Source organism: Rhinoderma darwinii, chromosome 3, assembly GCF_050947455.1.
Source record: "Rhinoderma darwinii isolate aRhiDar2 chromosome 3, aRhiDar2.hap1, whole genome shotgun sequence".
Lineage (NCBI taxonomy): Eukaryota > Metazoa > Chordata > Amphibia > Anura > Rhinodermatidae > Rhinoderma > Rhinoderma darwinii.
In genome coordinates, this window is record NC_134689.1 from 381,891,676 (window position 1) to 381,963,764 (window position 72,089).

Here is a 72,089-nt window from a genome sequence, read left to right on the forward strand (position 1 = left end):
CTGCTCACAGATTTTTTCCTCTATTGTGTTAAAATTAATGGGGTTGTTCACTTGTTGTTTGATAATGGATGATAAGCTGATCCCAGAGTGTCCTGCTGCTGTGATCCCCAGTGATCAGCTTTAATGTGTGAGGGAATCCAGCAGCAAGTGTTTACTTCCCCTGCAGCACCACCACAGGAGTAAAGAGGTATTACACAGTGTGAATTGGAAGAAGTGAATGTGTTTGCTCCTCCAGAGAGAAAGATGCTCTTTGTAGCCATTCTACATCCTGGTGAATAGAGGGTCCTGAAAGGTAGTGCTGCCCACCCTCAATTAATTCCCTAATAGGGAGTCTAAACATTTGTATTCTAAACCAGACAACCCTTTTAAGTTACCGTAAAGTTTAGTCAATGGATAAACCCTTATGATACAAATATATAACATTTTATAAAACTGAGACCAATAATGACCTGACTATGTCAATTTCTCTGTTTTCATGTCCTGTATCTTGTGTTTTACGAAAGGTTAATTGCTTTTGTCTGTTTATCGACAGTCACATAAATTGCTGCTAAAACGTTGTGTCTCACCTCTTAGGAAGTTGCTATATAAAACCTCTGAGTGTTATCCTGCAGAGACCACTTTAGTCATTTGCTGCTGGTATAATGAACTCATTTTAAGAATGATTTAATAACAACTGAGGATTTTATTACTGATTTACAGCCGATGAGGCTTCAAGACAGGACCTGGGGGGGGGGGGAGTATGGGGCTCTATGTTTTATGAAAATAAATGTATGAAGAGACAATTAAAATTACCTTTATAGGAATACTATCTTTCGTGTGTTTAGTTTATGCTTCCATGGATGTAGCAGAGCCGATCACTGCATTAGAACTGTCGTGGAAATCCATCGCTCAAAATATATTAGACTGAAATTTATACGAGTCCCAACAGACTCTCAAGGCCAGACTCCATTAGTCAGAATCCTAATTAGGATATTTCACCGATATATATCGAGAGACGAGAAGAAAACACACAGACACGCTGAAATGTTCAAAATTCTCATCTGCAGGATTTATTACCAAACTCAAACTGTTAAACTGAAATTCAGAAGGGGTGTCGGCTTGAGGTTAACCAATCAGAGACAATGTAACAATATTTGTTATTCAGTAAAAAGCATACAATAAAATACATCATTATAATTCTTCACACATTATGTTTACAGGTTTCTTATCTCTCTTTTGGACAGAATGTCCTCGTGGAGATGGGGGGAGACCTTCCCTCACGCATACTTGCCATCCCCCCATCTCACTCCCATCTCACTCCCTGTCCATCTTCGCATGGGAACCAAGGTCAAAGATAAAACATACGAAATCAACATTACTTGTATTAAAGGAACAATGACTTTTCTATTCACTACAAAAGAACCAAGATGGGAACTCCAGACAAGATGGCTGCTGCACGAAACTAAATCATTTAAACATTATCATCACTTTCACATAATACATATCTTAGTAATTCGGCCTCCTGCTTGATAATTCACAATGTAATTTCATACAGAGAATATAAGCAAATAAATCATCCTTCACAAACCTCCCTTTTTCTCATATTAAATTACAGAAATTATATATTATGATTATGAAACTCAAACAATATATCAATAGGGCCACAACTAATATGATGCCATCACCAATGTCCGGTTAGGGTATGGGGTCCCACCAGTGTATCGACAAGTCATGTACATCACCGTCCTCTTCTCCTGTCTTCTGATTAAAACACTTGATACTGCTGACGGATTCACTCAGGTCTTTGGTCTTTACTTGGAATTTTGCTGATGTCATCACGACTTGATTTGGTCCTTTTCATCTGTCAGACACCGTCTCTTTTAGTTTACGTCACCGGGCTATACACAACACCTCATGCTGTGAGCCTGGTGTGAGATCCCACGTAGGCGGATTAGTGGGGTGTTATTGTGACCCCACAAACCCTCCGCTCATCTGTCTTCTTACTTGTCTGGGCGGCTGCTTGGAATTGTGACACTGCCGTCAGTTCATGACAAACGCGTTGTACTGGCTCCGGCTGCTCCTGCCGCACCTCAGTAATGGAGTTCATCGTATTAAAAATCTTTTAGTTCATGTTTACTGTCACTTGCTCGAGGACCCCAACCCTTGTCAATTGTTACTAATCTGGTGATAACATCTACGTAACAATGTCAGGCCCTTAAACTAAATCAAACAAACACCTTTTATATAAGAAAAACTTCTCTGTTCCAATGGACAGGGCACCTAGAAGATGTGTAATTATTGGGTACATTTCATTTGCACTTAGTGTCACGCTTTCCAGCAGGATTTGTACCTTGATCTGATCTGATTGCCTGGAACATTTCCAGCTCACCAAAATATACACAGATTCAACATGTTTATCTGACAAATGTCGCAAACCAATTTTCCTTACTCTAATTTGTATTGCATGGGGAGGCCTCTCAAGGTCTGTTCTCTTCGTGGGAGGCGGGTATGATAAGGTTGGCACCGGTCTGCCAGGACTGTTCTGTAGGCAAATCAAACAGCTCTAACAGAATTTAGCAGCAACAGCTGTAAAGCCTGGGACATACCAATTAGATCTCACCAAATCGATCCTTGCAGTCTTGGGGCCTATGTGAGGTCATACACCATCAATGCAAAAGCCATCAAGAGTGCCTTGGGTCTTACCGGTTCACGTTCCCTTATCCGTCCACATTCTGTTAGAATCTGGTTCTCACGCCTTCTGCTCCCAGTTGGACTCTTCCTGTGGAGAACAAACTTTTTCATTGTATAAACATTAATTGATCTTAATCAAATAATTAATTTGAAAAAAAACATTAACAAATAACATCTTTACATCAAACATTCACATTGAGCAATAACTAGAAGTGATACATGCAAACTCATTTTTCTTCTTTTTATATATATATATATATATATATATACACACACACACAAACACTGCACAGAATTTTCCTTTCACAATAACAACGACAAAAAACAAATAACTAAAAATATTTTCAAATGGGAATATTCCACTTCTGTACCTTTTATCTGACGCATGACTCTAATAGTCCAATGCTAAGGCTGATCCAGAACTTTACATAAAACTTAACTTCAGTATTTAATATTCCCACAACACTTCTTAAATACAATTATTAAACAAACTAACTTTGGAATAACATCTGGAGAACTGCTGATATCTTATTGTACAAACATCAGGTCAATACTTGGGAGAACACTGTTCCCCCGTCCCTTACACACAACGTCTGCAGTGGGGAAAATACAGGCCGGGCTTCAGCCCCCCCTGAGAACAGGTCTACACACACGAGCACCGCGTCATACACTTCTACCTCGGGTAGTTGTATGTTCTGCAGTCGCTGGGACAGGTAATCTGGACGGGCTGCACTTTTCACAGGTACCTTTGCTGTTTTACCTATGTCATGCCATGTGCACATCATGCAGGCTGCTACAAACCTAGTGCTTGCATTATTGTATCCAGGGACAAGCCAATTTACTGACACCTGGCTGCATATACCCTTGTTGTCAGTTCTGTTTTCTCTTGCTCTCTCAATTGGCTTACCCAATGATCCAATAAAGTTCCTACTACCAATGGGCCCATAATTGTGGGCGATGCCAAAAGCGTACCTAGAGTCAGTGTAAATGTCGGCCGTCTTACCTTCTGCCAGGTTACAGCCTCAGCGAGCACCTCCAACTCCGCTCCTTGAGATGAACAAGAAGGTGAGAGTGGTTTCTGGGTAATTTACCTTGTGCCTCGTATCCTGTTCTACACATGCTGTATATGATAAAGTATGTCTACATTACAAATTTACATTGGATACCCATGTCACATATAGATAGAACATTTCAAAAGGGTGGAGTTTTATTGTTCCACATTTATCTGATGATCCAGAACACTTGTAAATCCCACCCACCAGGTCCTGTAAATACCTGATTAATACAAAAACAAACAAAATATGTTACTGAAATCTGGCATAAAATAAACAATATTCAAACAATTTTTTTTGTTTTGCCTTCTCCCCATCTAAATCTGTAAAGACTCATCTGTGAGTGACGTCACCTCTGCCTCCTGTGTAAATTGGCTGGAGGGGGATCTGGAACCATCTACACATAAAAACCCTCAAAATATAAGTTACTGTCATACACATTTAATCTGGGTTACTCCTTGAAGCTCATACACATTTAATCTGGGTTACGCCTTGAAACTCATACACATTTTGTAGATCTCCTAGAACCAAATTCATTAATTCAAAACAAAATAAAACACAAAACAAAACTACCTGATCAGTCCCTTCAACATTCCCTCCTATTTGGACTCTGCGAAAATAATGTAGCAGGGTTCAAAACTACATATCAACATAATGAAATTAGACACTCTATCGGGGTGGCACTAGTTTAACCCCCTGTAATACACAACAGCCTGGAACAAAAAAAAAGATTACTTTCTCCTGACAAAAATAAATGTTATCTTTAAAATGACCTGCAACCATTTACCTGTAAAACATCTCACATTTTCAAAAATAACATTTAGGCAGCACCATAGTACGTGCCTCATGTGTGAAAACAAAAACAAGACAATTGTAATTAGTTATTCAATAACACAGAAAATAATATATCTGGTAATATTAATTACTGCAAACCAATAAGCTGTACATAAAAATAGGGAACAGAGGGGGCACATACATGTTCAAGACCCCGTGTCTCACAATATCTGTAGTTTAATACATTTGAATTAACATTAAAACATTCCAACATTAAATCTTATCACATTATAACACATTAATCTGCAGTATAGCTTTTATCTTTCTACAAACAGATCCAGCCGGCTGTAATATTTTTCTCGCTTGGTGTAGTTACAGACAACTGCGCTGCGCGAAGATAAGACACGTTCCATAAAAAAATGAAAAAAAAAGTAGAACTGATTTTAACCCCATACACAAAACACTAACATTTTTTGACATTACTGCTGTTAAAAATAGGAAACATACAATATAGTTCTGCTTTTATTGTGGCCATTAGTTTCAAACTTCAGACATGTTACATTACACACATCACACAGATGTCTCATCACATCACACATGTTACATTGCACACATCACACATCATCTTACTTGTAACCACCTGTAATCACCTGCTTTGTCCTTTTAACTTATGCCTTGTCCTTGCCACTCCACTCCCTTTCTCAACTTTCCACAAACCATTGTCTTTATCACATGCAAACATCCATCTTACGGCTGCCAGCCTCTTCAACAATTTTTATTTATTTTTTTTTCAGTGTGTTATTTTGCCTTCACATACTTTATAATTAAAGCCCCAGCTCCTTTTGCTCATTCTAATGTTGGCAGGGACCAGTTCCCCAAAGCATCTTTGTCCAACTTCCTCCTGACCCCATGGTCGGAGAGCAGTAGGGTGATTTCCGGTAAATCCCCCACCTCCAGGCAAACAGGCCACGTTTGCCGACAGATATCTCAGACCAGTCTATCTCCTAGACTGTCTTACCAATACGATATCAAAAGTCGTTCCTCCAGACATTCTAGCAGTAGGATCCTCTGATCCCTCACTGGATTGAACATCAAGAACAGACAAAATGCTGCCAATCAACAATTACAAGAGCAAATTCTTCAACACAATCGACATTCATGAAACTCCATTGATTCAAGCAGGAGTTGGTAACACTTCACTTATGCAGAACACTTGCTGCCGGGGTGTGTCTTTCAGTTCATAGAGCCCATGATGTAACATATATCCCAAACTCTTTCCTCTAGCACTTTGCAATGGTTTCACATGCAAATTATATTTGGTAACATATATATATTATCCTCCCCGCTCAGCCGTTCACTCTGTGGGTTGTAGTTTAGGGGCCTGTTATGTATGTTGGTGATAATTTCTTTACGGGCTATGGGTCTGATCCAATACCAATGTTCTTCACTGTAATTACTACTACGACACAGGTGGCACCTGGGATAAGTGTCAGGGTCATTCAATGAATACAGGATGTTATATTACAACGGTATTCAATCCAGCGGTCTGATGTTATACTACTACAGACTTAATTACTTGGATGTTATTTTACATCAAAGTGTATATGCCGGATTATCATGTGCTAGAAATCAGTCTGTACTGATTCCCACCTTATGCCAGTCTGGAAATGTATACAACTGGTTTATGGACCCTTACACACAATATCACTGTTTGGCAATGAGCCAGGAAAATATAAATGATTTTCTAATACAGTATTCAAAGTTTTCCCTATTGCACTGGGTAATGGTATTGAGTGCAAATTCAATATAGACACAATTGCTTCTCCTTGCACTGGATTCTACATTATCAGGACTTAACCATTGAAGCCCCTGTGGTACTACATGATATTACTCATAACTATCCAACTTTCTATGGGTCTGAGCCAATACCAGTCAATACCTCCCAACTATAATCCCAGACAAACGGGTAACAGAACAACTATTAATCCTCAACAATTTTACACAACTAAATAACAAATGACGCTACAACAAAGCAGCAAGCAGAAGTTTTGTTTTTTCCTCACAGTCCAAAACAACTCTTTGCATTTCAAATACTTCACATGTGAGTTACGACTTCTCTCTGCCATGCGCTACGTCACTGCATTCCAAAGACTTCTCACAATTTTTCCTGGTTAACTATGTATTTGCTGGCAAAAATTCTCTCATGTCTTTCATATCAACAGTTTAAGATCACGTACACACCTGCAATCCTTCATCACACAAAAAGCTTCAACATACCTTTTTGGATCCATCTTTCAACCCACTGACTAAGGAGTCTCGTCCATAGAAGTGACGTTCTGACAGCTGGATTCCAAGGCTTACGCAATACATGTGTGAATGGTGTAAGAATAAGCTCCTTACCTACCGCGGTTTTTTTGTAATTCACAGATGCAAAGCCAGACCTCTCCAGTGACAGCTTATCAGACGTGCAATCTTCCCGGGTTTCGGCACCATTACTGTCGTGGAAATCCATCGCTCAAAATATATTAGACTGAAATTTATACGAGTCCCAACAGACTCTCAAGGCCAGACTCCATTAGTCAGAATCCTAATTAGGATATTTCACCGATATATATCGAGAGACGAGAAGAAAACACACAGACACGCTGAAATGTTCAAAATTCTCATCTGCAGGATTTATTACCAAACTCAAACTGTTAAACTGAAATTCAGAAGGGGTGTCGGCTTGAGGTTAACCAATCAGAGACAATGTAACAATATTTGTTATTCAGTAAAAAGCATACAATAAAATACATCATTATAATTCTTCACACATTATGTTTACAGGTTTCTTATCTCTCTTTTGGACAGAATGTCCTCGTGGAGATGGGGGGAGACCTTCCCTCACGCATACTTGCCATCCCCCCATCTCACTCCCATCTCACTCCCTGTCCATCTTCGCATGGGAACCAAGGTCAAAGATAAAACATACGAAATCAACATTACTTGTATTAAAGGAACAATGACTTTTCTATTCACTACAAAAGAACCAAGATGGGAACTCCAGACAAGATGGCTGCTGCACGAAACTAAATCATTTAAACATTATCATCACTTTCACATAATACATATCTTAGTAATTCGGCCTCCTGCTTGATAATTCACAATGTAATTTCATACAGAGAATATAAGCAAATAAATCATCCTTCACAGAACTGACTTTGACATATGGTAGAAAACATTGGGATATCATGATGTGCTATTGGTGGGTTTCAATAGCTCTACAGGTAAACTCAATGCACTATGCAGTTTTTCCACAATACATAATATGAATGAAATGACAAATTCAGCTCTACTACATCTGTATTTCTCCATTTCAAGTTAATCTCCAGTTCAGGTTTTAAAAGAGCACCAGTCACTTTATGTCTGTTCTAGTAAAGACTATTATTACCCATGAAATAACAATTCTGGAGCATCTTTTCTTAGTGCTCTATGTTGGTCCATTCCTCTGTTATCCCTCCTAGACACTTATGAATACATTTACAACTGGGCGTTACCAGTTGGGGGTGTGTCCGTACACAGGGTGACAATGTCCAATCAGTGCTGGCAGAGTGACACTGTGTAGGGGCACGTCCCTATGACAAGGGGAATGATGACACCCAGTTGTCAATTTTTTCATAAATTTCTAGCAGTAATAACAGAGGATTGGCACATCCCAGTGTTGTAGGAAAATATGTTCCAGAATTGTTATTTCATAGGGAATATACAGTGGATATAAAAAGTCTACACACCCCTGTTAAAATGCCAGGTTTTTGTCATGTTACAAAATCAGTCCAAGATGAATAATTTCAGAACTTTTTCCACCTTTACTGTTACATATAATCTGTACAATTGTATTGAAAAACAAACTGAAATCATTTAGAGGAGGAAAATTAAAAATAAAGAAAAAAATTATGTGGTTGCATAAATATGCACACCCTTAAAACAATACTTTGTTGAATTACCCTTTGACTTTATGACAGCATTCAGTCTTTTTGGGTAGAAGTCTATCAGCATGGCACATCTTGACTTGGCAATTGTTGCCCACTCTTCCTTGCAAAAGCTCCAAATCTGTCAGATTGCGAGGGCATCTCCTGTGTACAGCCCTCTTCAGGTCACCCCACAGATTTTCAATGGGATTCAGGTCTGAGCTCTGGCTGGGCCATTCCAAAACATTCATCTTCTTCTGGTGAAGCTATTCTTTTGTTGATTTGGAGGTTCTGCTTTGGGTCGTTGCCGTGCTTAAAGGTGAAATTCCTCTTCATCTTCAGCTTTTTAGCACAGGCCTGCAGGTTTTGCGCCAATATTGACTGATATTTGGAACTGTTCATAATTCCCTCCACCTTGACTAAAGCCCCAGTTCCAGCTGCAGAAAAACCGCCACAAAACATAATGCTGCCTCCACCATGCTCCATAATGCTGCCCCCACCATGATTCACTGTGGGTATGGTGTTCTTTTGATGATGTGCAGTGTTAGCTTTGCAACAAACATACCTTTTGGAATTATGGCCAAAATGTTCAACCTTGGTCTCATCAGACCATAACACGTTTTCCCACATGTTTTTGCCGGACTTGATGTAGTTCTTTGCAAAACATAGCTAATCTTTGTTAGAAAAGGCTTCCGTCTTGCCAGCCTACCCCACAGCCCAGACATAGGAATAATACGGGAGATTGTTGTCACGTGCACTACACAACCAGTACCTGCCAGAAAGTCCTGCAGCTCGTTTAATGTTGCTGTAGGCCTCTTGGTAGCCTCCTGGACCAATTTTCATCTTGTCTTTTCATCAAGATTTGAGGGACGTCCAGTTCTTGGTAATGTCACTGTTGTGCCAAATGTAATCCACTTCTGGATGACTGTCTTCACTGTGTTCCATGGTATATCTAATGCCTTGGAAATTCTTTGGTACCCTTCTCTTGACTGATGCCTTTCAACAATCAGATCCCTTTGATGCGTTGAAAACTCTTTACGGACCATGGCTTTTGCTGTCGCATGCAACAAAGAAAATGTCCGGAAAATCCTAATAGAACAGCTGAACTTTATATGGGGTTACTCAGAATCACTTTAAATAATGGCAGCTGTGCACTGACTACTATTTAACATGAGTTTAAATGTGATTGGCTAATTCTGAACACAACCACATCCCCAATTATAAGAGGGTGTTCACACTTATGCAACCACATATTGTAGTGTTGTTATTTTTATTTTTCCCCTTAAATGATTTCAGTTTAATTTTCATTGAAATTATGGTCACATTAAATGTGGAAAAAGTCCTGAAATTATTCGTCTTGCACTGACGTTTTGACATGACAAAAAACGTCATTTTAAAAGGGTTGTGTAGACTCTTTACATCCTTTGTAAGTATTTACTAAAATAGACATGTCAGGAGAGGAGACAGGTTCTCTTTAACCCCTTGACGCACCATCATGTCCGCATACGTACTGGTGCAGGGGTTGAAGTATGGAGTGGGTCCACACGCTGAGCCCGCTCCATATGCTGCAGGTGTCAGCTGTGTATTACAGCTAACGACCAAGAAAAGAGAGAACTCTGATCCTGATTGTTTAACAACATAGATGCCGCAGTCAATAGCAACTGTGGCATCTAAGCCGTTAGAAAGAAGGGCTTCCTCGAACAGCACATCAGTACCCCTGCAACCCGGGGTGCCGATGGTTGACATGGTAGCCCGGGGGCCTAAAGAAAGCCCTCATGTCTGCCTTTTTTCAGCTCCTGTAAAGCCTGTAAAAATGATAATACACTGCGATAGCTTAGTGCCGATCTAATGATCGCTGGTTCAAATCCCCTAGGGGGTTTAACAAAAAGTGTTAAAAATAGTTAAATAACATTTTCAGTAGTGTACAAAACATATTAAAGGGTAAAAAAACCTTTTCCCATTTTTCTTCTAAAGTAATTGTCTCGCACAAAACAAGCCCTTACACCGCTCAATCAATGAAAAAATAAAAAAAGTTTTGGCTTTCAGAATCTGGTGACACAAAAAATAGTTTTTTTCTCACAAATTGTTTATTCTTTTAAAAGCAGTAAACGCAAAAACTATATAAATTCGGTATCGCCATAATCTTATTGACCAGCAGAATAAAGTTAATTTGTCGTTTTTACCACACGGAACAGAACAATGGAGGAATCACAGTTTTTACAATTCCATCACACACAAAAATTATTTTCTGTTTCCCAGTACATTATATTATACTTTAATAGCGGCAATAGAAGCTACAACTCCTCCCGCAAAAAATAAGCCTTCACACTGCTCCATTAATGGAAAAATAAAGATGTTATGGCTCATGGAAGGCTGGAGTGAAAAACGAAAACGAAAAAATAAAAAATAGCAACCAAACGCTTTACTGGTACCGACTGTCTGTAAGATATTTCCATCCTTATAACACCCACTGCACTGGAACCACATTGAACATCTAATATTTTATCTTTGTATAAGAAAAGTAAAGAGTCGCTCCATCGCTTATTGGTTTATAACAGGTTGTAGATTTCTTTGAAACAATGCCAAGTGCTTCTGCTTCATAAGATCACTCTATTGGATCTACTGTTTAATCAACTCAATCATTAGATCATGAGAAAAAGTTGGGTTACCTATGGCCAAGTAGTGCTTACTCCTGAGAGAAGATCTACGAACTATATGCATTTTGGGCAACCAAATATCTTGACAGATGACAAAGTCAAGATTTCCCTGGTTAGTCCATGCATTACACAGGTTGCCCATTGATGTCCTATATCACCACTGCAAGGAAACTGAGGATCCGCCAGTGCCTTTCCCAGGCAATGATTTGATTAGCTCAATGTCAGGAGCCCATCTAGTGCTATGGGGTTGTCCACAGATAATGAATTGTGATATAACTAGAAGATGTGCCAAATTACAAACTCAGCTCTGCTTCATCTGGACATAAATGGTCATTAATGAAGTAATGTCCATGTGTTGATGACACTTCCTCCATACAGGGATAGAATGAATTAAAGTGATTTTCAGTCTTTCTAAAAGCTGCTGTTTCAGAATCACAGATTTTCATCTTAATCCCTCACGCTCGTGGCAATATTCAATTTTATTTTTATCATAGTTGCTCGCTTCTCTGAATAACTTTGTGGAGGTTTTGAATTTCATAAGAAGCCGAGAAGATTGAAGTCTCTGGGGTATCACTTATAAATAACAGCTGGTAAGAGCAGACTGTAACACGGCAGTCCCCGACTCCCAGAGAAATGTAGACACTGATACGTATGCTGTCTGGCCTGCCCGTTCTCTTATCTATAGTAAAACCACAAACGATGCTTGATCGGCCTGGCCTCATTTTTAAGATATTCTTATGTCTGTACTGCTCAGCTTTACGCAATTTGCTCTGCTTTATCCGTTACTACTCAAAAGCTGGTTTCAAAGAGCCCATATTTATTTGCATAAATAGGATAATATTACCGTATTACTACAGCATTATATATGGTTGTCATAGAGGGTTGGATTCGCTGCTCGGCACCCCCTCCTTTAAGAGAAAGGATAGAGCTGATAAAAAAAAAGAGACTCCTGCTTTGGCGGACTGGTTCTGACCAGGTATTGTTGTCCAGAAATTTGAATTGGCGCTATGTAATACTACATTTCTCCTGTAGTGGTTGCTGCAGGAAAAATGTGTGGCCACCCGCAGCTGATCACATGGTATTTTCAGCAGCCAGAACTGTGGTGATCAGCTGATCCATTTAGCACATTCCCGCTTCCCATTTACAGTCACCAACCAGCAATCAGATGATCAACCTGGGACTGGCTGTGGAGATCATCAGCGATCAGCTATTATTGGGGAGAACACGTTTCCTTCAGAGTAAATGTAGTATTGCTCCATGCACTTTCAAGTCAATGGGCAACTATTACTCTCCTCACCTTGTTCAAGTGGTGAATCTCCAATGGCGGCCACAGTTCTCCTGGCTCCAGCCGACGTCTGCATTGGGTTGTCATTGCCGTTGTACCAGGACTGGCAGTCTATTTAAAAAATAACCCAGCATACGTTCCTTGCCTGTTAATTAAAGTACATTCTTGCATTCTGTATTGACCCTGATTCTAACTCTGACCTTTGCTTTGTTAATGGATTCCGTTCCCATTTTGCTCCTTTGGATTTGTCACCTAGTACCTGTTGTTCTACTCCTGGTTCTGAAACCTGGCCAATCCTCTTACTATGTCCTTATCGCGTTCTCTGGCTTGTCGCATTCTGACCGCTCTCCTGGTGACAATCATTGGCCATGGTTACACTTCGACTTCCCCGTTGCACTCCTGCGACCAATAGGCAACTCTTCTGGGGACCGTGATTTGTGAAGTTAACCAGTAAAGTCTATTAGTCCTTGAGGGGGTTAAGGGTAAAGACCGGAGAGATTCCTTAGTCTCCGCACCCAAGATTAGCCCGCACCAAACCGATTGTGCTCAAAGGTTCCACTTCTCTGGTGAGAAACTTAACAGCAACCATGTGATACATGGTCACACCGAGTCCTCCAGAGTGGGAGCAACTCTTTCTAGCGTCTCTCCTCAAATGAATCTGGTCCCTAATGTGGACCTCCCTCTATATACACCATAGGGCTCTTGGAAAGGAGTTGTTCTAATGAGATAACCCCTTTTAACTGTGTGTTGTTTTCATCTTATAAGCTCAGCTATGTGCTCTAGACTTCTACTGCTTTTAGTTTTTGAGACAGGAAGTATCTGTCTGACAACTACCATTGGCAGCCATATTAGCTCTCATGTGGTTGCTTTTTCTGTCACCTATCTGTCCATAAGGGACGTGTCACACATACAACCCCTGGTTTAGAGGTTTAAACAGACCCTTATGTTAAGCCCTATTACAGCATGTATAGATGATATAGGGGGCTCTCATTTGGGACCCACCACTATTTGCTATAGTGGGACTGAAGAACACATTGCACCAGCACATGTTTGACCCCATCTCCTTGCCCTTACTCTTATGAAAGAAAGCCTCAGGCATTGGACTGTTTTTCACCTCTCTTGTATGTTAAAACCTTTCCTGCCCTGTGCTGTAAATTACAGAGCTGGCAGAAGGGCCTTAGCACAGAACCTCGTAAATGTACGGCAAGAGGATGGTGCGGGCTCTGGAGCTGTGCCATACAGCTAAAACGTACAGCTGGCACCCGGATGAAATGGCCAAGATTGGACCTAGTTCAGTTCCCAACCTTTTAACCCCTTAGATGCTGCAGTCAATAGCAACCTCTGTCACCCCATTGGCGCACCCGCGACACAGTCACGGGATGCAGATGTGTTTCTGTGGCAGCCACGTGCATAATGAAGACCCCCAGGTCTGCCATTTTTGTACTGCTCTTGCAGGGCTTAATAGGATGCCTGTCAGTTTTTACTGATAGGCATAATACAGTTCAGTAAGAAAGTCCCGTAGTGGAACTAAAATAAATTGTAAAAAAAATCAAGGACAATTTTTAGAAAGAAATGTAAAAATCCCGAGTAAAAAAAAAAAAAAAAGCTTTTTCCCGTACAAAATGCCTAAAATGGCAAAAAAAATTAAAAAAATCTACACATATTGGTATTGCTGCATCAATAAACGACCCCGAGCTATAAAATTATCATGTTATTTATCCTGCACGGTGAACACCTTATAAGGAAGCTGAAAATGATGCCAGAATTGGTGTTTTGTGATCATTCTGCCTCCCAAAAAGATAAATAAAAAGTGATCAAAAAGTCGTATGTACCCAAAATTAGTACAAATGAAAACTTCAAGTCGTCCTAAAAAACAAGCCCTCACACAGCTCCACTGACAGAAAAAAAACCAATGTTATTGGTCTTGGAATGCAGAAACACAAAAACAGATTTTCTTTTTTTTTTTTTTCAAAAAGTGTTTTTATTGTGAAAAAGTAAACAAATCTAAATTTGGCATCGCTGTAATCGTACCGACTATAGAGTAAAATTAACATGTAATTTATCCAAAAGAAAAAAGACCGCAAACAGAAAAAAATAAATGGTGGTATTACTGTTTGTTTTTTTTTTATGAAAAACACAAAAAAATAATAAATTAATAAATTAATAAAAGCCATAAAAAAACTACAACAAGGGGGGCGTGGCTTGGACATGGCGCTGACCAGACGTGCTGCTTGAGAGCTCCGTTCCTGCACTTCCATAACCCGCTCATAAGCATACTAAAAAGACACACTTGAACCTACCTAATGGTCAGGAAATCTAAGGCAACCACGGGGACTCCATACTGTACGAGGCAGATGTCTTCAGCTGGCTCCATTCAAAGATTCCTCACCGACGCTGCTGCCGGGCCGTCTCCCAAGATGGCGCCGCTGGAGGGGAGACGAACTGGAACAGGATTCCCGCTTGCAGAGGAGTCTTCTTCGGGGGTTGCCGCTGCAGCATCAGGTACCGACAGTACCCCCTCTTCGGTCTCTGGCTCCCTGGGTCCGTTTCCTTCCCTGCAGGTGGGGGTGGAGATGGGTCCTTCTGGAACTGTCATGGCGCTTGCCGCTCCGTCCTGCTCGCCACGTGGTGTTAGTCATGGCTAGAGATGAGCGAACTTATCAAAAGTTCGGTTCGGCTAGTTCGCCGAATTTCACAAAAAAGTTCGGTTCGGACCGAACTAGTTCTGACCGAACCTGTCACTTCCGTGCGCCGAGCATGCTACTGTCCGGGGTGCTGATAGAGTTAATGGGCTGCACTAACTCTTTCAGCGATGACGTTTCATCCCTTTCGCCGCTGCAGCCAATCACAGGCTGTAGTGGCGGTCACGCACGTCAGGATGACGCTTCATCCCACGTGACCACCTCTGCAGCCAATCACAGGCTGCAGCGGCGACATGGATGAAACGTCATCGCTGGAGGCCGGACAGGAGGAAAGTAAGTATGAACGTATTATTTATTTTTTTTGGCATGTATGTATGTTGGCATGTATGTATGTATGTATGTATGTATGTATGTTGGCATGTATGTATGTTGTCATGTATGTATGTATGTATGTATATCTGTGCATGTATGTTGGCATGTATGTATATATGTGCATGTTTGTATGTATATTTGCATGTATATATTTGCATGTATGTATGTATGTTTGCATGTGTGTATGTTTGCATGTATGTATTTTTGCATGTATGTTGTCATGTATGTATGTATGTATGTATGTTGTCATGTATGTATGTATGTATGTTGTCATGTATGTATGTATGTATGTATGTATATATGTGCATGTGTGTATGTATATTTGTATGTATGTATGTTTGCATGAATGTATGTTTGCATGTATGTGTGTTTGCATGAATGTATGTTTGCATGTATGTATGTATGCATGTTTGTATGTATATTTGCATGTGTGTATATATATATATGTATGTATGTATGTTGTCATGTATGTATGTATGTATGTTGTCATGTATGTATATATGTGCATGTATGTTGGCATGTATGTATATATGTGCATGTGTGTATGTATGTATATTTGCATGTATATATTTGCATGTATGTATGTTGTCATGTATGTATGTATGTATATATGTGCATGTATGTTTGCATGTATGTTGGCATGTATGTATACATGTGCATGTTTGTATGTATATTTGCATGTATATATGTTTGCATGTGTGTATGTATGTTTGCATGTATGTATGTATGTTTGCATGTATGTATGTTGTCATGTATGTTTGTATGTATGTATGTTGTCATGTATGTATGTATATATGTGCATGTATGTATGTTTGCATGTTTTTATTTTTGCATGTATGTTTGCATGTATGTTTATATGTATGTAATTATGTTTGCATGTATATTTGTGCATGCTTGTATATATGTATGTATGTATCTTTGCATGTTTGTTTGTATGTATGTATGTTTTCATGTGTGTGTGTATGCATGTATGTATGATAGTTTGCATGTATATATGTGTGTATGTTTGCATGTATGTATATTTGCATGTATATATGTGCATGCTTGTATGTATGTTTGTATATATGTATGTATGGCCATGTATGATACTGTCTGCTGGCGCCCTGTATCTAAGTCAACTTCACGGCAGGCTTCTATACATGGTATAACAGTCAGTATCACACATTAAACTGAATCTAAGCCTACGACATGTTTTATTTCATTTTTTATTTTTTTTTACAGGTTTGGTGTTTGGACTACGTCGGTTTCGAGGACTACTTAGATGACGTTTTTTTTCTACAATAAAATGGTTAATGAGGGTTGTGTTGGGGGTGCTTTATTTCAATAAAATATTTTATCTATATCTTTGTCTTTTCGAATTTTATTACTACCACTTTAGTAATGGCCGCTGTCTGAGTGACAACATCCATTACTAAGGCGAGGCTTAGTGTTAGCCGGTGCAGAGGCTAACACTAACCACCATTATTACCCCGGTACCCACCACCACCAGGGGTGCCGGGAAGAGCCAGGTACGATCCAGTACCCGACCATCTGTTGTGATGGTCGGGCTCTGGGGCGGCCGCAGGCTGGTATTATGAGGCTGGGAAGGGCCAAAAACAGTGGACCTTCCCACCCTTGTAATGCTAGGCTGCTGCTGCTGTGTTGTATCTGGCTGGTTATAAAAGTGGGGGGGACCCCACGTCATTTTTTTTAATTATTTATTTATTTATTTATTTATTTTTAAAAAAGACATGGGGTTCCACCCAATTTATCATAACCAGCCACATACAACACAGTGTTATTAGCCTGGGAATGGACAAAACCAGTGGCCCTTCCCACCAATGTAATGCCAGACTGCTGCGGCCTTGTATATGGCTGGTTATTAAAAATGTGGGGGACCCGTCTATTGCTAAATTTGTTAAATTCAAAAAAAAAAACGACGTGGGGGTCCCCCCCATTTTTATAACCAGCCCGATACAACACAGCAGCAGCAGCCTAGCATTACAAGGGTGGGAAGGTCCACTGATTTTGGCCCTTCCCAGCCTCATAATACCAGCCTACGGCCGCCCCAGTACCCGACCATCACAACAGATGGTCGGGTACTGGATCGTACCAAGCTCTTCCCGGCACCCCTGGTGGTGGTGGGTACCGGGGTAATAATGGGTGGTTAGTGCTAGCCTCTGCACCGGCTAACACTAAGTACCGCCTTAATAATGGACGCTGTCAATCATCCAACTGCCATTATCTAGGCACTAATAAAGTTTGAAAAAAAAACACAAAGACAATTCTTTTTTATTGAAATAAGAAATCCCCAACAAAACCCTCGTTAACCATTTTATTAAAATTTGAAAAAACGTAGATCTACGCAGTAGTCCAACGAATCGAAGATGTAGTCCAATCGGTACATCAAAATCTGCAACAACATAAAAAAACAGTTATCAATGTGAACAATACCAATACTTCTACTCACCTACACACATATATACACGCACACACACAAACAAACAACCATACACAGACACACACATATATACACATATATACACAAACACAACAAGATATACACACACACACAAACAGACAAACACACACACATATACACGAACTCACACATATACAAACAAAAACACACATATCCAAAACACACACACAGTTATACATACATGAACACATATACACAAACACATATACAAACAAAAACACACACACCCAAACACACATATACACAAACACATATACACAAACACACCCATATATACACACAAACACACACCCATATACACACATATACACAAACACACACATATACAAAAACACACACAAACATCTACACACAAACATATACACAAATACACCCATATATACACAAACATATACACAAACACATATACACAAACACACCCATATATACACACACACACACACACACACACACACACACATATACACAAACACACATATAAAAACAAAAACAGACAAAGTCACATACCCAAACACACATATATACACAAACACACACATACACAAACACGGTTTCTTTTAAATGCTGCTGGGGAACCCGCTCGATCCACTATATAAGGCTGCGCTACAGTGCAGCATTTAAAAGAAACAGGATCCTGACCTGTCCATAGAGTTTAAGGCAGCACAGAGTATTTCAGGAGATGAGCGTGCAGATTCAGTGCTGCTGTGAACTCTGCCCTTACCATTACGTAGCTCTCAGTCTGTTACCTCTCCTCCACTCCTGTCCTCCAGAACACCTTCACATGATTGGCAAGTCACCACGTAATGGTAAGAGCAGAGTTCACAGCAGCACAGAGTATTTCAGGAGATGAGCGTGCGGATCTTGTGCGGGGTGGTGACTTGCCAATCATGTGAAGGTGTTATTGAGGACAGGAGTGGAGGAGAGGTAACAGACTGAGCTACGTAATGGTAAGAGCAGAGTTCACAGCAGCACTGAATCTGCACGCTCCTCTCCTGAAATACTCTGTGCTGCTGTGAACTCTGTTCTTACCATTACGTAGCTCAGTCTGTTACATCTCCTCCACTCCTGTCCTCTATAACACGTTCACATGGTTGGCAAGTCACCACCACACACAAGATCCGCACGCTCATCTCCTGAAATACTCTGTGCTGCTGTGAACTCTGCTCTTACCATTACGTGGTGACTTGCCAATCATGTGAAGGTGTTCTTGAGGACAGGAGTGGAGGAGAGGTAACAGACTGAGAGCTACGTAATGGTAAGAGCAGAGTTCACAGCAGCACTGAATCTGCACGCTCATCTCCTGAAATACTCTGTGCTGCCTTAAACTCTGTGGACAGGTCAGGATCCTGTTTCTTTTAAATGCTGCACTGTAGCGCAGCCTTATATAGTGGATCGAGCGGGTTCCCTAGCAGCATTTAAAAGAAACAGGATCCTGACCTGTCCACAGAGATTAAGGCAGCACAGAGTATTTCAGGAGATGAGCACGGGCAGCCGTTCGTTTTTCCGAGCCGTGCTCCCATTATGCACACGACCGTAAAAACACCCGTTATTGCGGGTCGTAATTACGACCCGCAATAACGGGCTCATAGACTTCTGTTAGTCACGGGTACCTTTCCGTTTTCTCACGGGAAGGTGCCCGTGCCGTTAAAAAAATAGAACATGTTCTATTTTTCTATTTTACGGGCCGTGCTGCTATAATTATAATGACAGCACGTCCTGGTGGGCGACGTGCTGATCCGCTGTGATTTCGTCTGGATGTTTTTATTTTTTGTAGGCCAGCAGTCGGCTTAGGCCTGTTAAGTTCAATTGTTACTGCTTATATCTTGGGAGGCGAAAGTCTGATGTGTTTCATGTAATACTCCGTTATACTGGTTCTTTCGCTCTGGGCAGGGGCTGCAGGTGATCAGATAGGCCATTTGCCCGTGATTAATTAATGTTCCTCAGCTGCCAGTCCTACTGCACTATGTATGTTATGTGATTATCTACGTTTTTACTAATTACATGCCTGTATACTCGTGCGGTAACTGTGTAAATTTCCGGGAATGTATTGTTATGCTGGCATCTCTGACCGATCCTGACCTAATATCGGCCATTACTTCATTTTCTCGTGATATTGAGCTAATAGCCTTGATTCTCTTTCCATTCATGTTTTGGTTCTAAGATGTGTGATATTTGCACTGGGTTGGGGGGTGCGGGGCGCTGGCTAGACCTTGTCCTGACACTTCTCCTCTTAGGGACTCACTGGTTATATCCGGTGTATATTGGATTGTTTCTCCTTGAGTAGCTCAAGGAGTGGGTGATTATTTCACCTGTCTGTTTGTCTTTGTTGTCGTGTCTCCCTTCCTTGTTTGTCCTGTTGCTGTTCATCTCGCCTCTGCTTAGTGCATTGCTCTACGAGTTCCTTCAGTGAGAGGTGGCGATGGCACAATTGAAGGTTTGTACCTTTAATGCTAGGGGGCTTAATGTCCCAGAAAAACGCTGACAAATTTTATATAACATGCATAAAGAGCGGGTACATATTTTGTTCCTACAAGAGACCCACTTTCAGGCGGGCCATACGCCACAGTTCACGAATCGATATTTTCCGGCCTGGTTCCACAGTTCCAACCCGGAATCCAAGTCCAAGGGTGCCAGTATATGTATTCATAAGTCAATCTCTTATAAAATTCTTGATGTTCTGGTTGACCCGGATGGTCGATATGTTTTTCTCAAGCTATCCATACGTAATAAGATCTTTACTCTGGCTAATATGTACCTCCCCAATAAGGACCAGGCACGAGTGGGCCGATTGTATTTAAGGAAATTGGAGGAGTTCACTGAGGGCGTTTTAATTGTTGGAGGTGATTTTAATCTGACTTTCGATTCCAGACTTGACACCTCCTCGGGCAAGTCTGTTGTCCCTAAGTCGCATTTGGGGGCACTGAAAACTGTGATGTATTCCATGCAGTTGATTGACGTGTGGAGGATTCCACACCCTCAGGTAAGAGAATACACTTATTTCTCCCCACTGCATAACATGTACAGTAGGATAGACGCTTTTTTGATTAGCCACCACTTGCTTACCTGGCAGCCTACCTCTGACGTGGGCCCTATGGTTTGGTCGGATCATGCCCCTGTGTTTCTGAATCTCACATTTCCTAACTCGTTGCCTAATTTCCAATCCTGGAAACGTAATGACAATTTGTTACGGGATGCAGTATGCATGGCGGCCATTAAAGATTCACTTACCGGTTTCTTTGAGGTTCATGAACATGAAGCTACTCCCTTGCCACTCCAGTGGGAGGTACTGAAGTGTGTCATTCGAGGGGTACTAATATAAAATGGGGCACGATTGAAGCGCGAAAAGGGGTTTGCTATTGCACGTCTCTTGATTCAGATACGGGATCTGGAATCCTGTCATAAACAGGTCCCATCCTCACAGATTTTTGCAGAGCTCACTACAGCGAGAGAATCCTTGCGTTCTTTGATAGACCAGTCACACGCTCGGTTCAGAGATCGGATGCGTAAGCACTCCTACGAACATGCGGATAAATGCGGTAGGTCTCTGGCACGGATGCTGCATCCCCGCACACAAGCGTCATATATCCCTAAAGTTTCATCTCCCTCGGGCGGTGAGGTTCATGACCCGGTTGGTATTACTGACTGCTTTAAACACTATTACTCGGCGCTATACAATATTAAAGGCCAATTTCATGATATGCAGGTGGAGGCGTTACGGGATAAAATCGACCGTTATGTTCATGATACTGCATTGCCGACCTTAGAGGAGGGGGTGGCTTTGGAGCTTGAGGAGGATTTTTTGGAAGCCGAAGTGGAGCGTGCTATTGGAGAGTCACCCTTGGGCAAGAGCCCGGGGCCCGATGGGTTTAATAATAAATTTTATAAGGCATTTAAAGATTAATTGGCTCCTTTTCTGACGAAAGTTTTTAATTCGGTGTCCTCCTCGTGTCCCTTTGCGCCTCAATCCCTCGAGGCTCATATAACTCTCCTACCAAAACCAGGCAAGGATCCAACGGTGTGCGCAAACTTCAGGCCCATATCGCTAATCAATGTAGATGTGAAGCTTTTCGCAAAGTTGCTTGCCTCTCGTTTATCGCCATTACTACCTGGCTTGATCTTGGATGATCAGGTGGGGTTTGTGTGTGGTCGGGAAGCGCGGGATAACACGAACAAAACTCTCCTTTTGACGTCATACTACCAAACCCGTAAGATACCGATGTGCTTACTCTCGATAGATGCCGAAAAGGCTTTTGATAGAGTGCACTGGGTGTTCCTCCTCAGTGTCCTGACGCATATTGGCCTTGGCACCACCATGGTGGATAGGATAATGGCCTTGTACCAAAGGCCTACTGCTCGAGTTCGTGTCAACGGACTATTATCTGATCCTCTGTCTATTGCTAATGGCACGAGACAGCGGTGCCCACTTTCGCCTCTTTTGTATGTTCTGGTCATGGAAACACCTGGCCGTGGCACTGCGGAACAACCCTAATATTAATGGTATACGCGTTGGCTCACAGCATCATAAATTGGCGTTATACGCAGATGACCTTCTGGTATACATTACAACTCCCATGATTTCTTTGCCATCTTTGACGGAGGAGTTTGAGTGCTTTGGTCATTTAAGTAACTTTAAAGTCAATTACTCTAAATCGGAGGCCTTGAATATCTCTTTGGATCACCCTCTAGCTGCCCATCTCGCTCAGGTTTTTCCGTTCAGGTGGCAACCTACATCTTTAAAATACCTAGGGGTACATGTCCCCACACAACAGTCGGATTTGTATGCTCTGAATTATACGCCCATTCTACAGCGTACCATGAAGGACTTGGCGGAATACGGCGGGAACCGCATGTCGTGGTTTGGGCGTATCAATGCGGTTAAAATGGATATCTTGCCCAAATTTCTATATATCTTCCAGACCGTCCCTATTGCTGTACCATCCAGTTTTTTCCAGTTTTTACATAGGGCCATAACCAAGTTTGTGTGGGGCTCCTCTAAGCCTCGTATCCGGTTTGCTGTCCTTAGCCGGCCAAAAATAGACGGGGGCGCGGGTCTCCCAGACTTTAAACGATACCATCAAGCAGCGATAATTATGAGAGTAGTGGATTGGTTCAGTTCGGAAACAGGTAAGCAATGGGTGCGCATTGAAAAGGATATGTCTCCTCTTGCATTGTCCTCTCTGCCGTGGCTATCAGTCCTTCAGAGACAAACTCTCTCTCTACCTTTCCTCACACGTCAGTTTCTCATGGTATGGGAACGGATCCTGGGTACTACGGGCCTTGTCCATCGCCCGGGTCCCTTGACTCCTCTATTTGATAAGCCTTCTTTCCCTCCGGCGGAGGGTGTTGATACATTCCTCTGTTGGGAGAGAGGAAATGGTGGATGTTTATCTGAGACCCTTACTCCAGACGGTGCCATATTGCCAATGGCTGATGTATCTGCTGCCTGCCCGGGGAGGCGGTCAACTTGGTGGTCCTATTTGCAGTTGCGGTCCTATCTCTCCTCCATGGGTGACTGTCTAGTATTACTACACGATAAGACTCCTCTGGAACTCTACTTGTCCTTGCCCACAGCCCCTTCTCATGTGTTGTCCCACCTACATGGGATCCTCCTGCCAAAATTTTCTTTTTCTCAATTATCCTTCACTGCCGCATGGGACGAGGAAATGGGGGTTAGACACTCTGAAGAGGAGTGGGGCTTCTTTCTAGCCGATAAGTTACCGATGTCTTGTTTTGCCCAGGAAAAGAATTACAAAATACTTACCAGGTGGTACCGTTGTCCGACCTTGTTACATAGGCTATACCCTGATGTGTCTGCTGATTGTTGGAGGTGTGGGGGGGCTCCTGGAACTATGTTGCATATTTGGTGGGACTGTCCCATGCTACGTCCCTTTTGGGGAAAGATTTTTGATCTAGGCAACAAGCTTTTCCATACTGAGGTTCCGACCTCGGCTTCCATAGGCTTGCTTTCTATGGTTCCTGGATCACTCCCACACCTCAAAAAACGGATCTTTCGACATTTCTTGACCGCAGCGAGAACGGTGATACCTCGTCACTGGAAGTCGCATAGTGTACCGTCCCTGGCGGAATGGGTAACGGAGGTGAACGGGATTATGAGGATGGAGGAGTTGCTGTCCGCTGATAGGGACAAATCAGGGCTCTTCGTCCAAACTTGGATGGTGTGGTCTGGATTCCGGGATGGTGCTGATTTGCCTCTCTGGCTGGATGGAATGTTCTGAACAAATTATATTACCTACCGGAGGCGCTTTGTCTGTATGTGTTTTCCCTTTGTTGTCTGGTGTTATGTGTTGTGTGTCCATATATTCAAAAGTGCTCTTATATGTGTCACTTTTCACTTTACTGGGGGGGGCGGTCTCCCTGACTATTGCACTGATTTGACGCGAACATGGTACAGTTATTGCCGTTATATCTCTCTTATCACTCAATTCTGATAGGTGGGAGGCTACCTTTTACTGTTGTTCTTATACATGTATATATATGCATACTGTTGTTACACTATGATACTTCATTTAAATGTATTGCACTGCGTGCAAATTTCCTTTTTTTTTCACAAACCGTGAAATGTTTCTGTACTGTTATATTTTCAAAATAAAAATCTTTGATAAAGAAAAAAAAAAAAAAAAAAATACAACAAATCCAGAAAAAAACAACAACATATAGCTATGCCAACAGAAAAAGAAAAAACGTATCGATATCGTAATGCGGAGACTAAAGCCGACTGTGGAGAGGTAGAGCTGGTACTGGTGATGCCCCACTCTTTGGGCACCATAGCACAGTAGCTGTCTATATGGTACATACAGGTTTGGGCAATAGTCTTCTTACAATATTTCAGTGATTGATACTTCTCTTTAAACATTAAAATTTACATCTGAAGGAATGAAGCCGTTCACAGACAGACTATCGCATGAGACATGAGAAGGGTATTATTCTCTGGGGTCTACACAATGAATGTGGGAAAGGGATGTATTTATATTCTTGAAATAGCCTATAGTTACTAAATATACAGAGCATCTAACACAATATGAGACTCTGCCCAAGGGTCCTATGAGATAATAAGAATGGCATTTACAGTTGTAATAAAAGTTGGGAACCTCTGAAATCCACGCATATCAGTTACATATTCTGTAAATTTTCTTTATAATTGAAAGGACAGTATAAATTATGATAGAAAACAGATAAAAGTAGCTAAAGACAAAGATATATTTAGATGTAATATAAAACAAGGTGAACTGAGGTAATCAGTTTCTTAACTAAGTCCAATGAGTTGGACCTTAAAGGGGACGCCCTTTAAAAATGCCCTAGAATGGGGGAGGTCTTGTGGGTGTTCCTGTAGGAATTGGGGCGGGGCTTAAAATGTCCAGCGAATGGGATTTTACATGTTCGCTGGTATGTTTTGTACATGAACTGCTCATTTAAGGTCAGATGGCATTTCCGTCAGGTTTTACGAAGCCTATTCAGCACTTATACAAAAGGTGAATGGCATAACTTGACTGCTACCAAGTTGCTTTTTTCTTTCCCTACTGGCAGCACAGTGCCATTCCAGCTTTAAAATTGAACATGTCTGACAATGGTTACTAGGGATACCCTGCCTAACAATGACTTTTTCATACACAGTTGTCGGGCAGCACCATCCTAACACCCACTCTGGCTCGTGGCAGAACTACCATTGTAGAAGGAACTTCTTACACTATGTTAAACTATTAGTTGTATTTGTAATGTGAGACAAGCATTGACGTTACTCTTAACTAACAGTGGAAAACTTTGCTTTTCTCCTATAAATCCTATTTTTGCTAATTTTTATTGTTATTGGAGTTCCATGAGTGATGACTTTAGTTGAAGCTAGACATGAAGGCTCACTGCCTAAAGACTTAGAAATAGCAACTTGTGTTTGTGTAGAATCTTTGTGGTGACAATATGCTAAGCCTAAAGGGGATCTGTCACCAGACAGACCCCTTTAAATAAAGAAATTCTAATTCATGCTCAAGCAGGCGGTTTTGCCTCCTGCTCTAAATGCTCAGCCTTGTAGCTGATAGGCAACATGTAGTCGAGTCCATGGCTCAGTAACGAAAGGAGTTGTGGCCATACTGTACCAAACTTACATCCTTATGAAGTTCTATGGTGATCCAGGTCTGATAAAATGGGAGACCTGATCTTGCAGACATAATATAGAAAACCGGCCTTATGTAAAAAATAAATAAAAAAAATTAAACAAATAAATGATGGTTTCCTATTGAAGGCTCACCTATTCTTGCAGAGAAGCTGAGAGCTAACAGGAAGCCAGCAGAATTATAAATGGTGTTCAGGATCAGTGTTTCTCAATGCTTCTAAGCCAAGCACCCCTTACTCAAACATATTACATGAAAGTACCCACAAGTATATGACCTCATACATCTATGCTGCCTATTAAAAGCACAGCAGACATGGCGTGTACCCCTTTGGGTACAATACCATAGGTTTAGAATTATAGACATGAGGGAACTAAAGATCAGTACAAATAATAACAATTCAAAACATAATACCTAGATTTACAGGGGTGCTCCACTTTGCACAAGCCCTGTCCAAGTGGCTTCTCCCCCGATGAAGAGCTGATCATAGGTGGTCCTCCTAGGAGGTAAAAGGGTGTTAAAAGTAAATTGGGCTGTACATCAAAGATACATATATTCTCAGGTTGTTAAATGTCCTAAAACAATATATTTCAAGCCCTATTTATTTCTTTAATGCTATTACAAGTACAGGGTGTTACAGAGGAGTAACTTGAAGTTCTTGGGTTCTTGGATCTCAATGGAAAATCTGTAACAGGGCCCCCTACCATATGCCATGTGAAATACTTGTGTCGTCTTATGTGGTCATCATCAAAGAAGACTGTGTAACTAGTCTTCCGGTTCCCCGGCAGCTCTATATTTATGAAAATCTCAAAATCAGCGCGATGCGGGACCGTAATGTATATTAGCGTGTGTAGTCACATACTGCAGTGAGTACACTGCTAATAATTTTCAGTCCCCCATAACCCCTTTAGGAGGTTATGAGGAATATAGAACAAATAAGCCAACTTGTTAGATTTCGTAATATATTTTGCGGTGTGCCAATCAATAAACTTTCAGCTCAGCTATTCCTGGCACAATAAACTTTATGCAGAGCAAACACTGCACTGTAATACCACTCTAATGCCAAGACAATCAGCCATGCTATGAACATTTATTTTATGGTTTTATTGCAGGACATGCCGCTTTGTAAGGTCAGGGCAATGCACTTGTATGGTTGGAAGCATGTGGGGGCATCTCCTGTGTAATCCATACATTTTCCTGAGTTGGGTCCTTTCACACCTCCTGGAATGTTATCAGGCCTTGTTTCAGCCGGCATTAAGAGCCCTTGCTGAACACATACTTGATACAGAACACTATGTCCAATAGGAAAAGTTCTCGGCAGAAATCTTGGTAGAGCTCCAGGCACATATTTACAGGCCTGCATGCTGTTTCTGGGGATATGCTCAATATCAACTACTGTTGTCTCAAGAAGCTATGTAGTAATGAGCGATATAATATCAGCAGACGTCAACTGGTGCAGTAATACAGAACGCTACCCAAACTGTGCCTAAAAATCAACATATATTTCGAAACTATTTAAAACTACCCTACTAACCAGGTAGTATATTCTACTCCTGCATGTCAATGGACACCCGGTAATAGTATTTGAGGCTATTCTAATAGATGAATTACAAAAGTATATAGCAGAGAAAAATCTAATAACTGACAACCAGCATGGATTCATGGAAAACAGGTCGTGCCTAACCAACATGCTCGGTTTCTATGAGGAGGTAAGTGCAAATCTGGATGTTGGTTATGCGGCTGATGTGATTTATTTGAATTTTGCAAAAGCATTTGATACTATTCCACACAACAGTCTTGTTCTGAAGCTGCAGACACAGGGACTGAGGGAACGTGTATGCAAGTGGGTAAAGAATTGGTTAAGGGACAGAAAACAAAGAGTCGTTATAAATGGAACTTACTCTAAATGTGTTGAAGTGAGCAGCGGGGTACCACAAGGATCGGTGTTAGGCCCAATTTTTTTAATCTCTATGACCTAGTGGATGGGATGGATAGCAAGGTGTCAGTTTTTGCTGAGGATACAAAACTTCGTAGGATACTTAAAACTCAGCTTGACTTTAAAATATTACAGACCGAGATAAGCTGGCGGCATGGGCAAAAACATAGCAGATTAAATTTAATGTTGATAAATGTAAAGTATTGCACTTAGGACGCAATAATAGTATTAATTCATATATGTTAAATGGAATAAAACGGGGTAAAGTAACAGGAGAAGGACCTGGGTATTCTGCTTGCAAATAGGCTAAGCAGCAGCACTCAATGTCAGGCAGCAGCTGCAAAATCAAATAGGATTTTAGGGTCTATAAAAAGGGAGATAAAAACCTGGAATTCAAATGTAATATTACCACTCTATAAATCCCTTGTCAGGCCACATCTAGAATATGGAATTCAGTTTTGGCTCCACATTGTAAAAAGGACATAGGAGAACTGGAGATGGTTCCAAGACGGACAACGATATTATTAAATGGGATGGGAGGTGTCGCTTACAATGAAAGGCTAGAAAAATTGGGTTTGTTCAGTTTGGAAAAAAGACGTCTTAGAGGGGATCTTATTAATATGTATAAGTACATGTGTGGTCAATACAGAGAACTAGCACATGATCTGTTCTTTCCAAGGACTCTACAAAGGACCAGGGGACAACCATTGTGTGTGGAAGAAAGACGTTTCAGATATCAATATAGAAAAGGGTTCTTTACAGTTAAAGTGGTCAAACCTTCCCCAAGAGGTAGTGATGGCAGATACTATGTCAGCATTTAAAAAAAGGCTAGATACTTATTTATTTACGAATGGCATTGAGGGTTATAATTAACCCCTTCCCTCTTTAGCCACTTTTGACCTTCCTGACCGAGCCTCATTTTTCAAATCTGACATGTGTCACTTTATGTGGTAATAACTTCAGAATGCTTTCACCTATCCAAGCGATTCTGAGATTGTTTTCTCGTGACACATTGGACTTTAAGTTACTGGCAAAATTTGCTCGATATGTTCAGTATTTAATTGTGAAAAACACCAAAATGTAGCGAAAAATTGCAAAAATTAGCATTTTTCTCAATTTAAATGTATCTGCTTGTAAGACAGGCAGTTATACCACACAAAATTGTTGCTAATTAACATCCCCCATATGTCTACTTTAGATTGGCATCGTTTTTTGAACATCCTTTTATTTTTCTATGACATCACAAGGCTTAGAACTTTAGCAGCAATTTCTCACATTTTCATGAAAATTTCAAAAGGCCATTTTTACAGGGGCCAGTTCAGTTGTGAAGTGGCTTTGAGGGCCTTATATATTAGAAACCCCCAAAAAGTCACCCCATTTTAAAAACTTCACCCCTCAAAGTATTCAAAACAGCATTTAGAAAATGTCTTAACCCTTTACACATGTCACAGGAATTAAAGCAAAGTAGAGGTGAAATTTACAAATTTCATATTTTTTTGCAGAAATAAATTTTTAGTACAATTTCTTTTATAACACAGAAGGTTTTACCAGAGAAATGCAACTCAATATTTGTTGCCCAGTTTCTGCAGTTTTAGGAAATATCCCACATGTGGCCGTAGCGTGCTACTGAACTGAAGCACCGGCCTCAGAAGCAAAGGAGCACCCAGTGGATTTTGGGGCCTTATTTTTGTTAGAATAAATTTTAGGCACCATGTCAGGTTTGAAGGGCTCTTGCGGTGCCAAAACAGTCAAAATCCCCCAAAAGTGACCCCATCTGGGAAACTACACACCTCAAGGAAATTATCTAGGGGTACAGTGAGCATTTTGACCGCACAGGTTTTTTACAGAAATTATTGGAAGTAGGCCGTGAAAATTAAAATCAACATTTCTTCAAAGAAAATGTAGGTTTAGCGATTTTTTTTCTCATTTCCACAAGGACTGAAGGAGAAAAAGCACCGTAAAATTTGTAAAGCAATTTCTCCCGAGTAAAACAATACCCCACATGTGGTAATAAACGGTTGTTTGGAGACACGGCAGGGCTGAGAAGGGAAAGAGCGCTATTTGGCTTTTGGAGCTCAAGTTTAGCAGGAATGGTTTGAGAGGCCATGTCACATTTACAAAGCCCCTGAGGGGACAAAACAGTGGAAACCCCCCACAAGTGACCCCATTTTGGAAACTACACCCATTGAGGAAATTATCTAGGGGTACAGTGAGCGTTTTGACCCAACAGGTTTTTTTGCATAAATTATTGGAAATAGGCCCTGAAAATGACAATCTAAATTTTTTCAAAGAAAATGTAGGTTTAGCTAATTTTTTCTCATTTCAAGAAGAACTGAAGGAGAAAAAGCACCACAAAATTTGTAAAGAAATTTATCCCGAGTAAAACAATACCCCACATGTGGTAATAAACGGCTGTTTGGACACACGGCAGGGCTTAGAAGGGAAAGAGCACTATTTGGCTTTTTGAGATCACATTTAGCAGGAATGATTTGCGGAGGCCAGGTCACATTTGCAAAGCCCCTGAGGGGACAAAAAAATGAAAACGCCCAAAAAGGGACTCCATTTAGGAAACTACACCTCTTGAGAAATTCATCTAGGGGTGTAGTGAGCATTTTGACCCAACAGATGTTTCATAGAATTTATTAGAATTAGGCAGTGAAAATAAAAACAGTCCTTTTTCTTCAATAAGATGTAGCTTTAGCGCAAATTTTTTCATTTTCGCAACAAATAAAGGAAAAAAAAGAACCCAACATTTGTAAAGCAATTTCTACCGAGTACGGCAATACCCCATATGTGGTCATAAACTGCTGTTTGGGCACATGGCAGGGCTCAGAAGGGAAGGACCGCCATTTGGAGTGCAGATGTTGCTGGATTGGTTTCTGGGCGCCTGTGGGCCCAAAACAGTGGAAACCCCCCAGAAGTGACCCAATTTTGGAAACTACACCCCTCAATGCATTTACCTAGGGGTGTAGTGAGCATGTTAACCCTGCAGGTGTTTTGTAGAAATTAGTGTGAACTCGATGTTGCAGAGTGAAAATGGGATTTTTTCCACAGATATGTGGACAATATGTGGTGCCCGGCTTGTGCCACCATAACAAGACAGCTCTCTAATTATTATGCTGGGTTTCCTGGTTTTAGAAACACCCTACATGTGGTCCTAATCTCTTGCCTGGACAGTCGACCAGGCTCAGGAGTGAAAGCGTACCATGTAAAATTGAGGCCTAATTTGGCGATTTACAAAGTATTGGTTCACAACTGCAGAGGCTCAGATGTGAAATAATAAAAAGAAACCCCTGAGAAGTGACCCCATTATGGAAACTGCACCCCGCAAGGCATTTATTAAGGGGTGTAGTGAGCATTTTCACCCCACAGGTCTTTTCCATAAATAAATGCGCTGTGGATGGTGCAAATTAAAAATGTATATTTTTCCCTAGATATGCCATTCAGTGGCAAATATGTCGTGCCCAGCTTATGACGCTGGAGACACACACCCCAAAAATTGTTAAAAGGGTTCTCCCGGGTATGACGGTGCCATATATGTGGAAGGAAACTGCTGTTTGGGCACGCTGTAGGGTTCAGATGGGAGGAAATGCCATTTGGCTTTTGGAGCGTGGATTTTGCTTGGTAGTAGTTTTGTTTGGAGTCTTACTGGTGTTTCCGTTTATAATGTAGGGCATATGTAAGCTGGGCGGAGTATATAAGGGGCATAGTCAGGTGGTATAATAATGGGGTAAAAAAAAACAATAAAATAATCCATAGATGTGTGTTACGCTGTGAAGCAATCCTTTCTGCACAGGCCGGTGTCGCACTGATAAATGGTGTCATTTCTTATCCCCCTTTTGGTCCACACTCAGCACCTTTTGTAGTTTGGGGAATTTTGCTGGGAAGTGTTGTCCTGGTATAATACGGGCACCGTCGCTTCCAGCGGATATGTTTGGGCCCTCCCTTTCCTGGTTCCCTAATTTTAGGTCCTTGATAAATCGCCTCTTCAAACAGAAGAAATGTTCCCCTCGGGCACAACTGCATATTTTTTTATTTCCTGACTTATTGGAGCCATAACTAATTTTATTTTTCATAGACGTAGCGGTATGAGGGCTGGTTTGTTGCGGGACGAGCTGTAGTTATTATTGGTACCATTTTGGGGTACATGCGACTTTTTGATCACCTTTTATCCTATTTTTTGGGATGCCAGGTAAACAAAAAAACGCAATTCTGGCACAGCTTTTTTGGGGTTTTTTTATACAGCGTTCACCACGCATTATAAACTACATGTTAACTTTATTCTGCAGGTCAGTACGATTCCAGCGATACCTAATTTATAGCACTTTTTTATGTTTTACAACTTTTTGCACAATAAAATTACTTTTGTAAAAAGAATTTATTTTTTCTGTCGCCAAGTTGTGAGAACCATAACTTTTTAATTTTTTTGTCGCCGGAGCTGTATGAGGGCTTGTTTTTTGCGGGACGAGCTATAGTTTTTATAGGTACCATTTTTGGATACGTGCAACTCTTTGATCACTTTTTATTCTAATATTTGTAGGGAAAAGTGACCAAAAAACAGAAACTCTGGTAACGTTTTTTACGTTTTTTTTTACGCTGTTCACCGCGTGAAATAAATAATATAATATTTTGATACCTCAGGTCGTTACGGTCGCGGCGATACCAAATACATATGGTTTATTATTATTTTTCAATAATAAAGGACTTGATAAGAGTAAAAGGGGGATTGTGTTTTATTTGATTACTTGAAACTTTTATTGTTTTCAAACTTTTATTATTTGCACTTTTTTTTACACTTTTTTTATACTTTTTTTACACTTTTTCTCAAGTCCCACTAGGGGACTTGAAGGTCCAACGGTCAGATTTTTTTTTTTCTAATACATTGCACTACCTATGTAGTGCAATGTATTAGATCTGTCAGTCATTCACTGACAGCAAGCCGATTAGGCTTCGCCTCCCGGCGGGGCCTAAATCGGCTTCCGTAATGGCAGAGCAGGAGACCATTGTGTCTCCTGTTGCCATAACAGCAGTCGCCAGTCCTGATTGCCTGTCAGGGCTGGCGATCTGCTAGTAACCGCTACGATGCAGCAATCGCTTTCGATTGCTGCATCGAAGGGGTTAATGGCAGGGATCGGAGCTAGCTCCGGTTCCTGCCGTTACAGGTGGATGTCAGCTGTACAGTACAGCTGACTTCCACCGCTGATGACGCCGGATCAGCTCCTGACCCGGCGCCATCTTGCCGGCAGCTACGGAAGCCGATCAGGCTCCGCCGCCGGGCGGATCTTGACCGGCTTCGGTGCTAGGCAGACCGGGAGGCCAGTATTAGGCCTCCGGTTGCCATTGCAGCCACCGGAACCCCGGCAATTTCATTACTGGGGTTCCGATGAGCTGCAAACGCCTTAAGTGCAGCGATCGCGTTTGAGCGCTGCACTTAAGGGGTTAATGGCGGGGATCGAAGCTAATTTCAGTCCCCGCCGTTACAGCCGGATGTCAGCTGTAAGATACAGCTGAGATCCGGTGACGATGGCACCGGCTCAGCTTCTGAGCCGGTCCCAAACATTCGGCGTACATGTACGGCAAGATGCGGGAAGTCAATGCTTTCCATGACGTACATGTACGGAAAATGTCGGGAAGGGGTTAATCAAGCAATGAATGATGGGTAATTTATTGAGAAAGGTTAAACCTGATGGACCTATGTCTTTTTTTCAACCTATGTAACTATGTAACTATATCCTATACCTCATGCCTACAATCTACCCTCATTGCAGTAGGTATTACACAGTAGTGGTCAACCAGCCACATTATGGGGTCCTCAGATACAGCTTTTGACTCCATCCAAAGGCCGCACATTACATTCAATGTCCCATGTGTGTAGCATAGATGCACTAGAACCCAACTCCGTAATATACTACTGACCAGGTACTAGATACTATCCAAGACTCAATACGACTGACCACTACACACTGGCACCAGGCATGGGAAACTGAGTGTACTACTGACCTCAAGAACTAGAAGCTATTGTATGTCTCTATCTTTGCCTCGCTGTTGGGTCTCTATAAACCTGATGATGATGTTTTTATACCAGCTAGTGATATCTCACCATACATACATTTAACAGCCATAGTCACATTGGGGAAAATATGTGGAGCGGAAACGGGCTGGTGCAGTTTTGTGCTGGATCCAATAGGTTCAAGCTGTTCATCTACGTCTATGTCTTGGGTTCCAGGTGAACAAAGAGAAGTCTTGCCTAGTTCCTTCTGCCAGAAGAAAATTTCCTTTCCACATTATAGATTCTTCAACTATGACTCTCAGCCTATCTCAAGAGTGGATATTCAACCTCAAAAAGACAGTTCAAGCTCTGATGTCATGGCCAAAAACCACCATCCGCATGGCTATGTCAGTCCTGGGCATGCTCACTTCCTCTATAGATGCGGTTCCATGGGCCAAAGCCCACATCAGGAGGCTACAGCAAGATATTCTGAGTCAATGGTCCCGATCACCAGAAACTCTGAACAAGATCATCCTTCTCAAATCCAGCTCCATTCTAGACCTAACATGGTGGGACAAGATTTCATTCTCAGGCAAGAGTCTTCTTCATCAGCCTCCGATCATCCTCACATTGGACACGTCAAATTGTTGCTGGGGTGCCCATGCACAAGATCTGTGGGTATAAGGAAGCCCAGTAGAGCACGGTTTCCCTTCCAACTTGAAGGAATTAAGAGAAGTACGGTTAGCACCGGTACATCTTCAATCTTTCCTTCAGAATAAGTCGGTCCTGATACAATCAGATAATCTGGCTGTTGTATTTTATGTTAACAACCAGGGTGGCACGAAGAGTCCAGCCCTGATCTAGGAATGTGCCCTCATAATGAAATGGCAGGGAAGAATGGCTAAACATCTCGGCAATCCATCTTCGGCGGTCCCTGAATATGACAGCAGACTGGTTGAGCAGGAATACTGTCAGGCCCTCAGAGTCAGCTCTCGACAGACAAGTCTTCTTGATGATAACCCAGAGAATGGAAACTCCAGAAATGGATCTCATGGCAACCAGTCTGAATACTCATCTGCCTCAGTTTTGCTCTCTGGACAGAGAGGATCCATCGGTCGCAACAGATGCTCTAACCATCAGCTGGGAAGGAAAATTTCTATACATATTTCCTCCTGTTCCATTGATCGCCAAAGTCCTGCAGAAAATCAGGTCAGAGAAAACAATTGTGATTGCAGTAATTCCATTCTGGTCGAGACGGGGATGGTTTCCCCTTCTGCTTTCCCTATCAGAGGGAGAATAATGGAAACTGCCACTCAGGAAAGATCTCCTGACTCAGAACGGTCTCCTTCACCCAGACCCTTAGCACCTGCACCTTACGGCTTGGAAGCCGAAAGGGGGAACCTGAAGAAAGCCGGTTTCTCAGAGGAAGTCATCAATACGCTCTCTGCAGCAAGAAAACCCAGCACTATCAAAGTGTATAACAGGGTATGGAGAATATTCTCAGAGAGGTAAACTATGAGATGTTTTCAACCTACTGAAGTTCCTGTACTTCTGCAGTTCCTACGGCTAGAAGGGCTAGAGAAAGGCCTTCAATGTAATACTCTGAAGGTCCAATTTACTGCAATAAATTCTTCTGTTGACGGTCTCTTTTCCAACAACCTGCTTGTAAGGCGGTTTTTCAAAGCTGTGAAAAAAATCAAGCCTCCTGTTCAACCTACAGCTCCTTCATGGGCCCTCTCCATTGTAATCCCACATTTGTCTGAATCTCTGTTTGAACCTCTCAGTGAAGCTTCCTTGCAACATGTCTCTTGGAAAACATTGTTTTTGGTGGGGGTCGCATCAGCTAGCAGAATCAGTGAAATTCAAGCTTTCTCTTCTAAAGAACCCTACAGTAGAGATTTACAGGACTGTTTGGTTCTTCATACAATGCCAGGGTTCCTCCCTAAAGTACCATCTCAAATAGCCATTGATCAGGAGATCTTTCTGCCAGTCTTGTCCCCAAATCCTGCTTCAGAGGAGGAATCAAAACTACACTCCTTGGATGTCAGGAGGGCAGTACTTTGTTATCTAGACAAAGTCAAAGACTTTAGGCTTTCAAAAGCTCTATTCTTGCAATACCAAGGCAGGAATAAGGGAAAAAAGACCAGCAAGTCAACTTTAGCAAGGTGGATTCGTAACAACCTTTCCTTCTGTTACCAATTGGAAGGCATCCAATCACTACTTCAAATCAAAACACATTCTACAAGATCCACATCAGCATCTTGGGCAGAGTTTGCGCATATTTCTCTAGACCAGATATGCAAAGCTGCAGTATGGTCCAGTTCTGCTACATTCATGAAGCATTATTGGTTGGATCTAAGTACCACGATGGGCTCGGCCTTTGGCAAAAGAGTGCTTAGTAAAGCCGTGACTCCTAATTCCCACCCCCAGTGATTATTGCTTTGAAAATCCCTTCTGAGCTGCCTGAGGACGACCAGGAATTTTTCTTTTCCTGTAGTCGGAAAGCAGCACAGCTATATCCCCTCCCCCCAATTGCTGCATAAAACACGTCTGGTTAATGTCTCCAGAGGGCTTATATGGGAGCCTGCTTGCCAATTTAATTGCTAATTAATCTGTTATCTTCTGTCCAATAGGGGTGAAGTGAAACTTAATCCTTCTGTGATGCCTTCGGACTACATTAAACAAAAATTTTGATGAACAAATTTTCATTTTATATATATATATATATATATATATATATATATATATATATATATATATATGATAATAGTCAGAGAAAGAATCATCATATTCTTCATAAAGGTAGAACTAATTTATTAGTTGTATCCAGTAAGCCCCTGCATTTCTGAACTACGGAGCTGTAGGACTCTATGTGGCACCGCATGATGTCTCTATATGGCACCATATTACAGGGATAGAAAAGTATAGTAAATGAGATAGCACCAGATATCAACAGCTGTTGGAATGTAGCTAAACAATAGTTGAACGGTCCTCACTCACAACCATAGCTTCCAAATGATAGGGATGACAACAGCTTTCTGTTCAAAATATGTATTTTATTGAGCCCAAAACAGCGTACTGATAAGCAGCAATGTTTTGACCCGTTACAATGGCTGGATGATTTTATTACATCGAAAATCATCCCAAAAAAGTAATGCTTCAAGGGGTGAATACCTCTGTAATACAGCATTCGATGGATCATGCCATGACTTTTTCCCTTCGGACTCAATCAGTTTCCGACAGAGACAATGGAGATAGAGGAGGTCCCACAGACTTTTATGGGTGCCATATTACGAAGGTAGTACAGAGCCATAATATGACTCTCAAGGGTTCAGACACCATGATACCAAATAGAAAAACATTTCTAGTAAGGGCATTTAAAGTGGTTAGTTTTGTGAATGACCCAAGATAGCTATTCATAGCCTCCAAAATGGCTGCCTATGGTTGCAACTTCCTGTACCCAGCTACAATCAGGAGAGCAGCTCTAAAATACAAACTGCTGCTCTAAAATTGGAATACTGTACAGAGTAAAATAACAGGAACTATGGGCAGACTGAGAGTGATCTGAAACCCCCGTGCATTATAGGTCATGGGCCCTTTACAAATCACTAAAAGTTCCTTTAAGAAGAGAGTAATGTATTCTATTTTAAAGGTAATATGCCTGGCACAATTTGTGGGTATTGCTGTAGCAACCACCATTCTGTGGCCCGATACAGACTTCCCAAAGTTTTGAGCACAGTACCACTTGTTCCCCACTGGTCTCCACCTCCGTACTGACTATCCCAAAAGTTCCAGCAGACTCCCCGACACTAGCAAGGTAAACACACTACCACCGGCACCAGTTCAGCGATGGCCCACTAGTACTTGCCAGAATACCATCCTCCTATGAATGTAGTCTGATACCCTGCTGTCTGCTCTGTAGCTCCAGCCTCCTACTACACTACACACCACAGCATTGGTCCGGTTCCGCACAGGCCTACGTCACCCACCGGCATCCACCTCACTGTTTGCAGCCTCCATCCTTCTACTGCTCTCCTGCAGCAAAACAAGTTACTTGCTCTGATCACCAGATCTCCAGCACATCTTTACTTGTATTCCACGTGATTCTCCTGCTCTCGCTCCACCACCCCCCCCCCTCCCTAGCAGCGTGGTGGCGCAACATGACAGCATCACTAGATGACAGCACCAGGGTCTTCCAGGGCCTGCCAGGTCCCTCCTCTTCTGCCACTACTCCATACCACCTCCCCCTCCTGAAGATAGCACCACACGATCGGTAGCACCGCAGAGTATCGCAGCCTGCCTCCTCTAGGCACCCTCATGACAAAACATGACAGCAACATAACTACAATTTATCACTTTCTGGCATCCGTACTGTCTTAAAGAACCAGGTAACGTATTTACAAAGTATACGTTTCACTGTCCATAGGCTGTAGTTTGGGGAAGGGGGTACTTATTTCACCCTTCTTACAAGCTGTATTTAGTAATGATATATGATAAATAGTAAAGACACATATATGGGAACAGAATGGCACGCTTACGAGTGCTTAAATAAACAACTGGGGAAAAATGAAGTGGAAATAAATACAGTTGACAAATGGGTTCCAGTTTTCCCCAAACACAATGACTTCATGGACACGTGTAACGCCTTTGTGAACAGTACATTGAATGAAATAACATGTATATATGATTGTGCTTTTCTTCACCTACACCCTCAAGGATATTTGGTTAGAGTCTCTGTATATCGAGTCAAACTTGTGCCAAGAATCTATTACAGATAAAGAAAATTGTGATCCCTCTGGGACTCGCATTCATGTACGCTATGTGGCTGACTTCAGCCGTGGATAATTGCTCCGTATATGTAATGGGGATCAGTTGAAAAGCTAAATTGTTTTATTCTGGGTAATGTTTTCTGAGCATTACAAATCACCCTGAGTGACTTCTGATTAACATATGCGGAGATGATGTTTCTACATGGTGACTGAACCTTCCCAGATTCTGGCGCTGGACGGCAAATCGTGTACAATGGTTTCCTAAGCTTATTTCAGGCATTTCCTATTAAGGAGTTTAGATTTATTATTATTAAGATTTTTTTTTTTTTAAGGGAATCATGACTTGATTAAAATAGAATTTTTGCATTAGTGACGCGTTGTCTGCACTTCTGCAATTTACTCCAGCTCTTAAACCTATAGACACGGATACAATTGAGTGCAGGGGACTGGTTTCCGGGTTATCGCTTCACCCTGATTCTCCGAATCGGCTGTCATTTTAACAACTGGTTCGAGAGAACCGGGGCGAACCAGTCGGATCCCACCCCTGGTCAGTATTATGCATCAGTATTTGGAAGCCAAATCTATGAGTGGGATGTAATAGAGAAAAAGTATCATGGAAAGACTGTACCTCTTCCATGTTTTCGAACCAAAATTGGTAGTGGCTCACAAATACTGATGCAAAATACTGACCAAAATACTGTCGTGTTAAAGGGGTCACAGTCAAATGACCGGAGCCGAGATGCAGTACCATACGCAGCCCATGGACATAAGTGGTTCTGTTTCTGGATAAAAGAAAAAGTATATTTTATTTTTCTTCTTTTTAATCGTTGCACAAGCCCTTTAAGTAAGCCCTGTTTGGCCATGATGTGAAACTGCAGAGCCGCACCAGTTTATGTATTCAATGTATTAGGAGGTACGGACTACATTTTTTTGGGGGGTTTTGCATTGTCCAGGAATTCAATCAATCAAGTGGATGTCTTCACAGTCCTCATCAAGGGGTGTACACACAGCAGGGGTCCTCTCCAACTGCAAATTTGATGAGAGCACCAAAGATTGAATAGATTGATTCTCACAATTCCTGGCAAAATCACTGACCTTGCTGTCAGCTATACATAACCCCTGCAGCGGCCACTACAGGGGAAATTAAGTATTACATGCGGTCATTCAAACAAATGACTGACCATGTAATACATGGATAACTAGTGGAAGACACTTTGATTCACAGAGGGAAATCCTGAGCGGTGGAACCCCTCTATGAAGTCTATATGTATATGCCCTAATAAATCTATATTTACAGGGGGTTATCATTGTTAATCAACCCTTTAATCCCACATTAATGGAACATGATAAATGTCAGATTATCAAATGTTCTGAATTAGTTGACTGGACAGAAATTATAAAATATTATAGTAACATGGGACGAAATGGTAAATTTATTCCAGATTCTTGCAATTACACAAATCTCTGGCCATGTGTAAATCCAAAGTCCGTCTTTGATCAGATTAAGTTTCTTAGAGTTGTAACTTGTCACCTTTCCCTTGCACCATACACCGGTTTACTACTTTGAATGGCAAGTATTAGTCACTGAACGGAGAAATCACTGCTAATAAAAGAAGGATTATAATGTAAAGAGCATGCGTCTGGCCAACGTCAAGGTGCATGAAGCCAGTTTGTGCCTTGGGCAGGAAAGTGTATAAGGAACCATCGCACCTTTCAAAGAAAACCCCACTGTTCACTGTGATATTCTTCCAAAAACCGGAAATGTCGGGTCTTATTAGCAGCCTTATTAGTCCGTACTTGGCAAAAGACTACACTGGTTTGTGAAAACAAGAAGTTCTCGAAGCATTTTACTTCTCAAGGAAGTATTAGTCTCCATAATAAAGAGGATACCCCATACATGGAATCTCATGTGGGCTAAGGTGTCGTGGGTGGTATGCGGCTTCTTTGGCTATTCTGAACATAGAATTGAATATATTGGCATTAAATAATCTGACCATAAGGAGTTATTATACTGGGACAGCAAATATTATAAAAAAATCTTATCTTACTAATTGTAAAGGTAAACTGTTGGTTATAGTGGGATTTTATACATAAGCTTTCCAATATACATCAATTAATATTTTCTTAGAAACAATTTACTTACAGGGATTCTATGTTATTAAAAAAAAAAAATTTCCGCCATCTAAATAAATTTACATTAATAGGGGTCCTTTTCATGGGGTCAAACGTTTCCAAATATTACCAGGACTCTTTTAGCGCTAATGTGAATTGGAAAAAAAAAATTGGGCCTAATTTGTCAAAATTGTCCAACAGTAATACTGGCCTTGTTGTCCAGAGTAACCGATCAGAGCTCAGCTTTCATTTCTTACACTGCTCTGGTAAAATGAAAGCTGTACTGTGATTGGTTGTTGGGGGAAACAAGGCACGTTTTTCTGTTAGACAGGTTTAATAAATGAGGCCCATTGATTTCAGTGGTGTGATGGTAAATTCCATGACATTTTAAAAAGTAATCACTTCCCCATAGTTTCCTCCCCCCCACCAAAAAAATATCATAGTACGTATATATTATCCATGTTTATATAGATTCAACATATTAAACACGAACAGACGATGGTCTTTGTATCCTAAGGTGCTTACAAATTAATTTTCACAAAGTCAGGTTTTACCACACACTAGGGTCAGTGGCGGCATGTCGCTATTTTGAGGGCTAAAACTGCAAGAATATCTGGAGGGGGCTACTTTGCCTGTTGCCATTAACCCCTTCCCGCCGTAGCCATTCAGGTTTTCATTTTCGTCGCCCCCACCTTCCAAAAGGCATGTTTTTTATTTTTCTGGCGATAAATCGGTATTTGGGCTTTATTTTTATCTTGACTGGTCACATGAGCGCCGGGTGCCGTTAGTGACAGACTGATGATGGGTCTTACTAGACCCAGCACAGCCCTATTAGTGCAACTCCAGTTACAGTGGAAAAGATGGTGTAAAAGAAAGAAAAAAAATATACAAAGTTCCCCAAAGGTCTTTTTTGAACTTTGAGGGACAGACCATAGTAATAAAAAAATAAAAGTAAAGTAAAGTGCAAAAAAATAATAATAATAAACACACATAAAATACCCACCCCCAAAAAATGTCCCCCTCCCGCCAATCATTGTTGTAACGCTAACGCTGACCCAATTACCCTAATATAGACATCTAATATATTAAAATTTACGGTAGACAATGACGATCACAAATAAAAGGTCTATTTTAGGGTAAAACTATGTTATTACTAAAAAAAATTAGCTGAAACGTAAAAAAGCTTATTTTTTTACTATTATTTCCCAACTTTAAGAATAAAAATTCTAAAATAGCAAAAAGGTGTGTATAAAAATTATAAAAAAAAGAAACCTGCATTGTCTACGGAAAAAAAAACATTGCAAAAATCACGTTGTTAGCCCAACAAATAAAAAAGTTATAGCCATTTAACTAACACGTGCTAAAAAAGGCTAAACGGTGTCTGGTCCTGAAGGCTCAAAATAGCCCGGTCCTGAACTGGTTAAATAATGTTATATTGTAATAATTCAGACTTTTACGGTCTCGGCAAAACCAAATATGTTTGTTATTTAAATATTTTACAATGCTTTAGGGGGAAAATGGGAAAAGGTTTTTTTTGCACTTTTAATTTTTTTTGTACATAAAAAAACCTTTATTTTACTTTTTTTTATAAGTTCCCCTAGGGGACTTGAACAAGTGATCATTGGATCGCTTGCATGATAAACTGCAACACTAATGTATTGCAGTATATTGTGATTCTGATAGTTTCATATTAAGCCCAGCAAGAGGCAGGGCTTAATAGAAGTACAAACATGGCAGACCTGGGGGACTTCATCAGGCCCCTAGGTTGCCATACCAACCATCGGCACCCCACGATCATGTTACAGGGGGGGCAATGGGCTGTTAGAGGGGGTCGCTTCCCTCTTTCTAACGGCTTAGATATGGCATCCAAGGTGTAAAAATGAGTGGGATCCCACTCATTACAGTGAAGTTTCGGCTGTATCATACAACACAGTATTCAATACACCCGTGTTTTGACTGGAGCGGGCTCAGCCCGTGAGCCCCATCTATACTTCCCGTATATGTTTATGACGTAAGTATACGTCATACTTCAGGGTTAAAACTGCCACTGACTGGCCCACTGTATTATAGGAGTTCAGCTAATCTGTTAGGAGTGTGTCTGACGACAAGTTTATTGACTGTTTTCATTGGCAGCCAGCAGCGCTAGAATATAATACAGGTTGTAATTCAGGATTAGTATAAGATAAGTAAATGTATTTACAAAGATACTATAATTTTTATTTAAATTTTTTTTTATTTTATGTGTATTATATCTCTATTTAAAATAATGTTTAAAGGTGACATACTCTTTAAATATTGAGAGAAACTTATGTCTAGTCAACAGAATTGTGGCGTGGGTTGTGTTTTGTCATAATGCCTTCTCATTTTCTGATGAATTGACAATATAAAGGCCTTAAACTAAGTAGAACTTTAGAGCCATATATATAAAAATATAACAAATTTTTATTATCACAAAATAAGACAGACATTTAAAAAGGTATACAATGAAGAGAAGACTCTATAAATGTTACACTGCATAACAAAGAAACAAACAGATCATATAAATAGAGCAATAGCAAGTATACTGTGGTCTCTATATTAAAGTCATATGGAATGGGTGGTATAATCATCTGAAAATAGCAAATCCCTATCAAATATACAAGTGACTTTTCATTTTGGACTATATAGTCCCTGTGGAGATAGGGAATGCCGAAATATCAGATAGTAAAGGAAACCTTACCCATCTCAATGGTCTTAGAAACCTGCATGCCATGTGCAGAACCCCAACTCGCGTTTCGCGGTATGTGCTTCCTCAGGGGGTGCATGAATGTATGAGTGTGCATATTTATACTCCGCTCTTTCTGTATAGTATTCATTATGGAGTTGCCCACTTATTGAGAAAGAGAAATGCAAATAAAACAAATGGATCTATATCGGCGCTGCTGCTTAAAGTGGACGAGGTAAGTATCCAGAGGTCAGGTTTGAGTTTAAAAATAAACTGTTTATTCGCAACGCGTTTCAGCGCCGAACTGGCGCTTTCATCAGGCATAGGGATACAGAAAAAAAGACACATGTTTATATAGGGCCAGTTCAGATTAAACAATTAGGTAAAAAACCGCGAAAAAATATATCGGCGGGTCAAAGTTCACATTTAGCGATCTAATATAATATAGATAAATGAAAGTTTTAATGCATAAATAAAAGAGTATAATTAATAAAAGACTATACGTCCTATCAGGAAATGAAAAATGGACCGTAGTAAATTAAAACTATGTGCAGTGTGTAAATGACAGTTATCATTCAATTACTTGAAACAATAGTTAGGGGTGAGTAGATATGATTTTATTGATATGTTAGTGTTGAAGTAGTAATGTATGTCAGTTACAATGTTTACATGTTGCCTCGGAGACCAGATGTGTTACGGAAGCCGAGGCGCTCCACACTGAATGGAACGCATGGTGAACCGCATTACGCGAAGGATCGTGTATCTGCTCGGACAGGAACGGGACCTGAGAACGTCTTTTCTAAAAACGAAACGAAGTATAGAAATATGGAGATCGGGCGAAGGGTGAGTGAAAAAGGAATATCAAATGTGGATTAGGGCCATGTTATGTTAGTTTGTCACCTGTCGGCGTTTACTTATAGGGAACGCTGGTCAGTTTTAAGGGGTAAGGACAGTGGTGCGGTGGTCTATGCCTATATTCTTGGAACAAAATTGGCACATTATGCTTTTTATTTGAAACAGGAGAATTGAATTTCTGAATAAACACACGCAAATATGCATTGAGTGATAAAACATAAATGGGATGCTATTTGGAGATGGGGTGTGACGGTATACTGTAATTTATTTATTTAATTAATTAAGAAAGGTATTTAAGGGATTTTATAGGGTGTCTCATTGATCATTTATTAAGTAGTCAGTCAATCGATTAGTCCAAAGAGGACTCTGCGATGTCATTTAGACCAAAAGGATGAAGTGTATTCATTTTGAAGATCCAGTAGTTTTCCCTTTGTTTTAATTTGCTGAATCTGTTTGGGACATCAATATTGATGTGTTCTATTGGTGTGATTTTGATTTTATTAAATTGGCAATCATGCATTTGGAGGAAATGTTGGGAAATGCTGTGCTTAGGGTAACCAGTGTTTACATTAAACCGATGGTTGTTAACCCTGGTTCTTAGACATTGGGTTGTTCTTCCAATATATTGCAACTGGCACGGGCACTCTAATAAATAAATAACGTAGGAACTGCCACAGTTGAGGAAAGTTTGTATAGTGAAGGATTCTTTGGTAACTGTGGATGTGTAATCATGTTTTTTATGGCTGATGGAATTGCAACATAGGCAGCGTGAATGTCCACATTTATATGACCCTTTTATGTCAGAAAGAAAATTTGTATGAGGTATAGGATGTTTCCTTACTCTGCTGGGAGCCAGAATATTTTTTAGGGTCAGGGATCGTCTGAAGGTAATATTCGGTTTACATGATAATGTGTCTTTTAGGTACGGATCGTTTTTAAGGATGTGCCAGTGCTTGGACAGAATGTTCCTAATTATTTTATTGCCTCTGTTGTAAGTAGTGATAAAGTTGAGATTAGAGCTATTGATGCCTAATTTGGAATTCTTAATAGAGGGGTTCAGACAGGACACTTGAGTAAGTTCTGAAGCTTTGGATCGTGCGCCTTTTATAAGATTAGTTGGGAAACCTTTGTCTCTGAATCTTTTTTCGAGGATTGAGCATTCTTTGTTAAAATCTTTGTCAGTACTGCAATTTTTTCTAATCCTCCTGAATTGACCAAAAGGTATGTTTTTCAACCAGGGGCGGTGGTGAGCGCTTCTGAAGTCAATATAGCTGTTAACATCAACTTGTTTGAAATGTGTTCTCGTTATAAATTTATTGTTGACGTTATCGTAATTGATGGTGAGATCTAAAAAGTCTATAGATGTGGGGGAGAATGTGTATGTAAATGTTAGATCGTAATTGTTTTTATTTAGGGTTTCGATGAAGCGTACAGCTTCCTCCTCAGTGCCCTTCCAAATTAAAAACAGGTCATCAATGTACCGTTTGTATAATAGTATGTTACTTTTATAGGGGTGTTCGCCATAGATGTATGTTTTTTCGAAAGACCCCATATACAGGTTTGCATAGGATGGTGCAAAACGGCTTCCCATTGCACACCCTTTTATTTGGTGGTAGAATTTGCTGTCAAAACTGAAGATGTTATGTTTAAGAATGAAGTCAATGCAGTTTGTTAGAAAATCAACCTGGGGTTTGGAGATGGTGTTGATTAGGGAAAGAAATGAATGGGCTACTTCTATGCCTTTATCATGCGGGATATTGCTATACAAAGTAGTTACGTCTGCTGTCAAGAAACAGACTGGGGATACTGAAGGATCAATTTTTAGGTCGTTTAGGTCTCTGATCAGTTGTGTAGAGTCCTTGAGGTGGGATGGTAGGGTAAGAACAAGGGGTTGGAGATGAAGGTCAATGAAGTGTGAGAGGTTGCTGGTGAGGGAACCTATTCCCGAAATAATGGGACGTCCGGGGGGATCTGTTAGTGATTTGTGAATCTTAGGTAGGTGGTAAATGAAGGGCATGTTCGGAAATGTAACAGAAAGAAACCGTTTTTCTTTTTTATTAATCAATCCTGATGAGGAAGCTGACTCAATCAGGTTCTGGTATTCAAGTATGTAAATAGATAGTGGGTTTATGGTCAATTTGCTATAAAACGTAGTGTCGCTCAGAATCCTCATAGTCTCTTTGAGGTATTTTTCTTTATCCTGGACGACTATGCCCCCTCCTTTATCAGCCGGGCGAATTATGATGTCTTGATTTTTTTGGAGGTTCCTCATGGCCTTCCTTTCATGCGTATTTAAATTATCAGGGTAATGGGATGGTAGATCTAGGGTTCTAAACTCATTGCTTACCAGGGACGTAAAGGTTTCAATCATAGGGCCTTGGTGGTGGGTTGGGTAAAAATTGGATTTAGGGTGGACTTCCACTGGAATGGCCCTAGGTGAGGTTGGGCTTTCAGATGTTTCTATGGTTGTGCTGGGTGTGGTGATGAGTTTAGTCATGGCAAAATGTCTGGTAAGGGTGAGCTTTCTTGTGAATCTGTTGAGGTCCATGAAAAGCTCAAAATTGTTGGTTGACGATGTAGGGCAAAACGAGAGGCCTTTATTCAAGAGACTGTGTTCATCAGTGCTTAGAGTATGTAATGACAGATTGAATATTTTTATTGCTGGACAAGATTCCTCTTTTTGTTCAGGGATGGATGTTGGTTTGTGTCGTTTTTTGCCCCCTCTTCGTCCTCTGGGTCTGTACCTAGTTTCCTTTTGGTAGAGATTTTTTGGATTTTGGGGAAGAAACTGGTGATGGTTTGAGCTTTGGGGCTCATGATGTAAGGGATCAGTATATCCTTGCTCACAACAGTGGGAGTTAATGGAGGTCTGACTAGCTGGGAGGGTAGTCCTAAAAAAGATGCCGCTGCATATGTAATATCAAAAACCGAGGTGGCCAAATCAGTATTGGGGTTATTAGACCCCTGGGTGATGTTGCGCTCCTCTGTAGGACTGAAAGAATGGTCGTCAGGTGAATTAGGGTTGGTAAAATAGGGAGTGTCATGGATTGATAGTTCAAGAAGGGATGGAAAATGGTTACCGTCCTCCTCGTCAATGGAGTCATTAATCAAAAATGTGTGGGAAAGGTCAATGGAGGTTGGGGGTACTTCCATTGGTTCGGATACGGAAGGTAGCTTGGATAAATGTATTGCTAACTCGGAGGATTTAAATGCGTTCATGGGTATTTTGGGGCTATATTGGCTGCACTTGGAAGGTAGGTTCGGTTGTGAAACGTGATTAAGAGTGGGAATTGTGACTGTGTTAGCACACAAAATTCTTGGGACCATGATTGGGGTGTTTGTTCTCAGAGGGTGTTTTTGGATCTCCAAAACATCCTCTTTTCTATGTGCTATGGTTCCATCGGTTCGATTGGGTCTAGACTTGGAGCTGTTCCTGAAGGACCTGCTGTAGGTTGTGACCCTATCCCGTGGGGTTGTATGAATGGAAATGCTTGGAATGTTTCTATTTGCAGTGATGTCGTGATCGGATACGGTGGTGTCCTTGTGTAATGGAGGAATGGTACTTGATTTCCATTCGCCTGCAGGGTTATTGGCATAGTCTGATTGGTCTCTTTTGAATTTTTTGACTTTTCTCCAAATGAGATCTTTTTCGTATGAGATTAATCTTTTACTGGTGGATTCCTCTAGTTTAAGGAAATCACAGTGATCACTATAGTGTAGTAGTTGTTCCTTGATGGTAGAGATCTCTGATAGTAAGGTATTGCTAAGTGATGTTCGTTTGGTAAGTAATCTTTCTAGGAAGCCTAAATGGCATGCATCTATAAAGGACTTCCAGTCGGTGCTGAAAATTGTGTCTGTAGGGTAGGGGTTAGTGATTGATAGCCTTAAACCTCTAGGGGTGATATTGCCAGAGATATATAACAATAAAAATTGGCAGTCAATATTCTGTAGGGCCTCTTTTTTCAGGAGGTCCTCAAGGGAAAGGTATAAGTCCGTCATCTTTTGGGTTTCCTCAAACGATGAGGTGTTACTCACTACGTGAGAGTGTCCTGGCAAGATGTCGGTCCCAATAGATTCGAGGATGAGACGTTCACGAAGACGGTTCCTTTCGTTGATGAAATCCAACATCGTGGATGGTAGTTTCAGATGCTTGTAGATGTTGCCAAGCGTCGTTCAAGAGTAGTAGTGGTAGATCCAAGCTGTTGCCAAGAGACGTTTATCGGAGAAGATAGTTCTAGTGTAGTAGATCCCAAATAGCGGCTGCCAGTGCAGGAGTCTGCTCGCCAACCAAAAACAAACCGGAGAGGTCACCGGGAGTAGGTGGTGCGGTGCTCCTGATGTCGGAGTAACTGCTTTGCAGGGCAGATGCAATCCGATCTGAGGTAGGATAAGGAGAAAAAGAGCCACGGCGCCACTTGGTGTGGATCAAGGAAATTGGTGGTGAGAAGGGGAACGGGATATATATGCTCACCGTGAGGTTTGGAGGAGTTCAGCGCTGGGGTCCACGGGGTAGCTGCTGCCAGATCCGGGCCGGTCAACGGGGTGACCGCTTGGGTACGAGAAATGCAAATAAAACAAATGGATCTATATCGGCGCTGCTGCTTAAAGTGGACGGGGTAAGTATCCAGAGGTCAGGTTTGAGTTTAAAAATAAACTGTTTATTCGCAACGCGTTTCAGTGGAAGTCCACCCTAAATCCAATTTTTACCCAACCCACCACCAAGGCCCTATGATTGAAACCTTTACGTCCCTGGTAAGCAATGAGTTTAGAACCCTAGATCTACCATCCCATTACCCTGATAATTTAAATACGCATGAAAGGAAGGCCATGAGGAACCTCCAAAAAAATCAAGACATCATAATTCGCCCGGCTGATAAAGGAGGGGGCATAGTCGTCCAGGATAAAGAAAAATACCTCAAAGAGACTATGAGGATTCTGAGCGACACTACGTTTTATAGCAAATTGACCATAAACCCACTATCTATTTACATACTTGAATACCAGAACCTGATTGAGTCAGCTTCCTCATCAGGATTGATTAATAAAAAAGAAAAACGGTTTCTTTCTGTTACATTTCCGAACATGCCCTTCATTTACCACCTACCTAAGATTCACAAATCACTAACAGATCCCCCCGGACGTCCCATTATTTCGGGAATAGGTTCCCTCACCAGCAACCTCTCACACTTCATTGACCTTCATCTCCAACCCCTTGTTCTTACCCTACCATCCCACCTCAAGGACTCTACACAACTGATCAGAGACCTAAACGACCTAAAAATTGATCCTTCAGTATCCCCAGTCTGTTTCTTGACAGCAGACGTAACTACTTTGTATAGCAATATCCCGCATGATAAAGGCATAGAAGTAGCCCATTCATTTCTTTCCCTAATCAACACCATCTCCAAACCCCAGGTTGATTTTCTAACAAACTGCATTGACTTCATTCTTAAACATAACATCTTCAGTTTTGACAGCAAATTCTACCACCAAATAAAAGGGTGTGCAATGGGAAGCCGTTTTGCACCATCCTATGCAAACCTGTATATGGGGTCTTTCGAAAAAACATACATCTATGGCGAACACCCCTATAAAAGTAACATACTATTATACAAACGGTACATTGATGACCTGTTTTTAATTTGGAAGGGCACTGAGGAGGAAGCTGTACGCTTCATCGAAACCCTAAATAAAAACAATTACGATCTAACATTTACATACACATTCTCCCCCACATCTATAGACTTTTTAGATCTCACCATCAATTACGATAACGTCAACAATAAATTTATAACGAGAACACATTTCAAACAAGTTGATGTTAACAGCTATATTGACTTCAGAAGCGCTCACCACCGCCCCTGGTTGAAAAACATACCTTTTGGTCAATTCAGGAGGATTAGAAAAAATTGCAGTACTGACAAAGATTTTAACAAAGAATGCTCAATCCTCGAAAAAAGATTCAGAGACAAAGGTTTCCCAACTAATCTTATAAAAGGCGCACGATCCAAAGCTTCAGAACTTACTCAAGTGTCCTGTCTGAACCCCTCTATTAAGAATTCCAAATTAGGCATCAATAGCTCTAATCTCAACTTTATCACTACTTACAACAGAGGCAATAAAATAATTAGGAACATTCTGTCCAAGCACTGGCACATCCTTAAAAACGATCCGTACCTAAAAGACACATTATCATGTAAACCGAATATTACCTTCAGACGATCCCTGACCCTAAAAAATATTCTGGCTCCCAGCAGAGTAAGGAAACATCCTATACCTCATACAAATTTTCTTTCTGACATAAAAGGGTCATATAAATGTGGACACTCACGCTGCCTATGTTGCAATTCCATCAGCCATAAAAAACATGATTACACATCCACAGTTACCAAAGAATCCTTCACTATACAAACTTTCCTCAACTGTGGCAGTTCCTACGTTATTTATTTATTAGAGTGCCCGTGCCAGTTGCAATATATTGGAAGAACAACCCAATGTCTAAGAACCAGGGTTAACAACCATCGGTTTAATGTAAACACTGGTTACCCTAAGCACAGCATTTCCCGACATTTCCTCCAAATGCATGATTGCCAATTTAATAAAATCAAAATCACACCAATAGAACACATCAATATTGATGTCCCAAACAGATTCAGCAAATTAAAACAAAGGGAAAACTACTGGATCTTCAAAATGAATACACTTCATCCTTTTGGTCTAAATGACATCGCAGAGTCCTCTTTGGACTAATCGATTGACTGACTACTTAATAAATCATCAATGAGACACCCTATAAAATCCCTTAAATACCTTTCTTAATTAATTAAATAAATAAATTACAGTATACCGTCACACCCCATCTCCAAATAGCATCCCATTTATGTTTTATCACTCAATGCATATTTGCGTGTGTTTATTCAGAAATTCAATTCTCCTGTTTCAAATAAAAAGCATAATGTGCCAATTTTGTTCCAAGAATATAGGCATAGACCACCGCACCACTGTCCTTACCCCTTAAAACTGACCAGCGTTCCCTATAAGTAAACGCCGACAGGTGACAAACTAACATAACATGGCCCTAATCCACATTTGATATTCCTTTTTCACTCACCCTTCGCCCGATCTCCATATTTCTATACTTCGTTTCGTTTTTAGAAAAGACGTTCTCAGGTCCCGTTCCTGTCCGAGCAGATACACGATCCTTCGCGTAATGCGGTTCACCATGCGTTCCATTCAGTGTGGAGCGCCTCGGCTTCCGTAACACATCTGGTCTCCGAGGCAACATGTAAACATTGTAACTGACATACATTACTACTTCAACACTAACATATCAATAAAATCATATCTACTCACCCCTAACTATTGTTTCAAGTAATTGAATGATAACTGTCATTTACACACTGCACATAGTTTTAATTTACTACGGTCCATTTTTCATTTCCTGATAGGACGTATAGTCTTTTATTAATTATACTCTTTTATTTATGCATTAAAACTTTCATTTATCTATATTATATTAGATCGCTAAATGTGAACTTTGACCCGCCGATATATTTTTTCGCGGTTTTTTACCTAATTGTTTAATCTGAACTGGCCCTATATAAACATGTGTCTTTTTTTCTGTATCCCTATGCCTGATGAAAGCGCCAGTTCGGCGCTGAAACGCGTTGCGAATAAACAGTTTATTTTTAAACTCAAACCTGACCTCTGGATACTTACCTCGTCCACTTTAAGCAGCAGCGCCGATATAGATCCATTTGTTTTATTTGCATTTCTCGTACCCAAGCGGTCACCCCGTTGACCGGCCCGGATCTGGCAGCAGCTACCCCGTGGACCCCAGCGCTGAACTCCTCCAAACCTCACGGTGAGCATATATATCCCGTTCCCCTTCTCACCTCCAATTTCCTTGATCCACACCAAGTGGCGCCGTGGCTCTTTTTCTCCTTATCCTACTTATTGAGAAAGGGAGGGTATTTCTTTGGGACACTACCTAGCCCGTTATGATGTTGTTCTAGAAGTTTATATATTTATAAGTAGAATTTTAAGGGGCAGAAAAGGCAAAATGATTATGGGACAGCGAAGGACGCCTTGTATCACCAGACATTGCATGAAATGAGACATGTCTTAGTTTATACTTTCATCCTGAAAACTCCCGTTTATACCCAAGTTCCGGTTTAACCCCTTAGTGACCACTAATACGCCTTTTTACGTGATTCACTAATGGGCTTTAGGCTAGGCTGACGCCTTTTCACGTCAGCCTAGTCTAAGTCCTGCACGGGTCTCCCGTGCAGGCAGGAGCCGTGGCTCTGCTGTCTGATGACAGTTGAGCTCCTGCTCCAACGCCCGCGATCGAAGTTTACTTCGATCGCGGCCGTTTAACCCGTTAAATGCCGCCGTCAATAGCGACCGCGGCATTTAACTTTGTTTACAGAGGGAGGGCGCTCCCTCTGTCACCCATCGGCGGCCCGCGAATGCAATCGCGGGTCTCCGATGGGGTGTCATGGCAGCCGGGGGACTGATAAAAGCCCCCAGGTCTGCCCTGGACATATGCCTGTTAGGACGCGCCGGAGGCACGTCCTAACAGATTGCCTGTCAGATTTACACTGACAGGCAATAATGCTCTGGTATACGAAGTATACCAGAGCATTATAGCAGCGATCGGAACATCGCACAGTAAAGTCCCCTAGTGGGACTAATAAAATAATCATCAAAGTGAAATAAAGATTATTAATAAAAAGTACAGTAAAAAAATAAATAAAACCATTTTTTTCCATAAAAAGTGGTTTTATTTAGTAAAAGTGTAAAAAAAAAAAAAAGTACACATATATGGTATCGCCGCGACCGTAATGACTCCATTAATAAAGTTAATATGTAATTTAAACCGCAAAGTGAACACCGTAAAAAAAAAACGCAAAAAACTATGGCGAAATTGCAATTTTTTTCCATTGCCCCCCAAAAAAGTCATAATAAAAATGAATCAATAAGTCCCATGTACCCCAAAACAGTACCATTCAAAACTACGTCTTGTCCCGCAGAAAACAAGCCCAAAAAATCACTACATTGATGGAAAAATAAAAAAATTACGGCTCTTGGAAAGCGACGATGCAAAAACAAATAATTTTAGTTCAAAAGTGTTTTTATTGTGCAAAAGTCGTAAAACATAAAAAAACCTCCACATATGTGGTATCGCCGTAATTGTACCGACCCATAGAATAAAGGTAACATGTTATTTACGTCGCATAGTGAACGGCGTCAATTTAAAAACGCATAGAACAATGGCGGAATTTCAGGGGTTTTTTATAATCCCCCCCACAAAGGTTAATAAAAGTTAATATAAAAATTATATGTACCCAAAAATGGTGCCATTAAAAAGCACAACTAATCCCGCAAAAAACAAGTCCTCATACAGCTATGTAGACGAAAAAATAAAAACTTTATAGCTCTTTGAATGCGACTATAGAAAAACGAATAAAATAGCTTGGTCATTAAGGCCTAAAATGGGCTGGTCACTAAGGGGTTAATCCAAAGTAGGACTAAAAATGTAAATATAAAGCATTATCCAATTGCCCTTAAGACTAAAATAATCCCTTATGATCCAACATTGGCAATGGGACAAATCCTTGAATCAACTACAATATTTCGTAATAAATTAGTAGTTTAGTAGTAGTTTCGATCAGTACCATTTTTAGGTACATGCGACTTTTTGATTTCTTTTTATTCAATTTTTTGCGAGGTGAAGTGACCAAAGAATTGTGATTCTGGGACGGTTTATTGTTATTTTCTTATATGGCGTTCACCGCGCAGGATAAATAACGAAATAATTTTGTAGTTCAGGCCGTTACGGACGCGGCGATACCAATTATGTATATTTTATTTGTTTATTGATCTATTTTTATTAATAATAAAGGACTGATAAGGGAAAAGGGGGGATTTTTACTTTTATTACTTTTAAAACTTTTATTTTCTTATTTTTACACAACTTTTTTTAACTTTTTTTTTAACTTTATTACTTTGTCCCACTAGGGAACTTGAGGGCAGGAGGCCCTGATCGCTATTCTAATACACTGCACTACATGCGTAGTGCAGTGTATTAGAGCTGTCAGCTACTCACTGACAGCAAGCATAGTGGGTCCTGACGTTGTCAGGACCCACTAGGCTTCCGTCGATGGCATAGCCGGACACCATTGTTATGTGTCCGGTTGCCATAGCCACCATCGCTGGCCGCTATCCTGTAGCGGGCCGTCGATGGTGGTTTAACCCCTAAAAAGCCACGATCGCTATTGAACGCGGCCTTTAAGGGGTTAATCAGCAGGGACACAGCGATCGGTCCCCGCTGTAGGAGCTGCGGCAACTGCTGTACGAGACAATAGCAGTCCCAGCTCCTGCATGTATCGGGAAGATGGCCGAAATGGCCGTTACTCCCGTGACGTACTATTAGGTCATGGAGCGCGAACGATACAGCTACCATGACCTAATAGTACATCCAGGAGCGGGAAGGGGTTAATCCGCATGGTGAATGCTGTAAAAAAAAATTAAATGTAGACAGCAGAATCACTATTTCTTGGTCACCTTACCTCGCACAAAAAATGGAATAAAAAGTAATCAAAAAATGTAATGTACCCCAAAATGGTACCAATGGAAACTACAGCTCGCCTTGCAAAAAATAAGCCCTCATATCGCTCAATCGACGGAAAAATAAAAATGTTATGGCTCTCAGAATGTGGTGACAAAACTCAAATTTTATTATGAACAATCAGTTTTTTCCTTGTAAAAGTAGTAAAAAATAAAAAAAGATATAAAATTTGGCGTGCGGTCAGTGTATCAGAGCCGTTCACGCGTCTGGAGGCTAAAATCTGCACATATACAGTGCTATCCAGCTGTTGAAATCTAACAATTCTATATGAAACCGCTATCTAGTAATCCCTGATGAGGCATCACCTGTGATGTGTTGCTGAAACGCGTTGGATTTAGATAGATTGTTATTTAGTGGCAAGGGTGTAGCGAAATACTATACAATAAGCAGGGAGGGTGGTCCTGGAGTGTGAGAGAAACTTCATTCACTCTGGTACACCTCTCTTGTCGCCAATTACTTGCTTTTGCCTGGTTTTGGAAATAGTGGCTGGTTGAGCCATACTTTTTATCAATTTAACAATAAACCTAATTTTAATCGTTCTTTCAGGCGGTGAATCTAAATTATAAATATTGAACGACACTTGCTATCAAATATACAGTGAATCATTTACATTATAAAGTACAATAAATGGTGCCATGAAATTCTACAACTCGTCGCGCAAAAAAAAAAGCCCTCATACGGGTATATTGAGGGAAAAATAAAAAAGTTATGGCTTTTGGAAGGTGGGGAGAAAAAAAACCAAAAATGGCTGCGGTGGGAAATTGTTAAATTTTTTATAAGGCTCTGCATCGTGGCTGCTGTTTATTATAGAAGCCATGACCGTTGCGGATCAGTCACATGGTAAAAACTAGCAACTCCATTGACTTAATAGGGTCTGTTGCATTCTGCTGAGGTATTTGTCGTTTTGATGGGAAGATTAGTGTGGCATGCAGCAGTATTTTTCCCATCAAATTTGATGGGATCTGTAATGGAGCGTCCGAAGCAGATATGAACATGCCCTAAGATTAGTAAAAATGGGTTTCCTTTTCTTTTTCCCAAGAGACTCTGTCACTTATGCCTATGGACTGTGTCTGGTATTGCAGCTAGGCACATATGGCTGAGCTGCAATACCAGACACAGACATAGACTAAAGTGGCGCTGTTCCTGGAAAAAAAAAACTATTTAAATCCAGCATTTGCACAATGAATAGTGTTGGCTTGTTGTTGTCTTCCTCAAGTTCAGCCTATCTCCAATGTTTATGGCCTTTGGAGTTTTGCTCTAGTCTTCTTGCCAGGGTGTTACTGTTTATTATTTTACTCCTGATTTCTATGTATGTTGCTTATTCCGTTGTAAAATATTGTTTTGGTACATTGATCTGATTTCTGATTCATATTTTCCAAGTGAAAATAGTTTTTGGGTTGTATCCTATTTTTACAGTTAGGGTATGATCACACGCAGTGGCCATAAACGTCTGAAAATACGTACCTGTTTTTCGCGGCATATTTTATGGACGTTATTGGAGCGGTTTTTCAATGGAGTCAATGAAAAACGGCTCAAAACTGTCCCAAGAAATGACATGCACTTCTTTTTCGCGGGCGTCTTTTTACGCACCGTATTTTGACAGTGACGCGTAAAATTACACCTCGTGGGAACAGAACACCGTAAAACCCATTGCACGAAATGGGCAGATGTTTGTAGGCGTAATGGAGCCGTTTTTTCAGGCGTAATTCGATGCGTAAAACGCCCGACTTACATCTGAAAACACTGCGATGATCTATTGATATGTCATAGATAAATGTGAAGTCTGTGATTTCGGACCACATTAATTTCTAGAATGAAAGGGCTCTATAGAGCATTATAATCCCTTTGACACTGCCCGTAGTTTTCTGTCACACAACAATCTAAACACAGACCCATTCAGACAAATGACCGTTTTCACAGAATATTGTCATAACGCAGTGCTGACGGGTTTAAAGGGATTGTTTTACGAAGGCAACCCCTGTCCATATCCCCTAATAGGGCACATGGACGTCATGGAGAAGGATACACCGCTATGAACCAGAATAGAGAGCCATTCTGGCGGACTCGAGCCGTCCATATATTACATAGATGGCCATTGATATAACTGGCCATGGCTTCCCCGGACAAACTCAGCTGTTCGCCGTGGGAGCCAGTGTTGGCTCCAAATTAAATGACCTTGATGACTTCCCCTTCAAGCTCTATAGAGTCCCCTCAGGAAATCAGTGGTGGTCTGAGATCACAGACTTCCCCAATGTGATCTTCTCACATGTTGACATGACACATCAGAAGATGATTAAGGCCTCATGCACACGACCGTAAAAACTCCCGTTATTACGGGTCGTAATTACGACCCGTAATAACGGGCTCATAGACTTCTATTGGCGATGGGTGCCTTCCCGTTTTCTCACGGGAAGGTGCCCGTGCCGTTGAAAAAGATAGAACATGTCCTATTTCAAGCCGTAATAACGGCACGGACAGTCCATAGAAGTCTATGGAGCTCTCGTAATGACGGGTGGCTACATGTGTGCACCCGTCATTACGGCAGCGTTGCTAAGCGACATCAGTAAATAGTCACTGTCCAGGGAGCTGAAAGAGTTAACTGATCGGCAGTAACTCTTTCAGCACCCTGGACAGTGACTACCGATCAGTATAAACCTGTAAAAAATAAAAATAAAAGACTTTCATACTTACCAACAACTTCCTGCTTCCTCCAGTCCGGTCTCCCGCCCGTTGCCTTGGTGACGCGTCCCTCTCGACATCCGGCCCGACGTCCTGGATGACGTTTCAGGCCATGTGACCGCTGCAGCCAATCACAGGTCAATCACAGGCTGCAGCGGTCACATGGACTGCCGCGTCATCCAGGGATGTCGGGCTGGATGTGAAGAGAGGGACGCGTCACCAAGACAACGGCCGGGTAAGTATGAATTTCTTTAACTTTTATTACAGAAAAGGCTGTCCCTTCTCTCTATCCTGCACTGATAGAGAGAAGGGGCTGCCGATTAGTGCAGTGCTATTTTGCCGCCAAAAACGTGCCCGTAAATACGGGTGGAATACGGGTGACACCGGACCCATATTTACAGGCACGGGTTTGTAAATACTGGTGCAAAACGGGTGGAATACGTGTGACACCGGACCGGTATTTACGCCAGTATTTACGGGTGGGAAAAAATACGGTCGTGTGCATGAGGCCTTAGACTGGACCTCCCCTTCAAAAATTGAGTTCTTCACTGATTCTCCAGGGTGTGATTATTATTATTCTTTGTGAATATCCTGGTAAAATAATTCTACCATCCGTATATTGACTGACTACTATCATTTAACTCAATCTTCTACTGCATCCAATACCTTGTTCATCTAGCACTGGTGTACCTACAGAATGGGAAGCTCACTGTAGGCCATAGCCCCATGATTTATAAAATATAAACAATCAATTTGGTTCTTGCTGGAAAAGAAAGCGTTATCAATTAATCGCTCATGACTAGCTAAGGTAGTCTACTAAAGAGAAGAGGAACAACACTCAAGACTTCTGATCAATGTCCCAGCAATGAGGTTCACAGAGCTGGGCTCACACCTTACAAAGAGCAAACTTAATAAAGGCCAAAAAATTTCCCATCAGGTCAATATAGAAGCCAATGTTTGCATATATTGGTAATTGCTGTCTCCTCTTCCAAGTTGGACTGTCTAAGTAGAAGCACATTGTGTTTGGCCTCATGGTGAACATGTGTCTCCAGAACTTCCTGTCTCCTGTTTTTGTTCTCAGGTTTCTCAATGATCGGTTCCATCCTGTGGTTGTGTCCTTCCATCCTGTGGTTGTGTCCTTCCATCTTGCTCTTCTCTTCTTTCTTCCTCTTCTCTTCCAAGAATAATTGCCTTTCCAATGACCTTCTCATATAGAGTTTTTGTACCAATAATACCCAGTAGAACTGCACTCATGAACTGAAAATGATGCCCTTCCAGTGCTCCCGACCATATATTTTGGTATAGATCTCAAATCTTTTGCTGACACTAATAGTTTCTGCTGCATTCGAGACACGAAAAATTTGAAAATCGGAAAGACAAGCATATCTGTGATGGGATTATCATGACACATATGTAACATATGATTATTATTGTACATCATACGGATTATATCACTTTGCCTTAGAACATGACAAGATCTTCTGACAGTCTACCCTCTATATTTTTTTACTTTTTCTATAATTTTTTGTGAGTTGTTAAGTTGTCATGAAATTCACCTTTTATCATAAATTATCCCACAATATTTTTTTTTTTTTTAAAAAGGCAAAAAACATAATCCCTTTTACCTCTGCATTTTTAATTTGTTATGCAACATTTCAAAACATGAAAATAAGCAACCGTGTTATAAAACTTTACAAACAGCAGTGTCTGTTCCTAAGCGCTGGAGAGTTATGTAAATGAAGTCTTAAATACACATGTCCAGCTATGATATAACGAGGCCATTTAGCTAACAAGCAATTACTTTAGACAGGAAGAAAAGTCTAGTGTTTCTTCAAGAACCCGCTGTGAGATATTGCATCATGAATATAGGGTTTAAAATTATATTCTCTTTTAAAATGCCAAAAATATATAGAATCAGGAAAGACTGTGCCCCACACCCCATAACCCGCCCTCCCAACAATGAACATTTATCAGTTCTGTGTGCAATGTGAAAATACAGCTAGGCTGCCAAGTTGCAGAATATCTACCCCCCCATTTTATGAGATCCCACTAATAATGATCCCACATCCCCTGTAGATAGTGCCACACATAGTCCTCCTGTAGATAGTGCCACACACACCCTTGTAGATAATGCCACACAGCCTCCCTTGAAGATGGTGCCAGACACAGCCCCACTTGTAGACGGTGCCTGACAAAGCCCCACTTGTAGATGGTGTCATACACAGCCCCCCTTGTAGATAGTGCCACACCCACCCCTTGTAGATAGTGCCACATACCCCCCTTGTATATATTGCCACACAGTCCCCCTTGTATATAGTGCCACATACCCCCTTGTAGATAGTGTCACACCCCTTGTAGATAGTGCCACACAGCACCCCGATTTGTAGATAGTGCCACACATCCCTCCTTGTAGATAATGTCACATAGCTCACTCTTGTAGATAGGGGCACACACATACCTTAGCCCCCCCCCCCCCTTGTACATAGTGCCCCCAAAACAAATTAAAAAAACAATTGTACTGACATAGCCCCGTTCCCACAATGAATGGAGCTGCTCCACAGCCTCCTCAGCAGCCTATGAGACGCCGAGACAGGCCCTTGCATAGACCAGCATGATCCAGTGAAGTCACCTAACATGGCCTGTAGCCTAGTGAATGTCAGAGCAAGGAGCTAATAGCTCCCTGCTCCACCATAGAATTCAATTGTATCTGCGTCATAAGCATGCAGATACAATTGAATTTGGCAGTTGCTCGGGGTCCCGAATGCCGGTGCTAGTGACACCACCGTGCATGAGGGGGAACGTGATGCCCGCGAAGCAGCCGCTATAGCGGTAGTTCCGCCACTGCATAGAATACAAATAAATGTTGCTATGATTTGAGATTCATATTTGGATTACCCACAGTCATTTACCAACAGTTCAAATATGTCTAATTCATGCTAAACTGATGAGCACTAAGTTGAAACATGCTTTCTAGTCACAGCCATTTGCAGAGACCCTGTATGATCGCACACAGAGTCCATACAGTTCCATATTATAGACCAATGGCCACTCCACATGCTGCCTTATGGAGCCACAGTGAGATACCTCCATTGCTTCTGGGTAAATATACCACCATAATATAGCAGAAAAAACCTCAATGTGTCTCTGTAAAATCGGAGGCACGCATCGGAAAGTGGATGCCGACTATGGGCGTCATATTATGGATCCGTACAATAAGAATACGTTTATGGCTGTGCCTGACTGCAACTGATTGAGGCAGAGCTGCAGAACCAGGCATGGCACAACTTGCGCTAAACTCTGACGAAGAGGCGGTGGTCACTGAAGCTCTACAGACCCTTCACTCAGCTCATAGGTGGGATTGTCAGGAGTCAGACTTCCACTAATCAAAATTTTATTTCCTGTCCAAAGGATACGGCATCAATATTAAAGTCCTGAAAAACCCTTTAATCTTTTAAAAGAAAATCTTTCACCAGAAAGACTCCTTTTAAGTAAAATGATGCAGAAGAGAACTAATACTAATCCCATCTTGACAGAAGCTGAGCCAGCTCCATACACATTGGGTGTCAGCTATATATTATGGCTGCCACCCTACTCTAATGGCCAGCATTGGAGATAACTCAGATCCGGACAATTAACCTCGTAGATGCAGTGGTCTAAGTGGCATCTAAAAAATGGACAAGGAGACAGCACTTCCAAAAATGTAGAAAAATCTTTAATCACCCATGCAACGTTTTAATCCCTCCGGACCTTTCTCAAGCATAGTAAAACACATCCAAAAACTAAGTATTTAAGGACTCACAGAGTCAATTAGCAATAAAGAAGTGATCAAATAAAAAACATAAAATAAATATATAAAATATTACAAATAATTCAATTGTAAAATACAGACATGAATAGGGGTGAAAATTACGTGTATACATACAGTTGAATCAGGGACTGGTACAGACAATAAGCAGTCCAAGTGTAAACAGTGGATTAATTGTTAATGGATCACCCAGGTGTATTTATTAAAAAGCAAATTACATATTGTCATTTGTAGAGGGCGGAAGGACATACTCCTAGTATGTTTACGGCGTCCATGTATATCAGCTGCGTATGTCCCACATGTGTATGAGGAAACATGTCTAATCAGTGGGTATATGCCGAAATCCCGCGAGATTACGCTATGTAATCCTCGCGCATGCGCGGTTAGTCCTTAACACATGCGGCGGCCATCTTGAAAGATGGCAAAGGGATCATCTTAGTGCTGGCGAACTAATAGTCCATGATTGGCAGTAAAGCCACATCAAGGAAAAAGACTACAGGATCCATTTCACACCATAGGAGAAAAGGAGGGGGGATATCTAAAAGGGAAAGAAAGGGAACTGTAATCGATCCCATCAGTCCACTGTAATATATCAGGAAGTACAGCATGTAAACCAGTGTAAAACATCCGGATACTAGCACAGATTGATGCGTAGATATTTATATACACTACGATAGGATTTCATTTTTATATCAATCTGTGCTAGTATCCGGATGTTTTACACTGGTTTACATGCTGTACTTCCTGATATATTACAGTGGACTGATGGGATCGATTACAGTTCCCTTTCTTTCCCTTTTAGATATCCCCCATCCTTTTCTCCTATGGTGTGAAATGGATCCTGTAGTCTTTTTCCTTGATGTGGCTTTACAGCCAATCATGGACTATTAGTTCGCCAGCACTAAGATGATCCCTTTGCCATCTTTCAAGATGGCCGCCGCGTGTGTTATGGACTAACCGCGCATGCGCGAGAATTACATAGCATAATCTTGCGGGATTTCGGCATATACCCACTGATTAGACATGTTTCCTCATACACATGTGGGACATATGCAGCTGATATACAGGGACGCCATAAACATACTAGGAGTATGTCCTTCCGCCCTTTACAAATGACAATATGTAATTTGCTTTTTAATATATACACCTGGGTGATCCATTAACAATTAATCCACTGTTTACACTTGGACTGCTTATTGTCTGTACCAGTCCCTGATTCAACTGTATGTATACACGTAATTTTCACCCCTATTCATGTCTGTATTTTACAATTGAATTATTTGTAATATTTTATATATTTATTTTATGTTTTTTATTTGATCACTTCTTTATTGCTAATTGACTCTGTGAGTCCTTAAATACTTAGTTTTTGGATGTGTTTTACTATGCTTGAGAAAGGTCCTGAGGGATTGAAACGTTGCATGGGTGATTAAAGGTTGTTCTACATTTTTGGAATTGCTGTCTCCTTGTCCATTTTTTGCCTGATACTGAGGACCTTGGACCGGGTTCTGTAGAGGCGTGCACCGTTCTGGCGGTTCAGTGCTGTGGTAACTCTCTACTCTTGGCTACGTGGGTCCCATCCACTTTGCACGGACTGCATTTGCCTTTGAGCACTTTTTAGCCTTTATTATGGATTCATCACCTACAGTGTTTTCATACACGGACGATGACGTTGACAGGATCATGCAAGGTATCTCAGGGGATGTATCATTCCTCAGTGTCCCATCTGTCGACCACTTCAAGAGGAAATGGGAGATGGAGTCCAAGCGAGCCATCACCATATATTTACATCTAGTCATCTTGGGGGAATACTTCAAGGTGGACCGTATCCCTAGAGGTATGAGATCAAGCCTTACTCCAAATTTGTTTCCTAATAATGTCGAGTTTTGCCAACGTTTTTGCCAGATATCTAACAGATATGCCAGAGATATCATCCTACTAAATATTGAGTTCCTACAAATGGAGCTTCGGAGTGTGAATGCATGCATACAAGATTTGGATCTGGTACCTACAGATGATCTGCAGCAATTTAAAGAGGGTGCAAAGGAAGCATTCAATGAATTGAGGTCACATTTGGAAAACACAAAGCGCCAGAACTGGGTACGCGATGTGGAGGACTACATTGATGGTCGTATCTATAGTTGGCAAAAGGAACCAAAAATTATCAGAGGAGGAGCATATGGCAAAGGATCCCCATCGAACAGGGGACGTCCTCAATCTGTAGTTGAGAGTCCTATGGACATTCCGAATTCTTTTTTAGGGGTGATTGTGGACGTACAAGGAGAGGAGGCCGTGAACACCGGAGGCGGTTCAAACCCAAAAACGGAGCGAACAAGACGATATTGGCAGTCAGCACGAGGCAAGGAGAGGAAGGCCAATTAGAAGCATTGGTGGTAAATATCTCCTCACGTTCTCTCACTGATGTTGAGTTGAGATTATTAAACAAGGGCTTGTCATTTTGCCCTTCGTTAAAAATGGACTGGTTTAAATTAGAATTATATCTTTATGCTTTCTTCCGCAGGATTAAATTGAAAAAGTTTTTTTGTAATAGGGTTGCATCTCATGATGATTCTAATTCTGTGCCTAGTGAATTTGCTTTAGGTAAAGTTGGGCTTTATAAAACATCAGATTGGCAGCCTTATGTATGCGAACCTATTATAGAAGCATTTGTTACTATAGTCAAACAGAAGATTCAAAAACTCAGGGATGAATTTGGTGAGTCATCACTATTACATCCCAATTTAACCAGTGTGGAGTTGAGTGCCCTCAGGGATTTGTCGGGTGATGTGTCCCTGACGATCAAGCCAGCGGACAAGGGCGGGGCCTTGGTCGTCATGGACACATCACTATACCTTGACGAAATTACAGGTCAAGTGAACGATGTCATGGTCTATGAAAGGGTCCATGGAGACCCTAAATTTAGGATACAGCAGAGGATTGCACTGATTATACAGCAGGCCCTAACAGCGGGGATTATTGATAAAGATCTGTCTGAATTTCTAACTGTCACACATCTGGTTATCCCGGTTATTTACTGTCTCCCCAAGATACACAAATGTTTACACAAACCTCCTGGACGCCCCAATATATCGGGTAGGGACTCTATTTTTAACCCTATAGCTGTTTTTCTCGATAAAATCTTTAGGGAATATGCAATCTCTGCTTTATCCTGTGTCCAGGACACGGCAGACTTTATAGTAAAGCTATCTAATGTAGTCTTGAATAGTGATGTTATCTTAGCGTCTTTTGACGTCTGTAATTTGTACACATCCATCAACCACAATAGAGGACTTGAAATGGTCAGTGAGGCCCTTGCAGGGTCCGATTTTTCAGATATAGGTGTACAATTCCTCATGGACCTGTTAGAGGGGGTTCTCACTGAGAACTACTTCATGTTTGCTGATTCCTTTTACATCCAGAGAAGGGGGACCGCCATGGGCTCGAATGTGGCTCCCACATATGCCAACATGTTCATGGCAGCCCTTGAAGAGCGTCACATCTATGTATCCCACCACTTCAGTCATGTGCTCAGGTGGGGGAGGTACATAGATGACGTGTTTGTCATCTGGACTGGTACTATGGCACAACTTGTTTACTTTTTTGAATTTCTTAATTCGATAGATGAGGACATCAAATTCACGATGGAATCCTCTATTGAAAGTCTACATTTTTTGGATACTTTGATCTATAGGGAGGGTGATAGGCTAGTTACTGATCTATATCAAAAGGATACCGATCGCAATAGTGTATTGCGATATGATAGTCAACATCCTCAACGGATGGTGGAATCACTACCTTTTAGCAAAATGCTAAGGGTCAAACGGATAGTGGCAGAGCCCCAATGTCTTGGACCGCGCCTTGATGAGATGAGTGATAAGTTCGCCGAGCGTAGATATCCCCGGGCCCTCCTACAGAAACAGAGGGATAGGGTTGAGATGGTTACTAGAGAACAGCTATTGATACCTTATAAACGAGAGCCTTCTGGTAGATTGGCTTTTGTCTCTACATATTCGGACATCAGCAGTAGAGTCTCCAACATTATACGCCATGAGTGGGGTATTCTTGCGAATCTTTCTGATAAAGTTCCTGAATTTGGACGGCCCCCGATGATGGCCTTTAGATGTCAGAAAAATCTGAGGGACCAACTGGTACATGCTGACGTGGGACCTCTTTGTACTAATCGCCAGTTAACCCTGGCTCCTAAAAAATTGGGATGTTTCCGTTGTCTGAATTGTACTAATTGTAACAATATGGTCAAGGGTAGCACATTTTGTCACCCGACTAGTGGAAAGGTCTTTTACTTTAAACATTTTTTTTACCTGTGCTTCGTCCCACGTCATATATGTACTTCAGTGTCCCTGTAAATGAATTTATGTTGGAGAAAAAACTCAAGCGTGTCGAGTCCGTTTAAATAAACATAAATCTACCATTAGAACTAAAAGACTTGACTTACCGGTGTCATCACACTTTGTTTCAGCGGGGCATGTGGTCAGTGATCTAAAATTTTGGATCGTTGACCACATACCTATACATCGGAGGGGTGGAGATCGAGTCTTGAGACTTAAACGTAGGGAGCTTGAGTGGATTATCAAGTTAAACTCCCTATCTCCACAGGGTCTAAACATTGATTTTAAGGTTGATATCACCTCTTGGACTGCTAATCGTTCATCTCATGGTATCTTGTTTGATCTATATGCGTCATCTTTCTTTGAATGTAAAATTTTAACACATTTTGAATATATTTGTATTATGATATAATATATATTTGTAACATATATAATCTCTATTTTTATTGTATTCTTTATTGTCATTTGCAGATACATTTTGCGGATTGGACTATCTCTCTGGGTTTTCGGGTGCCTATATACATTTATCCAAGCAGAATATATTTACCCTGCTTGGTTTATATCTCTTATGTCTCTTCTCTCTTTGAAGTGGGATAATACTTTGGACACATAGGGACTTATACCGTTCTGTCGCCATAGAAAATAGTTTGGGGTTGTGTATAGATATTTACATACACTACGATAGGATTTAATTTTTATATCAATCTGTGCCAGTATCCGGATGTTTTACACTGGTTTACATGCTGTACTTCCTGATATATTACAGTGGACTGATGGGATCGATTACAGTTCCCTTTCTTTCCCTTTTAGATATCCCCCCTCCTTTTCTCCTATGGTGTGAAATGGATCCTGTAGTCTTTTTCCTTGATGTGGCTTTACAGCCAATCATGGACTATTAGTTTGCCAGCACTAAGATGATCCCTTTGCCATCTTTCAAGATGGCCGCCGCGTGAGTTATGGACTAACCGCGCATGCGCGAGAATTACATAGCATAATCTTGCGGGATTTCGGCATATACCCACTGATTAGACATGTTTCCTCATACACATGTGGGACATATGCAGCTGATATACAGGGACGCCATAAACATACTAGGAGTATGTCCTTCCGCCCTTTACAAATGACAATATGTAATTTGCTTTTTAATATATACACCTGGGTGATCCATTAACAATTAATCCACTGTTTACACTTGGACTGCTTATTGTCTGTACCAGTCCCTGATTCAACTGTATGTATACACGTAATTTTCACCCCTATTCATGTCTGTATTTTACAATTGAATTATTTGTAATATTTTATGTATTTATTTAATGTTTTTTATTTGATCACTTCTTTATTGCTAATTGACTCTGTGAGTCCTTAAATACTTAGTTTTTGGATGTGGTTTATTATGCTTGAGAAAGGTCCTGAGGGATTGAAACGTTGCATGGGTGATTAAAGGTTGTTCTACATTTTTGGAAGTGCTGTCTCCTTGTCCATTTTTTGCCTGATACTGAGGACCTTGGACCGGGTTCTGAAGAGGCGTGCACCGTTCTGGCGGTTCAGTGCTGTGGTAACTCTCTACTTTTGGCTAAGTGGCATCTAAGGGAAAGGGGAGCTTCCTTTGTTACCCCGTTGACTGCCTTACACAACGCGATGAATGATGGTCCCCAGGTCTCCCATCGTAGTACTTCTATTAGGTCCCAGAGGTAGGGCTTAACTTAATAATGCTGACAGAGCAATAAACTGCAACAGAGAAGTAGGACAGAGTATTATATAAGCGATCAAGTGATCGCATGTTCAAATGCCCTAGTGGAACTAAAAAAAAAAAAGTTACATAAAATTTACTAAATATTAATAAACAATAGAAAAATAAACCTAATTGGTATGGCTTTATCCATAACCATCCAAATAATTAAAATATCACATTAGTTATACAGCACTGTGAAATCAGCAACAGAAATCTAATTTTAATTCTGTATAAGAAGTAAAACATTAAAAAATATATCTATAAATTGGGTATTGCCGAAATTGGACTGAATTGTAGAATAAAGTTAACATGTCAATTTTGACGCACGTGAACGTTGTAATAAAACTTAAAAAACACATTATATGGTACATTCAATGTTCCAATTAAAGCTAAAACTCGGCCTACAAAAAAATGAGCCCTCATCTGGATGTCCATGGAAAAATAAAAAAGTTATGGCTCTTGGAATGTGAAAATGAAAAAACGAAAACAAAAAACAGGGTTAATGTAATAATGTGCGTAGTAATATAGGAAAGCATTTTGTATTGTTGTATATATTTCTAGATAGAAATGCCCTTTATAGTAGATTATAAAAAAGAAGCAACAAAAAAAAAGAAATTTAAAAATTTTACGTTCTAAGCGCGTCAAAAAATCACGACCAATTCCTGTTTTTCACTTGAAGGAAAAAGTTCATGAAAATGTGCAAAAAGCTCTGTCACTATGGAAGTGTGATTTGTTCCTGGGAAGAAAGCACTGAAAAGTCCTTCGTGTTACTGCGTCTCGAGCGAGGCCTCTGACATTGACAGCATACAACAATCACACTCTTCAGAATTGCTCGGAGAACTCTCATTAGGTATAAATAGCCCATTGAAGGCTGAATTTTTTTAAACTTCGCTACATATGATCCGTCTCAGTACTGGTACAGTGATACCTGGGCTTGCGGTGAAGGGTGAAGGCCAGTCATGCAATCACAACAGATGCCAAACTCTCCATGACTTACCCCAAAGTCCCTACTTGTTCTGGAAAACATCTTTTTCATAATTACACCAGGGGTCAACGTCTTTCTTAAACAGTCTTCACTACATAAATAAATCTCCTTACGTGCATGTAAATATAAAGTAAAAGAACGCCTTCAATTTCTTAAGTTACTAGGAAAATGGCTGTTTAACTTGCGGTATATGGGGATTCTCAGACATTTCCAGCTGAAACGGGAAAAAATAAATAATCACCAAAGTTTTTGAGATTAGTTTTTTAATTATTTTCAGCAACTTCTAAGTGATATTTTTCACCATTACAACCCCTACAGGAATTGCCACCCAGCTTTATCAGGAAACAATATTACTTAGTGATATCTAAATAGATTTTTCTATTAACATGATTAAAGGGGACGACTCCATGATTTTTTTTATTTTTGTTTTAGGTGGAGATACCTTTCAAACTCAAATCCATTCTGATCCATTGATCCATCCAATCAATATTCTGAGGTTTTACTGGCCTTTCAACTTATAATATTTTTTTTTAGAAATGTTAACCTGTTAAGATCACAGCCTATTATGGGCCTTTAAGACTGAGCATTTTTTTGTTTTTCTGTTTTGTTTTTTCATCACTAAATTCCAAGAGCCTTAACTTTTTTATATTCCCATTAATGTAGCAGTTTGAGGGTTTGATTTTTGCAGGATAGGCTGTAGTTTTTATACACACCACCATTTGGGGCACATTTGTTGATTACATTTTATAAAAATAAAATAATTAGAGGAGGGATGCCTTTGTTAGGCCCCCTACTGCCATGGTAACCCATCAACCCCCTCTGTCAAAGTCTTTTGATGCCAAGGTCGGCATTGAAGGGGTTAAACTGCCTGGATCAGTCAACCCTCAGGGCTTGTCCACACACAACAGAATTGTTGCAGAAAATTTCTACAGCAATTACATTGAAATTAAAAGGCTGAGTTCACACATGGCGGATACACTGCGTAATAGCACACAGCGCATCCGCCCTATGCGCCGCCGGCAATTGCAGACAAAAAAGCGCACCAAACAGTGGAGCAGGTTTTTGCGAAAAACTGCAGCACTTGCCCGGCAAGCTAGCAGACCGGCCTCCTGGGATGACGTCTCATCCCTGGAAACCACTGCAGCCTGTGATTGGCTGCAGCAGCGGTCACATGAGATGAAGCGTCATCCTAGGAGGATGAAACACAGATTCCTAGGTAAGTTAAATTTTTTTGATCCGCCGCAAAAAAACGGAACAACTGCTATTTGATGCAGGATTTACATACCCATTGAATTCAATGAGGAAATCCTGCAACATATAAGCCGCGTTTATGTAAAGACAATTGACATGCTGCGGAATGAATTTCAGCATCACAGGTCAATTTCTGAGCGTTTTTTCCGCTTAGTATTTACGCAGCGTGTGGAGGAGATTTGTTCTATCTTATCCACTTTGCTGCTACTGTATTTGCTGCGGATTTTCCGCAACTAATTCCGTTGTGGAAAATCCGCAGTATTTATGCAACGTGTGAACTGTCCCAAAGGCTTTCCACTGCGACAAAAACACACCAGAATACGGTAGCAGCATAGTGGGTGAGATTTAACAAACCTTATCCACACGCTGCGGAAAAATTCCCAGCAGAAATTCACCTGCGGTGCATATTTTTCCGCCTGCAGCTTGTCAATTCCTGCTGCGGAATGTGGACTGAGTTGCTGCATTTTTCAGAGAAGATGTCACCATCTCCCAGCATTGGGAAAAACGCAGCAATTTACGTACCATTTTCTGCCGTAAAAACCTCTGTAAATGGTGCGTTTTTGCCGTGGTGGAATGTCTGCTATTTTCAACGGAATTGGTGCAGAAATTTTCTACAGCAATTCCGTTATGTGTGGACAAGCCCATAGTGACCAGTCTATTTTAGGCCGTAATGACCAAGCTATTTTTTTTGTATTTTCATTGTTGCATTTAAAGAGCCATAACTTTTCTATTTTTCTGTCGACAGAGCTGTATGAGGACTTGTTTTTGGCGGGATGAGATGTATTTCTTTGGGGTACATATATTTTTTTGATTCGCTTTTATTAACTTTTTTGGGGAAAATCGAAAAACAAAAACAATTCCGCAACTGTTCTATGTGTTTCATTGTGCTTTTCATCACGCCAACTAGACTACTAAGCATAAAAAGAACACGGTTTTAGATCAATAAATTACAAGTTATACTGATTATTTTCACACAAAACTATTTATCAATCTGCTCAGCTCCTCATTCTCCATAACATGCTGCCTACAGAAATTATCACATTTTCAACATGACAGGTTCCCTTCGAGGCTTCTGACTCAGGGGCTGTGGACCTCTTCTGGTCCTGGGCACACAGGTACTGCCCTAATTCTGAATGGTCAATCCATCCCAGCTTTAAAAGATAGTTAGCCCCTAGAATAAAGTTGACACCTTATTTATACCACACAAGAAGCAGCGTAAAAATTTTTTACACCAAAACAATGGCGGAATAGGTTTTTTTCATTCCACCCACCTAAAAAAAAATAATTAGGGTATGTTCACACGTCTTAACAAAATACGTCTGAAATTACGGAGCTGTTTTCAGTTGTTTCAGCTCCTGAATTTCAGACGTTTTTGCAAGTGCACACAATGGAGTCAATGAAAAACGGCTCCAATTACGTCCCAAGAAGTGACATGCACTTCTTTGAGGCGGGCGTCTTTTTACGCGTCGTCTTTTGACAGCGACGCGTAAAAATACACCTCGTCTGCACAGAACATCGTAAAACCCATTGAAATCAATGGGCAGATGTTTGCGGACGTATTGGAGCCATTTTTTCAGGCGTAATTCGAGGCGTAAAACGCCTGAATTACGTCTGAAAATAGGTCGTGTGAACATACCCAAAATGGTGGCAATTAAAACTACAACTCGTCCTGCAGAAAACAAGCCATCATACAGCTGTGTTGATGGTAAAATAATATAGATATCCAGCGATGAAAAAAATTAAGTTTGGTCCTTAACCCCTTCTTGAAATTTGACGTACCCATACGCTAAAGTCAGGTAGGGTAAGTCTTGAACGGGCTTCCGGAGTAAACCCGCTACATACGATGCCGGTGTCGGCTGTATGTTACAGCCGACACTTCAGAGATAAGAGCGGGATCGCGCTCGTTTTACTCGTTAAATGCCGCGGTTAATAGTTGACCGCAGCATTTAAATTGTTAGAAAGAAGGGGCGACCCCCTCTAACAGCTCATCGCGCCCCCCCCCCCCCGCAATGCAATCGCAGTGTGGCGATGGTTCCTATGGCTGCCTGGGGGCCTTATGAAGGCCCCCGGGTCCGCCATCTTTGTGCTCCTATTGAGCGCTGCCTCTGGCAGGGCTTAATAGAAGGCTGTCAGAATCACGATATACTGCAATACATTAGTATTGCAGTATATAATGCAAGCGATCTAACGATCGCTGGTTGAAGTCCCCTAGGGGGGCTAATAAAAAAAAGTACAAATTAGTAAAATAAAGTTGTTTTTTTATGTAAAAATAAATGAAAAGTTCAATAAAAAAACCTTTTCCCATTTTCC